The 72,089-nt window shown below is 36.1% G+C and overlaps 1 protein-coding gene across 2 annotated transcripts; it reads left to right on the forward strand.

Moving 5' to 3' along the window:
• Positions 1-861: 861 nt before the first annotated feature.
• Positions 862-39,396, forward strand: Ppp1r3a (protein phosphatase 1 regulatory subunit 3A). Of its 2 annotated transcripts, none has more exons than XM_036180466.1 (4): positions 862-1,649; positions 34,885-34,946; positions 35,042-35,166; positions 37,054-39,396. In XM_036180466.1, the coding sequence occupies exons 1-4, from the start codon at positions 862-864 to the stop codon at positions 39,394-39,396; spliced, it is 3,318 nt and encodes a 1,105-aa protein (XP_036036359.1). The 2 variants fall into 2 exon arrangements, with proteins under 2 accessions (XP_036036359.1, XP_036036360.1); XM_036180467.1 differs by having other exon boundaries at positions 34,888-34,946.
• Positions 39,397-72,089: the final 32,693 nt, after the last annotated feature.

A 72,089-nucleotide genomic window follows, 5' to 3' on the forward strand; every position in this document is an offset into this window, starting at 1 on the left:
CAGTCCTCATGACTGTTACTGAAATAACTACAATTTCTTTTGAAACTTTCCAGGAATTCTCTCTACATACACACACCTCTGCACATTTATTTTTCTTTTTCTAGTTAGCTTTTTAATTTTTGTAAGGACTGCAAGGATTCTATCTTTGTAGCATTATTTATCTCTTTCCTTCATGCAAGCCTTTCAGTAGTATTTAGAGACTTTTAAAAATAAACATTTAGGCATGAGTGCACAGTGACATTAACTTCTGCACATGCTCCCATCATATTATTAGGACAGATATCTCACTGGGGTAAGGCATATGAGTATTTAAATTTTTTCTAGTTTATTTTTTACTCATTTTTAGCCCCTGTATTTGACCCCCTGACAATCAACGTTTGACACTGTAACTCTCAGAAAATGCTAGCTACAATTATTAGCAAATTGTAGATCTCTCCAAGTTACAAACATTCATACATTCCCTTTCTAATCTTGCTTGCTTCATTATTTCTGCTTTTATTTCTATTATATATTTAAACTTTTATAGAAACTAATTAAAGTAGCATTTTTACCCATAATTTTAATATTTTTAATGACAAAAATGATTATTTGATGTCTCTGGAATTAAGTTCATAAACAAATGCAACTTTTTAACATTAAGAGTTAAATCTGGAACATCCTAGCTAGAGCAGCATGGACACTATCATATAAAAGGCCTTTGGAGGTAGGCTAGCATAGTTTACAAGCCATTGGACCTATTTATAGAGCTGACTTCTTTTGCAATGTCAACTGTAACCTTATGCTTATTTTAAGCCTCAGTATCTCAAATATCAGCCTCTACTAGCTGTACAATTTTCTCTTATTTGATACCAGACAGCCCCAATGGAGCCCACTGAAGTACCTGGTCAGCTTAGCAAAGATAATTTTTTAGAAGTTCCTAATCTGTCTGATTCTGTGTATGAAGATGAAGAAGTTAAAGCGACCTTCAAGCCTGGCTTCTCCCCTCAGCCAAGCAGACGAGGATCAGGATCTTCTGAAGACACGTACCTGGACACCCCAACTTCAGCGTCCCGGAGAGTTTCCTTTGCTGACAGCCTTGGATTCAGTCTTGTGTCCATTAAAGAATTTGACTGTTGGGAATTACCAAGTGTTTCAACTGATTTTGACCTAAGTAGGGATGTCTTCCCTGCAGAGGAGTATGTTTTATCGCCACTCTTTGACTTGCCCTCTTCAAAGGAAGAGCTTATGGAACAACTGCAAGTCCAAAAAGCAGTGCTGGAGTCGACTGAACATCTCCCTGGGCCGACAAGTATGAAGGGTGTTATTCGAGTTCTGAACGTTTCTTTTGAGAAGTTAGTGTATGTGCGCATGTCCTTGGATGGCTGGCAGACACATTATGACATTTTAGCAGAATATGTTCCTAATTCATGTGATGGTGAAACAGACCAGTTCTCTTTTAAGATTTCATTGATTCCTCCTTTTCAAAAAGATGGCAGTAAAGTTGAGTTTTGTATACGCTATGAAACTTCTGTTGGTACATTTTGGTCAAATAATAATGGCAACAATTACGTATTGGTTTGTCAAAAGAAAAAGAAAGATCCAGAGCCTATTAAACCAGTGGAAGAAGCTCCTAGCAGACAAATAAAAGGCTGCTTAAAGATAAAATCAAGGTAAGGAGATGTTTTTTACATACTTGAAAATTTCTAAAATGTCATTATTTTGCAGGTTATAAGAAATAACAAACCTAAAAATCTGCTGGTTGCTCATAAAAATAATGGTGTCAGATTTAGCAGGTCAATGGTGTTTAAGTAATTTCACTCTAGTGTTTTAAATTAAGGAAAATGAGTGTGTAATACAGTGTTGGTTGATGAATAAACTATTTGCTTGAATTCAAACCTTGGATTATGAAGGATTAATTTATAAAATTATTTTATTTAGAGCACATTTATTTGCAATGATTCTTAAATCCCATATTTCACTTTGAAATATATTTAACTAACATAAAATTGTATTTCAGTATGTACCTGGTGCTCAGAAAATGTGTAAATTTTTTCCCTCCGAAGCTGCAATGGTGATTTTAATGACTGAGTGGGTTATATAAAGATGTTTAGAGCAATGTATATTAGATTAAATCATAAGAGAAATGAATTTAATAATGAACTAACAAAAAGATAATTGTAGTGATGTATAAATCATACATAACATTTTATAATTATAACAAGTATACATTATGGAACACAAATTAGTGTAATTTAGTAAAAGTAAGTGGAGCAGAATAAAAAAAAAATGACCCAGATAGAAATAAGGATATTCAGCTCTAAAGATTTGAGTTTGGGGATATGACCCTTCATTAGTAACCCTGAGTGTCTGCTAATGTTGAAAAATAGAAGCAGCCTTCAGCATGCTCTGTAGTACAGAGCTGGCTAATTTCCATGCAACTCGGTTAGCAGATAAAACATTCAGGAGCATGTATACCACTGGCTGCTCCTCACTGCATCCCAAAGGAAAAGCCCCCATCGTTTGTCTAGCAACAAGCAAATGTTTGATTATTCTCTGAGTGATTCAGCCTGACTATCCCTAAAGAAATAATTCAGTAACTTCACCAGAAATAATTTCACACGATGAAATGGGAACTGGGTAAAGAATGAGAACATTCAGAATGCAAGTACTAAGTAGAAACTTTTTACAAGTTACTTTGAGAAGATATTAATAATTTTGTGTTTTCATGGAAAAGTATTAAGTAGTAATTACTAAATTTGTGGATCTAGTGGATTAGTGAACTAAGCTAATATAGGGTAATACAATTCAAATATATGAGATAATACTGTTTTGTTTTATGTTCAAGTCACTTGAAAGAAGCTTAATCTACTGTGTGAGCTGTGCTGCCTTTCTCACTCCAAATGAAAGTTTCATAGTTTTATACTTACATTATTAAAAGAGATAACATAATCATAACTTCTATATATGCTAAAATAAAAACTTAAGTGTTTGTAATAATATTCAGTAACATTATCTACACACACACACACACACACACACACACACACACACGCACACAATTCAATGAAATTCAAATGAACCTTTGCACAAAAACATATGCATTTTTAATACTTTATTGAATGCTTTTTAAACGTGTAGCCAGACACTTGCTGTGCCTGTTAGAGCAAACAGGATTTAAGAAAGGTAAAAACATTTGACCAAAGAAGCAGTATTTAACTCAGTAGGTTTTCTGTGAGTTAAAAATGCAGCTTCACAATGTCAAGCAGTACATTCTTATCTGAGTTGAGAAGGTCTTCCTGTGATAGGCCACATTTCACTTTATACCCAGAGTACACAATGGGCAGCCAATAGACCTAGGCCCAATCATATACTCCAGCCACAATGTCATTGGGACCATCTAGCTGGATATGTGTATCAACGTATACCTTTGTCTTAAGAACAGTAATCATCAGTTCATAGCAGACACCATTCAGCTTTTAATGCTGCTTTGGAGAAAAAAAAAGCTGAGAAAACCTAAACCACAAAATGGTCTGAAGGCCTGTAAAGTTTCCTAATGAGTTATGAAAATGGAAAAACCTCTTTCCTTCAAAACCACAAATACATTTTCTGTACTTCTATAACTTAAAAATGACCAACATAATTCAAACCACATTTTGAAGAAAGCGTTTTCCTCTGGAGGAGGCTTTCTGTGCTGTTTCAGTCCAACATGAATTTTTACATCTGATTTATATACCACTCAAGATGGAGTGTATAAAGGAAATCCTGACAGATCCTCAGAACAGCATGTGCCATAATAGAATATTTATACAGCTTTTCCATGATATAATTTATGTGCAATGGGCTTTCAAATATTTCTAGAACTCGTACAAGAGAGCATTATCAAATTTCTAAATGAATAGTGCAGTTGGATTTAATTGGGAAGAATTTGGTTAAGAAAGAAGAGGGCTACCCCATTAGTATTATTTAAAAAAAATGCTCCAATGGTTAAAATAAATTTGTACTCATTTGATAAAAGATTATAGCTCCTAAGTCCCCTTCCTGCACCCAAAAGAGTTCTAAGATCCTAAAGGTTTTTTACAAAAAATTCTGTACTCCCTGTGCTGTTTGATTTGGAGGACAACTCTTTTGTGAGGCAAAAATTGAGTAGAAATACACATGGATTTGTGTTTCTTACATAGATCTTGCATAGATTAAGAAGAGTGTGCAAAATAACTCAGAGTTAAGATGAAAATTAGGCTGTCCTAGTGCACAGAGCAACAACTAACTTCAATTTCTCTTAATACCAAAGTTAATTTGCTACTGGTGTCCCTGAGATTGTATTCTCTGAAAGTGTCAATAATCCCTTCTAATAAGTACAGAACAAACTGCAGACACACATTCAGTGAGGCAGGATTTCTGTTAAGTCAATCATCCACACAGTATTGATGTTTTCTTTGTGGAAAATGGTCTCAAGTTGGAGATTGTAGATGTCTTCTCTGAAGTGGGTTGTCTGCTTTCATTTGAGGTTTATTACTCTATATGATTTGAAATATATATAGAGAAGGAAAATCAGAGTTACCCACAGACATGTACTGCAAGTGACCCAGAGTATCTAATATCAGTGAAAGGTATGCATCATGAGGCATCTCTCAGATGTCACCACACATGCAGCAATGGGGACTGTGCTAGTGAGCAAACTAAGCAGATGATTTAGTGAGAAATGTCATTGATGCAAGTCATATTCAATGTACAGATCCAGATAAGCTAAAAATAGAATGCAGATGCAGTACACTACCTGAAAGCTTAAAAATTAAACATACCTAAGTTTAAATTCCAGCTTTTCCATAGACTAGCCATGTGAACTTGGGCAAGTAGGATTGATTCCTCCTAGGTTTATTGTGAATAGCAATAGTCTATTGGGGCATATTCTTGACACTTCCATTATATATATATGATTTTGGCATAGTTTCTAGTTCATAGGAATTTACTAATAAATTATTAGAAGTTCCAGTTAGCTGCTTTAAATAGGCCAAGACTAACTTCAGCTTTAGGAAACTGTAAAACACATACTAAGGTTCAGGCTGCTCCAATTTGCAGGCTTTCAATTTCACAGCTCCTAGATATTCAGGTGGAGAGCATTCCTTTGTCTCTTGCAAGATTTTATTCAACAAGAAAAAACTTAAAGTGTCAATATTTTTTAAACATATTTGACCTTATATTTTTTAGTATATTAAGGTAGGAAGAAAATTTAGCAACTGCTAAAATTTGTTCATTTAATAGGTGAAAATTGAAGATCTATTTTTTCCAAAACATTTTTGGGGGTGCCATATGTCCCAGCACACATGTGAACGTCAAAGGACAACTTGTACAAGTCAGTTTTCTTCTTCCTCTATGTGAGTTCCAGGCACTGAACTCAGGTCAACAGGTTTGGCCGTTTAGCCATATCTCCAGCCCTGAAAGACCATGCTTGAAGGAGTAAAGAGGCATTCTTTTGGGCATTGAACAAGAACACATTTTAGTCTGAGTAGAAAAAAAAAAAGAAAGAAAGAAAGAAAAAGTATGTGATAGATAGCTGCCTGGCTGTGGATGTCTTTTAAGAAATCAGGTTAGTCTAGTAGAGATATCACAATGGCCAGTAAGAAAACTAAATGATATTGCATCTTTAAGGATTCTAAATGAATGTTGAACACATACAAGGCAAGCATCCAAAGCTCTCAAAATTGTCACCACCCCCATCAAGAAGTCTTCACCTGATTCCTAACTTCTTGACTCTTGACTTGCATTGTTTCTCCTGACATCAAAGATTTCCTTGTTCGGATTCCCAAAGGATTCAGTGATTGTCCATTCAGGGCCATTGTGTAAGGAGCAGCAGTAAGAAAAACAAACAAACAAACAAAAAACAAAAAACAAACAAACAAAAAAAAACCTTGGGCTCTTAAAGATATTGAGAAACTCTGAGAGAAAACAGCACACAGGGCAGAGAGGAGCGTGGGAGAGAAAAAACAGCAACAGCAAAAGCCAATCTCATATGCTGTGGGTATACAGTGGAAGCCACAGACAAACAAATAAATATTTGTGACTTGGGCTTCTTAGACTCTAAGATTAGAGGAATGGTCTTCCTGGTACCTTGTTTTTCTCCTACACACCTGTCTAACATGTATTCTCCACTATATACAAGATGACCTCACCTGGCTTTCTATTTTATTATTCTAACTAAAGAAACAGTATGCATAGGTGTTGAATGGTATTTACAACTTGGCCAGGTGACTACAAATAAAAGCCCCAAGTGGTCTTAATGCCAAGAGGAGAATGATTAGTCTTACTTTCCTTCATGCTTGAGGAATAGAACTAGGCATATGGAGGAAAAGGGAAGAGAGGAATTCTTTCTAAAGTGTAGCTTTAAAAATACAGAGCGTTTGTCTTTCAGAACAATAAAATTGTGAAAATGAGGCCAAGAAAAGCACTAGAAAATGGCTATAAGCTAAAGCCATGGTGTACGTTCCAGTCACAGCCATTGGACTGTGAGACTTCCTTAATTTACACATCCTGAATAGTCTGCGATCCTGGAAATAGTCCAAAGCAGTGTAAATACCTCCATGAGGCCTCTGGGACCTAATGTGTTCCATACCTCACTCATTTTGAATACATACTAATTGTGGAAGCTGGGCCTGTTTAAGGGGAGGGACCTCTGGCAAGTCCACATGGAAACATAAAACACAGCTGCACAGGCCCCTCCAGAGGGTGCAGAGAGCTGCCGGCTGCTTGACAGCGAGAGGCCAACCTGCTGACTGTCCTTGGAGACCCGCCAAGGCTCCAAGGCTTCCTGGTGTTGTGGAAATCTGTACTCTTATAAGCCTAGACCACTAGATGAGTGCGGATTTTTCTTCTACGAGAAGTGAGCAGGAGGTTGTCCTCTTGGACAAGGAATCACTGTGGAAGTCATATCTTAAGTACCTGTTCTGAGTATCTGACTCCATCTTCTTTACTGGAATCCATTTTCCACCTGTAAGGTTATAGAGAACTGCAAAACTATGAACCAGATCCCCTTCTGTCCCCCAACATATGGTGGCATACCGTGAAGTAAAAGAAAGTAATTGTTCACTTTCTTTTCAATCTGTTTCTGTATTTTACCCCAAACACCAATAAGAATAATATAGGCAGAATGACTTTAGCAAACTTCAGGTGGGGTTGACTGTCCAGAATCCTGTTGGACTTAGAAAGGTATGCTGTACTTTGACACCTCACTGTAGTGCTGTTGCCTGAAAGGTGTATGTATACATACACACACACACACACACACACACACACACACACACACACACACAGCCACTGTATCCATCTCTTAAGTACAAACACATTTTATAAGGGCTGTCATATACTCACCAAAAGCAGTTACACAGGAATTTTTTAGTTTGACTAAGATAATGCAAATGGAGAATTTTAAAGACAGATTTGCATGGATAATTTTGGCAAAGGTTGGTTCCAGAGTAGCCCTATGTATTTGGCTTCTAAAAACAGTAAAGTACAGTAGAAATCAATTTTTGGTTTCCTCTCTAATTAGTTACTATTTGAACTTGGAAAAACTGTATCTTGCCTCCATTTTATTAAGATGTAAAATTGAGATTATAATATTGTTTTTCAGAGCTGCAATAAGAAACATATTAACTCACACACAATGCACCAAACCAAGTTGTTGACATTTGGAGATATTCCAAAGTGGAATCTCAGTGGCAGTGGTGATACATTCCACAGTTTACCATCTTGAATATGGCCGAGCTCTGCCCAGTGTTAATGGTGAAATGCTTTCCCCTCATTACCATTCCTTCTGCCACAACCCAAGGTAATATAAATAGTTTCTAAATTAGTCACATTCAATAAACTTGTGACACTAACCAAGAAACCTCAGGATTGTGCTTCTGTGGAAAAAATGATTTCCAAATCTCAGCCACTTGTAGGCTACTATATATAAATATCTACATATAGAGTTACTGTATGTATAATATGTAAATATATATATATGTCACATTACACACACACGTCACATTACACACACATACACACACACACACACACACACACACACACATGTATATATATATATAATATAATCCATAGTGTGTGTGTGTGTGTGTGTGTGTGTGTGTGTGTGTGTGTATGGAATGGGGATATTAATCTTTTTGGAAATTGTAGTTTAGGTGATTTTTAAGATGAGTTATAATAAAAAAAAATGCTCTTTGGATCAAACCACTCTAGCAACACAGACTTCAACTTGCTGTCCATTTATATTTATGACTGAAAGATTAAATTTGAAATTTATATGATTCCTTTATTCAGAGAAAATATATTATGTATCCTTGCATCTATGTCACCTCTGATTTTTTTTTTCAAATTTTATTTTTTTTTAATACGGATATTTGTGTTTCAATTTTACATATCAGCCATGGGTTCCCCGTCCTCCCCCCTCCCACCCCCACTTCCCCCCAAGTCCCTCTCCCCCCCATTCCCATCTCCTCCAGGGTAAAGACTCCCCTGTGAATTCAGCATAACCTGGTAGATTCAATCCAGGCAGGTCCAGAGTCCCCTCCTTCCAGGCTGAGCAAAGTGTCCCCAAATATGCCCCAGGTTCCATACAGCCAGCTCATGCACTAAGGACAGGTCTCAGTTCCACTGCCTGGGTATCTCCCAAACAGTTCAAACTATTCAATTGTCTGGTGATCAGATGGCCAAACACCCTAACTGTTGTGCTAGAACTCTCATCCCATAACTGATGGAAGTGGATGCAGAGACCCTCAGCCAGGCCCCAGGTGGAGCTCCAGGAGTCCAGTTGGTGAGAAAGAGGAGGGATTGTATGAGCGAGAATTGTTGAGACCAAGATTGGAAAAAGCACAGGGACAAATAGCCAAACGAATGGAAACATATGAATTATGAACCAAAGGCTGTGGAGCCTCCAACTGCACCTCTGAGTTTTAAGTAACTAACATTTTCTCAGACACAGAGATCAGATCTCTCCAAGCTCTCTTCTGATGCTTTAACGAACATGTTCCTGTCTGTGATTTGTTTTGAAAGGTTAATCATACATCTTTGTGTTTAAAGACCAACTGGAAAATAAATTAATGATTTGGACTAATATTCTATACTTTTTGTTTACAAAGACCAAATGTGTATTCAACAAGTCTATCTTCAGAATGTTTGATATTCTCTCCCTTCATGTTCTCTGCACATTCAGTGCTTGCCAGGAGTGGTATTCAGATTGCAACTACACACAAAATTTTAATAAGAAAAAAAATTGTCCTGTGTTTGAGTGATGAGCTTGAATTTTACTCTCTTGGAAGTTTATAGAAGTAATTAAGGTCAAAATAGTTCAGCCTCATATCGATAATTGTATGTCTTGTTGAATAGTGAAAGACACAAGAGCCCACTTGCCCTCTGACAGCACCAGAACACCAACACTGCAGTGGAATTGGGACTTATCTCATGTAATTCAGCCACTATGAAACTTACTTATTAACTGTAGTCTAGGGTAGGAACACTGAGCTCCTATTCTTAAAGATTTCAGCAAATGTCTTTGTCTCCTTACAAATTACGTAACATCATTCAGGAAATGAGAGGAAACTGACAAGGCACACTGTTGGCATCTGCTCTTGGAGGTGAAGATTTTTGTTTTATAAAATTCTGATACAACTTAAGTATTTAAAGTAACCAACAGAAAAATCATAACCAGGCACAACAAAAAAAGTGCTACATTCTTTAGCAAGACAAGATAATTACTCGGTTTAGTGTTAATAAAGTTATGGTCATCTTTTATAATACTAATGCAACACTGGACTAAATGTTTTCATTCTTTTTCTCTTTACCCTCTTGTTTTGTCAGTATTGGGTGTTCAAAGCAACAGTCTTGTGCATGGTTGACTCATGCTCTACACTGAACAGAATCTCCTATTCGTAGGATGTGATTTCTGAATGATTTTCATTGGATTAAATTGTAGGCGAATCCATTCAATCTTACTCTTTACTTTCAAGCAGAATACTTATGAAAGTTGTTAAGTCTCCATAGTTTCTTGTTAATTCTTTTTTTGTTGTTTTTTGTTCTTTTTGGTTAATTTTGGTTTTTTAATTAAATTTAATTAATTAATTTATTTATTTTTTGGTTTTCCGAGACGTTTTCTCTGTGTAGCTTTGGAGCCTGTCCTGTAACTCACTCTGTAGCCCAGGCTGGCCTCGAACTCACAGAGATCCACTTGCCTCTGCCTCCTGAGTGCTGGGATTAAAGGCATGCGCCACCACTGCCCGGCTATAGTTTCTTCTTAATTCTTTTCTGGGAATATTGTGTTATTCAGCAATATATTTGATAAGGAAGTTCTGTGATTATAATATGTCTATTCATAACACTTCATTTTTAGTCACTCAGTTATTCTGGATTTCAGTTGAATTAAATACTGGAATTTCTAAGATTACAATTTTAATTTAAGCAAGTATGTTTTTATCACTGATTTCTATGTTCCATATTAAGTGTCCTTGATAATTTTAGATGATTTCCTTGAGATCTGAGCCAATAAACATGTAAACTAGTTTGCAGTGGCTTAATTCTGTGTCAGAGAAGAATGAATCCATTAACCCATCAACTGGATAAGGTGTAAATGACACTTCCATTACAAGGAACTGGTGTTGCCAGATCCAAAGACTGGTGACACTGAGTGGGTCAGTCTCAGCTGGCTAAGGAGGTTTCCCAGTCCTGCAGCCTATCATTGACTTATTAATGACAGAGTACTGTTATGACGGCATGTCCTGTAGTGGGTAGCCATCCCAGCCTTGGCCTGGAAGTTCCAACCCCCATTGAGGCTTCGGTAATTGTCACGCCCACAAGGCAGGGCTGAGGGAGGAAGTTGAAGATGCAGGATCAGTATTGAGAGGAGAGGTTGCTCTTGGTTCTGGGTCTTCAGCTTCCTCTCTCAGCCCCACCTAGTGGGCGTGACCATTACCGAAGCCTCAATGGGGGTTGGAACTTCCAGGCCAAGGCTGGGATGGCTATCCACTACATCTCCCCTGCTTCTCAGAGAAGACTTCATCTTAGGAAATTGAAAGCTAAAAGTACCTCAGAAGATCACTTAGTTTTGTTTTCAATCTACACAAAAACTGCTGTATTACAATAATTTAAAACCTCTTAGAAAAATATGGAATGATTTAGAATAATAATTATGCTAGTTTAGAGATATCCAATTTTAAAATAAAATTTCCTCCAAGAATGCAATTATGCAAGTAAGACATTGAAGACTGTTTTGAATAAATTTGTAAAACTCCAAAGTTTTGTAGAGCAGATGAAATTTAAAATGAGTAAGTACATCCTTCTGTGGGAAGTTAATACTGTATCTCCAAGTAGAGATTATTAGAACATATGTAAAATTTCCTGACTCTCCCAGCCTGTGAGTGTGAGTGCATGCATGAGTGTGTGTGTGTGTGTATGTATGTCACATATACATAACTCCCTCTTCAAATTGCTAATGATTTGGCTAGAGTTTCTACTTTCTGTATTATAACATCTAGGTTTATAAACTAGGTTAAGTAGTAGACAATTATAAAAATATAAGAAGTCAAGATTCTGTTTCCAAGTCTTATAAATATATTTCCACATGAATCTTGGTGCTACTTTTGACTTAGCCTCATTCTAAAGCATATTTTTCCCCTCTAATTATTTTCCATGCTTTCTTTACTCTACCCCATGGAGTTACTATTCATAGGATACAAAATAAAATAGTTTTCCTTAACTAAAAAGTTTTTTATTGGGCCAAATATATTTGATACAACTTTTTTTGGAAATAAATAAGCATTAGCATGAACCTACTTAGTTTATTATTTCTGTATCTGGCTGCAAAAGCCCCTACTGTACAGTCCTCCTTACAAGTTGAGTGAGAATGTTGACTATAGGACATTTCTAGGCAGTCCCCATACAAATGATTTTACTTTTCAAAATTTCTCATGTACTTTATCATTTATAAGTTTTCCAGTCAAAGAGAAGGAAGAAAGATTCTATGAGCAAGGAGCATCAAGATTATGGTGGGAAAACCTACAGAAACAACTGAACCAAGCTAGTGGGAACTCATGAACTTTAAACCAACAGCTGTGGAGCCTCCATGGGACTTTACTAGGCCCTTTGTATAAGTGCTTGGTCTGCTTAAGAGCCCCTCTGGCAGTAGGATCAGGATCCATCCCTGGTGCATGAGCTGTCTTTTTCGAGCCCATTACCTATGGTGGGACACCTTGTACAGCCTTGATGCAGGAGGAAGGGATTGGTCCTGCCTCAACTGAATGTACCAGGCTTTGATGACACCCCATGTGGGGGGGCTTACCTTTTTGGAGGAGGGAATGGGGGGTAGGTTTGGAGGAAAAGGCAGGGGCAGGAAGGAAGAGGGAAGAGAGGGGGATTTGTGGTTGGTATGCAAAATGAATAAAAAATCTTAATTAAGAAAAAAATTAAAAAGTTTTCCACTTTAATATACAATTTATTTTTCTGTATAAATTCTAAATATAAAATACAAAAGGCTTCATTGTCAAGCACTACATTAAATCTATTTTCAAAGATGGTCATTTACTACATCTCTCAGGACTATTGAAAAAAACAGTCACAAGGCTACATCTTAATGGCCATAAATAGGCAAAAGGGTGGCAACAAATCTTTAGGCTAATATAGTTAAATCACAAAAATATATTCCTTTAAACTTGTGAGCAGCTTATTATAGATATAGATGAAGTAACTGCAACTTGGGTTTTTCAATGTAATCCTTCAAAAAGCTGGGTTTGCAGCCGGTTCTAATTACTGAACTACTACGTTCTCCTTTGCAGTGACCACTGCCTTACCTACCTAGCCACACAGGCACTAGGAATATTAAATCTCAGTCATGTAATGGGCCATCAATATTCTGAGATATAAATGTTTAGGAAGGTCTTCAGTGTTTATGAAACAAAGCAGTGAGTCTTTTGTAGTTTTAGGGATGTTAGGAAGCAATGATGCCACATCAATGCATTGTGAGTTCAACAATTCCTGCGAAGACATCCCATTTCCCCTGGAAGCACAAACATCTTCCAGTATGAAGCCTCTAGCTCTTCCATCTTACTTTAACTGTTTCTTTTCCCAGCTTAACTTAAACATTTTCTGTTTAAGTTATCTTTATTATTAAGTTTCTTTATCTCTTCTAAACCACCCTTTAATCAGGGACTTGATCAATTTTTCCTTTTTACTCAAGGACTTTTCTGGAATTAAACATTTTTCAACTTTCCCCCTTCCCTACAATTGGCATTTAATGCCTGCATTATTTATCTGATTCTTATTTTAATATGTGTTTCCTCTTGCACTATTAAAAACCTTGTATCTATGTCCTTCTTCCCAACTCTATTGCACATTCTACAAAATACAGAGTTGTGTGCAAGTCTAAAATACTATTCCCCACAATGCTTTGCACAGGGACTCACATGAAAAATAACCTTTAAAAAGTATCTGTTAAAAGCAACTTGTTTGCTCATTGATAACCTAGATGTTGAGAAAATCCAAAAGCATCTTCTAAATAATTGAACAGAGTTTTAATGTTGAAGACTTTTTGTAATTTCTCCATATTTCAAATGTAGATGACTATTGTATATTTATATTTGGGTATCTAAAGTAGCAAATTAGTGGACTCATACGTCACATCTAAATGATAACCCTCATGAATATTTCTCTTTTCTTTAGTCTTCATTGTATTTAGAATACCATCATCATTTCTTTCATGAAAATAAGAAGCTTCATCAATCAAAACTTACACATCTTTGGAACACTTCTGTTAACTGTATACCTGTACTATAGTCTATAGTTGTGTTGGTAATAATATTTTTAGTATTTGAAATTAAGAAAAATCATATGAATAATATATTTATATAACATAAACAACATAAAATATCAGTTTCATCCTGTAATACTGAATGTTTATTTAAATTGATCAAAAACTAAATATAGATTTAAATATGTTTACTGTTTTACTATTTTATAGACAGTCTACATGTATATAAAGTTATTTTAGGCTATTAAGATATAAATATATTATCAATATGAGGAATACATTACCATAAAAAATAGCCATTTTTTTTCTTTCCATGCCTTTGGAAGCATCATTTCATCGAGTTACCACAATTTTACTTTTCAGTAATATCAATAAGTTTTACTCTCAGACTAGAGACTGATTCATTGGTCAATATTTGGCTTCCCTCTTTTTATGATCTAAAAAAGGGAAGAGAAACAGAACAGCCGAAGACTGAACAAGAAAAGACAAAGGCAGATATTGTGTGCCTGGTGATTGAGATATTCCTTTCTGTTTTCTTCCCTTTGAGACTGGTCCATGTTAGTGCTCTCCAGAAGCCCATGTGGTCTTGAACTTACTAGGAGTCTAGGCTTGTCCTTACATGAAACCAATAAAATAAGATAATCAGAAATGACAAAAAGTAAGATAATGTGTGACAAGTTTTAAATGTTATGTCTTATGAAAAGTAATCTGATATATCTCTTACTTGATATTGACTATTGAAGCATTAATTTTGAAATTTACTGTGGCATCAGACTTACAGATGTATATGAATATAAAGCTTTCAGGCCTTTGAATATCTAAATGTCTTAAAATTATAGCCCAAGGGTCCAGCCAAAGGTTATTTTTAAAATCTTTACACAGGCCCAGCAAGGTGACTCAGCTGATAAAGGACTTGAGCTAAATCTCCTAAACCATTTGAAGATGGAAGGAGAGAACTGACTCCAGACTTTGTCCTCTAATCTCCACATTTGTATATCCCCAAATACATGTCAAATCCACACAGTCACTATCAGCAAAATATAGTTTAAGAAAATGAACTTTACACAATGACAATATTCTAGTGTGCTACCAATTGCTTATTTTGTTGGTATAAGATACATCTAAAATTTAATAGAAAAAATACCAACATGTGATCCCATTTGTATTCTTACCGCTATTTTGCAAGATTAATGTTTTTAAAACTTTATAGATCTGATAAAAATTGTATGCAATAAAAATTGGAAACATACACATATAGTAAAGCTAGCATGAATTCTAAATCATTGTATTTTATGAAAAAATAGAAATCTGACTTATTTATAACAAGACATCAACTCATTCTTATATTAACATATATACAAGTAACCTAAATACCTCTATTATAAAACCTCTGAATTCTTTATACTAAGTTTAAATATACCATTGAGGTAGATAATTATAGCATTTATAAATACATTTTACTTTATTAGAATAAAAGTATCAATGAAATTAGTACATACTGAGGTTCTATGACCTGTGCTTTGTTATTTTCCTATGAACTTTCAACAGACAAATATGAAGACATTCCTACTGAAAATATTGTTAGGTTGGAGTAGGTTTTTCCTGAGGATTAGCTGTTGGCCAACCAATATTGCATAATAAAGTACATTTTTTTGTGATACATTATAGAATCTTAAGAAATCAATATTTTGGAATTATCTTCAAAATTATGTTGATATGATTAGAAGGACTATATTGTACTCTTTAGTATCTACCATCAGTTCTTGTAGAACTCCTTGACTTCTCTTGATCATTTTGAACAAATTTATTTTATTAGTCTATTTTTGTACATGAAGATACATTACATTTATTAGAACTCGCCAGAGACAAAAGCTATTCTCCTGTATAATGAAATCTATTTAATGGACTTCAGCTTTTATTTACTCTTGCTACAATGGCAAATTGGCCTGTTCTTCCTCAGTTTAGAAATTTCTACTTATATAAACTTAGGAACTATGTATTTTATATCCTTTATATCTCATTATACATTGTAGTAAGCAGGTCCCATTCCATTTTGCACTGGAAGAAATTTTACTCAGGGAATACATAAGAAGAGAAACTGAGTTGATATCTAGGTTCTGTGTTTCCTCAGATTGCCATCATAGACTATAAAAAATAATTCATAAAGAGTTTGCAGAGTGTGGTGGCATTGTGTTCCCCAAAATATTGTGCACCCTAATAAACTTATCTGGGGTCAGAGACAGAACAGCCACAATATTAAACATAGAGGATAGGCAGTGGTAGCACACGCTTTTAATCCTAGCATTCCAGAAATGAGCATTAGAGAAATAGTGTGGAGGGACATTTTCATGGAGTAGAAATCACTCATGAATTTAATAGCAAAAAAGGGCAAATTGCAGGTTTTTTAGCCAGTCAGATCACCCAAAAGAGAATAAATAATAGTAGTTAAACTTGAAAAACAAGTTAAACACACACACACACACACACACACACACACACACACACACACACACACAAGTCTGGGCATTTCAGTATAATTTTTTGGTGAATCCATTGAGATTGATAGAATTGCTTCTATACTAACTTGAAAACTAAGAAGTTTGTGATCTTGGTTAACACAAAATAAGGAAAGAAATACCAGTAACAAAGCACCTACTGTGCTCCTCTTGTGCATTGATAGGCAGTTTTAATAAACATCAATTACCAGAAGAAATTGATTGGAGGATCTTCAATCACTTGGGAACTATTTTCTGAATACCTTTTCCAGGTATTGTCTTACACACTGTAGACATATCAGTGAAAAGACACCAACTTTGTTCTCATGTAGCTCACATTTTAATGGACAAGAAAGTGATGTAATAATGAACAAAAGATTAATCACATTATTTCAGAAGATGGACATAGCTAGGAAAGTGAAAAGACAGAGAGCCTCCCTTCCTTGAGGAAACTTTCTACCACTGTGTGTAACTGTCACTGAAGGCAAGAGAAGGGCCTCCCTGAAGAGTTTTAAGGTTAAGAGTGACAGAATAAACTCTTCATTTTTTACAGTCTTCTGTGGATGTTTGTGCTTATTTCCTGCAGTGATGATTCCTACCCAACAGTTTGGAAGCACAAACGGATGTGAGCAGGAAAGACATAGATGAGTACATGAATCGACTCTTTGTCTTTAACACCAAGCTCTCTTTCAATCCTACTGTTTAGGTCTTTGGATTTTAGTTAATGCCCTCCTTACTAATTCTGTTTCCATGAAGATAGAGTTGTTACAGTTAGTGTGGGCAAAGAAGAAATCCCCCATCCAAGTTTATTTTTAAAAATTCCAAATTGCTATATAACATCTTGTTTTCAAAATGCTTTGTCTTGAATACACACTATGCTTTCTGTACACATTAGACAAGTTTGCGTAAATTGGTTTTTGTGAGAAGAAGATATTTTCTAAAAAATCAGTGTAATGTGCATAGAAATCAACCTAACTTTTGAAAATTGAGTCTGAAAGACAGCAAATGTAGTATTGTCAGTGTCTTTACTCATATATTGTATTAGGGAAATAAAGATCAGAATAAATCTAGTTACTTGTATTCTTATGTGAAATACTCTCTTTCACATGATAAAATATCTGCAAATTAAGCTATCGGCATTGTCCGTGAACTTGCATTCAAGCTACTACACCGCATGTTCTGCCTTTTTAAACGACTGTCACCTCATCCTGTTTCTTTCGCCTCCAGACTCTAATTGTTTCTTTTATGGGATCTAGGCTACTCATGTCCTGGGCAATATGCTTTATGGTGCTTGCATTTACAGTAATTGTTTGGCAGTTTGCCACTGAGTACAACTAGAAAACATTTTGCTAGGCCACATTCAAATCTTTACCAACATGGCCAATTTTACAATAAGTAGTAATTGTCAAAAAAAAAGTGACGGCTGTCTTTTACAATACCTACTTAAACAACGAGGAAACGTGTGTATTGTTTCCTTTCTGTACAAAAACACAAAAATGAAATACAAAGTCACCAAGGCACAGGTGTGTAATTCTTTCTCTTCTTTTTTTACATTTTTGTTTTTTTACATTTACTGATTTATTTTACATCCCAACTACAGTTTCCCTACCTCTCCTTCTAGTCTCTCCTGGCAACTTCCACTCTGCCCCTACCCCTCCTGTGTACTCCTCCTCCTTTTCTTTTGTTTCTTTTCAGAAAAGGACAGGCCTCCCATGAATATCAACAAAATATGGCATATCAAGTTACAGTAAGACTAAGCACCTCCCATGTATTAAGGCTGGACAAGGCAGCCCAGTATGAGAAACAGAGTCCCAAAAGCCAACAAAAGAGTCAGAGACAGCCCCTGCTCCCACTGTTAGGAGTTCCATGAGAAGACCAAGCTATAGAATGGTCATATATATCAGAGGGCCTAGGTCAGTCCCTTGCAGGCTCCCTGGTTGTCACTTCAGTCTCTATGAGGTCCTATGAGCCCAGGTTACTTGATTTTGTGGGTTTTCTTGTGATATCCTTGACCTCCCTGGCTCCGAAAATCCTTCCTCCCTCTGTTCAGCAGGATTCCTGAGCTCTGCCATGTTTGGCTATGGGTCTGTATCTGTTTCCATCAATTGCTGAATGAAGCCTCTTGGATGACTACTGGTCTAGGCAACAATCTATGAGTACAGCAGAATAGTGTTAGGCATCATTACATTGACATGTTACCCCCAGTCATGTTTGGTTCTATCCTAGGTCTCTGGGCCTTCCAGCCTCTGGATTCTGGCACTCCAGGCAGTGTCAAGGGCTGGGGGCCCACTCTCACAGCATGGGTCTCAGGTTGAAGCAGTCATTGGTTGACAACACTCACAATCTCTGTGTGGCTGGGTTGGTGTCCCAGTCCCTTCACTGGAAGTCTTGCCTGGTCATGGGAAATGGACAGTTCAGGCTATGTATTCCCTCTTGCTAGGAGTCTTAGCTAGGTCATCCTTTTAGGTTAAAGTTTCTCTTGTACCAGGTTTCTACCTGACCCTGAATTGCCTCCCCTACTTTCCAATAGTCTCTTTCAGTACCTTCCCCCATCCCCCTACCTGATCCTTCACATTCCCATCCACACCTACCCACAGGCAATGTACAAAATCTCTTCTACTTTCCCTTCCCTGAGAGATCTGAGTGCCCCCCCCATTGAGCCCACCTTGTTGCCTAGCCTCTCTGGATCTGTGATTCTTACAATAAATTAAAATTAATGTTTTATAGATTTACTTGTAGCAGAAATAGAATATATCAAAATTTGAATCAATAATAGTACATTTGGTTATGTCTAACCCTCTCCTCCATGAAATCCTCTACAAGATATCTACAGTAGTAAGAAATTTTGACCATAGTACTTAATTTTCATCCCAGTCATACTTTCATGTCATAAAAAGTAGTACATAGTAGTGATAACCAATGCTTCTCAAACCTGGCTACATTAAAGAAAGAGAACACTAAGACATCCATAGTCAGGTTCTGCTATGGAGACTCCAATTTAATTGGTACAAGGAAAATTTTAAAGCTTTCCACATGATTCTGTTATGTACAAGGCTGAACAGAATGTGAACAAAAGGTAGAAATGCTATGGAGTTCTAATATTAAAAAAATCCTAAATATGTTATTAGTTGTAGTGTCTGAAAATTAATAAGTCTGTTTAACTTATGGCAAATTAGGAATCTGAATGAAATAGAACTTTGGAAAAATGTCACATGAGCAATTTGTATGCATGAGTAGTAGCAGCATTAAGGTTCGTGGGACATAGAAATGCAGATGATAAGCCTTGAATTCATCAACGATATTTGGATGTTTGTCTGTGAAGCAGATTGGAAAAAAGAAAGTAGCTTCTTTTAGGAAAAAAAGGAGCATTGTCTAGCATGATAAAGTGAATTTCTGTTGAAAAATAAAAGGAACTTCTAGGAAATGTTGCTGCTGTTTAGACCCTGAAGTGTTAAAGACAGATTTTAATCATTAAGAAACCCTGACAACATTAACTACACTTGATTTGGAGAAAGGAATATTAGTTAGATGCCAAAAGCATCCGAGTAGTCAGAAAAGTGCAAAGTCAACAAGTAAGTATCAATTATGCAAGGTCCAATCAGGTGATTTCTTCAATTGACAATAAGAGATCTGGAATTCTGCCTTTTTGTAGGTTTAGATAACCTTCACTCCTTTGTGAGATCCACGAGAGTAGGGCTTTCAGAGTAAGTAGGATTACACTGGGCTATGCCCTTGAGCTGTTATACACTATACTAGCATTGTCTTCACCTAGGTAGTTTCCCACCATCTTGTTCCTGGGTTTCCACTGCATAGACTATTGCCAGGCTGGCTCGTCTGCACAATCACAGTGACTTTCAGATCTCCAATGAAATGTTTCCTGTAGGAATCCCTTGCCCTGCCACCCTACTTTCCCATGTGTGATGTGGTTCCTTTATTATTATTGCTGCTTGAGCTGTAGGAATCCTTGCCATGAAATATATACACATGGTTTAAAATTGTGTGTGTGTGTGTGTGTGTGTGTGTGTGTGTGTGTGTGTGTGTGTGTGTGTTTGCCTGTTCAGGTGTGTACTCATACACATTAATTTCTGCACATGGGAGGTCTGTGTGTTGTGTAGGCATAAGTGTGGAGTTCCTAGGAAGGCCTCAGATGTCCAAACCTGTCCCTCTCAGCCTTGGTCTCTTGACACAGCCTCTTTCACTGAACCTAGGTCTAGTGAGGCAGCTAGCAAGCTCCGGAGTTCTGCTGTTCTCTTCACATTGCTGGAGCAGGCAGATAAAAACAGAATCTTTTGTTGGTCCTAAAGACTGGAACCTAGGTCATCACACTTGCACAGCAAGTACTATTGTCTGCTGCACTATCTCAACCAGCTCTGAGGGGATTTTAAAGCACTAGTTTGTGTTCATGTTTCATTAGATTGTAACCTTCATGAAGACATAGTAACTTCAATATCTGCCTGGGCTTGTGGCTCAATTTTAAGCCTAATGTCTAGCACATGCTAAATTTTCTTGTAACGGATGCATATTAAATTTTATCCAGCATTATTGTAAGTGTACAGCAATATTAAGTGCTTTCAAAACCACTTGCAGAATTAGTTACGTGGATGACTGCAAATTCTGTACTGCACTACTCAACTGAGATCTTTGCCAACATACTCCATCTCAGTAGAATTAGGCTCTGTTACCATCATCAACAATCTCAGTGTGTGGCTCAAGTTTCCTTAGCATTTCGGACTGATTTCCTAAACACCATATTGTTACTGTGCACAGTCCAACCCTGTTCTGTTTTTTAGGATTTTCTTAGGATTTCTTGGTAATGAAAATCACTTTGTTCAAAGTGGGACCTAAAACATTTACCCTGGTGACCCATCTTCACACTATGAGCTCCTTCTGATCTTCCCTAAAGCTACCTATTGTAAGTGATAAGGATAATGTACCATGTTTGATTTGTGAATTCCTCAAATCAGAATTCTTCCCTTGAATCTACTTGTTCAGATACATAAACCCTAAACCTGCACTTCTATACTCAAGTCTGGAACCCTAGCAGGACAAACAATAGTTAGGTGTTTTCTGGCATTTAACAATGCAGTGAATGCCTGCCAGAATATAAACTATACTTTGCTGCTGGTGATAATTGTTCTAATAAATATTACTTATGTTAAAATAATATTACTTTCTTTTTTTTTAAAGAGAGACATCTACATAAAACACATAATTTATTTTAATGAGTCTGAAGTACTTTCCTCTATGTTTTCTTAAGATTATTTATTTATTTATTTATTTATTATTATTATGTGTTTTAATTTTATACATCAGCCATGGGTTTCCCTGTCCTCCCCCTCCCGCCCCCACCCCACCTTCCCCCAGCCCCTCCCCTCCATTCCCATCTCCTCCAGGACCAAGACACCCCTGGGGACCCATTTAAACCTGGTGGATTCAGTACAGGCAGGTCCAGTCCCCTCCTTCCAGGCTGAGCAAAGTGTCCCTGTGTAAGCCCAAGGTTCCAAACAGCCACCTCATGCACTAAGGACAGGTCCCAGTCCCACAGCCTGGGTGCCTCCCAAACAGATCAAGCTATTCAATTGTCTCACTTATCCAGAGGGCCTGATCCAGCTGGGGGCTCCACAGCTGTTGGTTCATACTTCATGTGCTTCCATTTGATTGGCTATTTGTCCCTGTGCTTTTTGCAATCTTGGATTCAACAATTCACGCTCTTGCAGTCCCTCCTCCTTCTCGACAGTTGGACACCTGGAGCTCCACCTGGGGTCTGGCCAAGGATCTCTGCATCCACTTCCATCAGTTATTGGATGAGAGTTCCAAGATGACTGTTAGAGTGTTTAGTCATCTGATCACCAGACTAGGTCAGATCAGGCCCTCCCTTGACCACTGCCGCAGTCTATAGAGGCTATATCATTGTGGATTTCTGGGGACCTCTCGAGCACTCTGCCTATTCCTGTTCTCATGTGGTCTTCAATTATCATGGTCTGTTATTCCTCGTTCTCCCTTTCTGTTCTTGATCCAGCTGGGATCTCCTGCTCCCCTAAGCTTTCTTTCCCTCAAATCTTGCCCTTCATTACTCCCACTGTCGTCTAGGTTGATCATGTAGATCTCATCCATTTCTCTGTCATTGGGTGATCCCTGTGTCTTTCCTAGGGTCCCCTTTTCTAGGTAGCCTCCCTGGAGTTGTGTAGCAGTCTAGTCATCTTTGTTTTACATCTAGTATCCTCCTATGAGTGAGTACCTACCATGTTTGTCCTTCTGAGTCTGGGTTACCTTATTCAGGATGATTTTTTTTCTAGATCCATCGATTTTCCTGCAAACCACATGTTGTCATTGTTTTTCTCTGCTGAGTAGTACTCCATTGTGTATATATACCATATTTTCTAATATTACTTTCTACTTAAACAGCTCTATTAAAAATAAAACTGATGTAAAATCTATTCAAGGTAGTGAGAACCTATAAGTTAAAATTTGTATGACTTATTTTGTGTTTCGTGTTATGTTTTATGATAAATTAATATAGATTTCTGTGGACACAGCATAAAAGGTTAAGGCATATGGAATTTATAAGTTAAAAACTAAGCGTCTGCCTGCTTTTCTGGAAATTTAACAAAATAGCAACAAAGCATACTGCTTCCCTTACACACATTAATAAACCCACATTCTTTTCTATTTTAAAAGACTGTACACTAATTTAAAGTAGACTAATATTGTAAAGTTGCAAGACAATGAATACAGGCAGCACATAAGATCTCAGATGCAAGGTATGAAAGCCTAAGAAGGGCAGCTCAGACCTCTTGAGGGTTCCACACACAGTGTTATCACAGCACTGTCCTTGGTGCCCATTGCAGAAATATATTAGTTCAAAGACTGAACAAGTTTCCTTCTCTGACATTTTCCATACTGTTTGAATATCGGTAGTAACTTTACTATTTACATATATACAAAATGCCAAAGCAATAATACTGTTTAGGGCTTGTTTCCTGTATGATGGACACTGTGTGCTTTATATTCATGTCTTTGTTCAGTGCTGTACATTAGTGTGGATACTTACTTTTCTTGAGTTCTTTATATCTTCTTTCTTACATACTTCCTTGAGCTGTTGTCTGCTCTGTTCTCTTGCTCTTAACCTACTCCATTCTGTTTCCCCCACCCACTCCCACTACAAATTATCGAATGGCTGGTTACACTAGTCGTTTCTGAAGCCTATGGCTTTTTAAAAATGCTTTCTTCAGTTTGCTCTGTTGTGAGCAAAAAATCAGTTAGACATTGGAGAAAAATATGAAATCATATTTTATACTAAATTTTGACTGATTTAGTCAAAATGCTTCAAGTGGTTTGTACATTTTAAAACCTGGCTCAAATCAAAGAAGCAGGAGTGAAGGGGAGGAGACATTTGAATTTGAACTGGTGGTGCCACTAGAGCACTGAATCTTTTGTGAAGAAATCTGTCATAGAAGATTGAAGGGGGAAGTAGTTCACAGAAGGTGTGGGTGAGGGGATGGCAAAGAAAATGTGTAACACAAAATATGGACATTTGAGAGGTATGCCTCATTGCTTTGCATCGATGATTTGCATATTAAGAAGTCAGGAGCCTTCACATTAATGAATCCCTAACTAGTTTCTGACACAATAGACTGATATGTCCCTGGAGGAGTCATTATGGTCTATCATGTCAATGATCCGCATATTAATGACTCTCTAACAGGCTCATCAACAGGTAGCCTAAATAGGCTCCCATTGAGTTCTTTTTCATTTGCTTTTTAAATGTATCTTCTCATCCTTTCCCTTTGAAATACTATTGTGAAGAATTGACAAAAAGGCCCATTAAGATAATTTTAATATGTGACTTAAGTTCACAAAAGCATTAAATTTAGAAATAGTGCCTTAAGACCTACCAAGGCTGCCTAAAAAAGTTTCCAAATGCAGAAAAATACAATTCAAGTTTGGGAAGAGAACCTTTCTTTGGATTTTAATATGAACTGTCTACTCTAATTTACTTGGTTCCTGACTTTGCTGATATATTAATTTCTGATATTTAGTACAAGTAGAAGAGCTAGTTTTAAAGTATGATTATGAAATGGAATTATTTGAATACAGAATGGAATTCCAATAGACCATAACATACATTCTACTAAACATTTATTTAAGCTAAAACATTGATTAATAGCAGAAACAATTTTAAAATATACAGGAAATGCAAGGCATAGTTGATTTAAAAAGAGGCTGGACATCTCGTGATCTGAAAGAATGACTTCATAATATTTAAACTCAACATTTAATTAAAAGCTAAACAGCAAAATTCCTAGTATTTTCACACTTATAAATTGGTCGGGACACTTTATCTTCTGTTAATTCTAATGATTATATTAAGGGTATTAATTGATTCTTTAAAACAAACAGTGAGTCTATGATGTACCATAAAACTACTGAAGAATTGGGGCTGGAGAGATGGCTCAGAGATTAAGAGTACCAGCTCTTCTTCCAGAAAATTCTGGTTCAACTGCCAACATCATCATGACAAGCTAATGATAGTCTGTAAACCCAGGATCTGAAATCACCCTCTAGATTCTAATGGCACCAGGAAAATGAGTAGTCTGAGGGGGGTGGGGTGGGAGAACACAAGCCAACATCAGGTATCTTTCCTAAAGCCTCTGCATCTTACTTGTTGAGACAAGGTCTATTATATATGCAAGTCATACATGCAGGTAAACATACCTACAGACAAAACATCCATACACATAATAAATAAATAAGAAATAAAAACACTGAGTATTTGCTCTTCCCATACTTTTGTTGAATAACAAACTATTTCATTTGACTTACTCTAGATAAGGGAGGCCTATCGATTCTCAAGTGGCCTCATACTTGTAACCTCAGAATGATAGCTATTCTTGGTTGTTAACTTGACCACATATGAGATTAAATAAAATCCAAGTGATTGGGTACACCTTTGGGAGATCTTTTACATATATTATTTGAATTTTAAAAGACCCAGTTTTAATCCAGATCTTCGAAGGTGGGGAAATACACCTTTAATGAAGAACTTTTGTGGTGGACAGGTCTACCTTTAATCTCAGCCACACCTTCTGGTAGCAGCCTATAGAAAGGACATGGAAGGAAAAAGCTCTATTTATACCTGCTTGCCCTCACCTTCACTGGTAAATTCATTCCTTCACTGGTATTAGCGCCTACATCTTCAGGATTCCAGCAAGCCAGCTGAAACGTCCACCCTAGTGGACTGAACAACAATTGGATTCTTAGACTTTTCTTTGGTAGACAACCATTGAATTAACTGGACCACAGCCTGTAAGCCACCCAAATAAATCTCTCACACACACACACACACACACACACACACACACACACACACACACACGGATAGAGTGAGCATGTATGTAGGAGTGGAGGACACATCAACATCAGGTATCTTTCTTAAGTGTCTATCCACCTTACTTTTTGAGACAGGGTCTCTCATTTGGCCTGAATCTCACTAATTGGTTAAATTAGCTATCTATCAAGTCCTAGGATCCTCATGTTTCTGCTTCCTCAGAACTGAGATGTCAGGTACCATTGAACTGGATTGTGAATCTGAGTGTTAGAGATCTGAACTCACATGCCATGTGAGTACTTTGCCCACGGAGCCATTTCTCAGTCTCCAAACCACTGTATTTAAGAAACTAAATAACTTACATGATAAATGTGAACACTACAGATTTCCCTGGGAAAACAGAATATTTATAGAAGTTTTGAAAATTGTGTACCAACATGGCACACTTGGTACATTCAACTCTGCTAAAATTAGTTTTTATGCAACACAATTTGATATAATTTTTAAGAAAGTAAAAGTTTAATTCAGAGATTAATACACAGTAACATTCTGAATATTTGAAGGTAGGAAGCTCTTAGCAATCAGTTTGTATAGATTTTGAAGAATGGACAGTCTGGCTTTGGAGACAGCAGGGATTTCAGCTGGACAGTCGAGAGTTTCTTGACATCTTACTGCTGCATGGGGGTAATTATGTCTTTTAAGAATTTAGATAAAGTAAGGACCTTAGGGCAGTAAGTTTGAGACACCCTTTTTCCCAGATAACTTGCTGATATACATTCTTCAGTTGTTCTAGTATCCATCACCTAAAGACATTTACATTTCTCTCCATAAAATATAATTGGCAGGTGGTAGCAGAGAAGTCCCTTAAGCCAGGTTTATCTATAGTCTTCTTCTACTTAAAATTCATGAATTCTGCTTGTAATTACATCACATTCCCAAGCAACCTACAATGTTTTTTTAGTCCATATCTCAACTTCCAAGATTCTACTTAATGATGCGCTAGACCCTCATCAGTCAGTGCCTTGAAAAGTGCACATCACTTCCGTCAGTGTGTGATGCTCGATTCAATGACAGAATAACAAAATGTGACATGTCTTTTCTGCTGTGGGGTGGAGCTAGGAAAAAATAGCAACCACCACACTGACATGGCCAAACACATTCAGCCTTATAATTTTTCTTGGTAGAAAATAATGAAGAAACTCTGAATAAAATAAAGTAAAATCTACCAAGGATTTGCCCAAGGAAGGGTGACATTCAGTTGCTTCTTTGTCTGCTGTTGAAACCATTCTCCATCAAAAAGACAAAGCATCATTGTTTTTAAGTTGAAACATAATGTCATGATGAAACATAATGTTCTAATATATAAAATATATTGATATAAGATATATTTTAGAATACAGGAATTCAATTCTCTAAATAAGAAAATAACTCATTGGGATCATGAAGCAGGATGATCTTAGTTTCATTTAAGGGTCTTGAGGGGTTGCAAAGCAGGAGTGATGGCTCATCAGGTAAGGTGTCTGCCACCAAGCCTGGTAACCGGAGTTCAATGCTTGAGAGCCACAACTAACTCATGCAGGTTGCCTCCGATCTCTCTGCAGGCGCAATGTACACACACACACATAATTAATTAATTAAAATGATTTAAAGGATGAAAAATAAGAAAATTCAGCCTATTGAAAGTAATTCAATGGCATTTAGGATGGCTAGGAATGGTTAGGACAGTAATTCAACCTTCTCTAAACCAGGAAAATGACTCACTTAAGAATTTCGATTGTCTAACAGGTTGTTCTTAGATCCTTCAGTGCCTGAGCAGTTCATATAATTCTTTCAACCAGCTAGTGGTTCACTATCCACAACTTTTGATTGTATTTTAAATTAAGAATTTAGTTCCTGTGATAGGTGTTATCTAAAACGCTTGCTTTTCTTGATTGAAGGTAGATATTAGCAAAGTTCTAATATTTGGAAAGTTTTACTTGATCATGTATAAAATAATCTGGTGTTAATTATTTCACTATACACAGTGAATAAAACTATGTAGCTCATAATACTGTGATCTGTAGTTTTGCTTGAACTGGCTATATTACAATTTTAAATTAATAGTTGCTTCTATTGTTTTATTTAAATTTTTTTACATATACTATATTTTTATCATACTATTTTCCCCAAACTTCTCCCAGAACCTGCTTACTTCCCTAACTAACCAGCTTCATGTATTTTCTCTCTCTCTCCATCTCTTTCTCTCTCTGTGTCTGTCTTAAAAGCAACAAAAATGAAAAAAATCAAAACAGGCAAACAAAAAACAATAAGGCAAAAAAAAAAAAATAAAACGCACATCATGTTGGGTGTTAGTCTGAAGACTTAGCAGATAGAGAAGAAAAAATAGCCAATTTTAACATTATAATGTTTTCCTCTAGACTAGAGACTATGTGTTACTTTTTTGAGGGACTGTCAGTAGTGGAGAAGTGTAATTTATGCATTGCTCTCTGGTGTTATCATCAGAAAACTGGCCTTAATATATCATTCCATCTTAAACGCCCTCTGAAAAAATGCCTTGTTTCTTTCCTCTTTAGACATGTCTGTTCACTATTAGATATTTATCACAGTTATCTCTTTGAACTAATATGTACTCCATTTTAAGTTTTTTTTTTGTTGTTGTTGTTGTTTTGTTTTTTTGTTTTGTTTTGTTTTGTTTTCCAGACAGGGTTTATCTGTGTAGCTTTGCACCTTTTCTGGAACTCACTTGGTAGCCCAGGCTGGACTTGAACTCACAGAGATCCACCTGGCTCTGCCTCCCGAGTGCTGGGATTAAAGGTGTGCGCCACCACCACCCGGCCATTTTCAGTTTTATTCCTGGTCCAGAAAATAATGATAGTATTATGATACCACAGGAAAGCACAGTAAGGGGTCTAGTGCATTGTGAATGTTGCATTTCTTCAAGCACAGGCTTTTTTCTTTCTCTCCTTTTCCAATAACAAGTGGACATTAACTATCTAAATTCTCTAAGCCAACTACTGGCAAAACAACATAATGGAAAATAATTTTACCTAATTTTTATTTAATCCATGAATTTTTTTTTACCGTATTTGTCTTTATATACGTAATACTAATATTGGTGTATGCCATTTTAAAATGGACTTAAAGATATTCCTAATAACGTTCATAATATTTATTATTTAAAAGATCACTTATAAACTGTTTGTAGTGGTGCCTATACTAGCAATCCAACTATTTTGGAGGCTGAGGGAAGAGGATCAAGACTATGTTCCTTGGCTACATAGGGACGGTCTGTATTAAAGAAACAACAACAACAAGAACAACAACAAAAATATCGGGGAAGATTTTCATAAAGGAAGTAAATGAGACTGCAAGTTTTAAACACAGATAACAATCAAGGGTATCATAGTAATTGCTTTTTAGCATAAAATGAGAGGTTATAAAGAAGGATTTGAAGACTGGTCCTTTTAGACAGTTTTGTGCACTTTAAGGCAGTGTTAAGGAGTGGTCAATTCAACACTCACAACTCCTCCAATGGGATGTCACTCCCTTCTTTCTATTCCTGTACACCTCTTCTCTATCCTGACTTCCTCTCAGTGTTTATAGCTTTTCCTATCAACTGGTTACTTGCTCTGCCTCTATACCAATGGCTGATTTTATTTAATCCTGTTTACAATATTCAAGCAGAAAGCTTTTGGGTTAAAGATGTGTGTTCGGGCTGAGCCACAGTACAGCTAGAAACAGGTTCCAGTAAACAATACAAGGTTCTCAGTGTGACCAAATACCCTGCAACACAGTAACATACAGTAAACCTTTTCACAATCCAGCTTAAGCTAATTCCAGTTTCATCCTTGATGTTCTGCCTTTAAACATAATTCAAACTCTCTGACAGTCTTATTACTCTTGGATGCATACATTTTGTGCTGTGTATCTTTTACCACTTGTTATTTTTTTAAATTATTCTTCTGAATTCAGAAGAACAGCTTTAAACAAAATTTAAAATTTAAAAACCTAACTTAAAGCTTTTGTATTTAATCATTTGACCCTGAATTTCTAAACTTTGGGAGCGGTAATAATTTAATCTGTAGAAGGTATACAGAAGAACATATGTTGTTTTTCTCTGAGTAAATTTTGTGTAAAGAAGAAATAGTGTTATTAAAGTGCTGGCAAGAGATTTAAGGGGAAAGGAAAGGTAGAAGGAAGGCTAGGCATTTATTCAACAACACTTCTTTGCCATTAGATTGCACCAAGCAGCATGTCAGTACCAGGAATACCAAAAAAAAAAAAAAAAGGAAAAGAAAGAAAATCTTCCGATCAAAGAGTTCTCAGGAACACAAAAGGGATCTGAGAGCTAGTAAAGATGTCTTTACTTACATCATAGTCAGATGATGTACTGTTGTAGGTGGGACCTGCTGTAAACAACCCACAGAGCTTTCAAATTGTAAACCTGTTTAATTAAACTCTTTATATGTAATTGGTCATAAAAGTGTTACTACTTACTTTAAGAGTGGTGTTCTGTCTACACACATCCTATCATATATGGCAAAGAGCAAGTCACTTGATTTCATGATTATCTGAAATGAGGATTGAACTGTTTAGACATTTTTAATAATGTATTAACTCTACACAAAACAATGACAGACTTTTGGTCATCACATGTACTGATTCCTTCCTCATAAACTCCTTTACCTGAAGTCATTATAATCCTGAAAATCTTGATTTCCATTGGGTGCAACTATTTTATATCCTTGTCTTCTTTGGTAATCATATAGAATCATGTTAGTTGGATCAATGCTACCACCATGTTTGATCTTCAGTTCTGCTCCCTAATAATGCTAGTTGTCCCTTTATATAGATATGTGTGCTCTGTTTTCTGCATCCTTCCCCTTTGCTACGAAGATAAGTTGTAATTTTATTCATTTGAAGTTGTGTTTTTCTCTTTATACAGATATAGATTATTGGTTCTTGATTGTGCTGATTTTATGTAATGCAAGCATCTTCTCCCCAAGATTAATCTTTGTTTTAAACTTTACAAGACTTTTAAAAATTTATTCTGTTTTATTCTATATGCATGAGTACTTTGCATGCATGTGTATCTGTACAGCACATGCATGCCTGGTGCCCTTAAAGATCAGAAGATGGTGTTGGATTCCTGAAACCAGAGTTCTTGGTTGTTGTGAGCAACAATGTGGGTGTTGGGAATTAAACCTGGGTCCTCTACAAGAATGACAAGTGCTCTTAACTACTAAACCACCTCTTAGGTCTCCTTTTATAATGATTTTCAATAAACAAAGGGTTAAAATTTAATAGTGGGGCTGAGCAGATAGCCTAATAATTATAATTAGGAGCACTTGCTGCACTTGCAGAGAACTTGGATATGGTGCCCTGAAACCACATGGTGGCTCATCATCACCTGTAACTCCAGTTCCAGGGGACCACAGCTTCTTTGCTGGTTCCAGTTGGCATTGTGGAAATGCAGTTCACAGACATACATGTAGCAAAACATACACATAGAATTAAAAGAATCAAAATAAAAAAAAATAAGTCCTTAAAATGTTTAAATGTTAATAGAGCCAAGCTAAGGTTTTTTTTTGTTTGTTTGTTTTTTAATGTCTGTTGTCTTTTTTCATCATTTAAAAGATACTTCGTGGTGTCTATATTCATATATATTTTCTCCTAGGAATTTTCAAGGTTTTGACATGTTAAGAATTCAGTCCACCTGGATTTTGCACATGTTCTAGTGTCATTATTTTCTTTATGTGTAGCTGTTTCCATGTATTCATTTCTGAAGATCCCATGTCTCCCTATTTTCTGACATATCAGTTCTTTCTTCTCACTAAACTTCAAATCCTATTTCTCAAGTGAGTTGCAGCTTTAGCCACACTTTGTCTTCGAAGTTCATACTGAGTAAGAACTCTTAAAATTAGCTAAAGCAGGTTGGCCCTATATTTCCCACAGCTGTAGAGTTAGCCATCCCTCTTCTCCTCTCTGTAGACCCACATGTTCAAACTCTATGAAAAATGGTTGTATAATTTTGACTACAATTTGCTGAATCTATGCATCAATTTTGGAGAGAATTTATACCTTCACAATATTTCATTACTATCTATGAACATGGTATATGTCACCTCTCTAATATTTATTTATATAAGTTTATCATTTTTTACTTTTAGGAATTTTTTCATTTCTATGAGTTTTTTCTATATTTGTTCTATATAATATTTATGTTCCATGGGTATATAGTTTTCTACCTTGCATGTATCCTTGACTATAAAGGTTTCCCTTATATTCCTGAATTTCATGTTTTGATGAGACTCAGTCATGCTAAGGTGGTTTCATCCCTAATCACGTGTCTCTGGAATGAGTTTTTAAAAACAAAGTTGCAGTCCTTTTCAAACAACCATTTTTTTTTAATGAAGCAATTAAAATTTATTAGAAAATTCAGGGATGGTATTTTGGCAAATAAAATAAAACATTGTTTAGTGGCAAATATTTTCTCTCTACAAATAAAATTCTAGTAGTTCCTAATTCTAATTAAGAACAAATAAAATTAAGAACAAATAAGAAACAAGAATAGTTAAATGTTATTTTAATAATTTACACAGTCTTTAAAAATATTTATTAGTTCTTTGAGAATATCATATATTGTGCTTTGATCCTATCCAACCTCCTCCCCATTTACTCCCAGATCTATTCTCATTTCTCTATCCACACAACTTCATACTTACTTTCTCTCTTCATCTCTCTCTCTCTCTCTCTCTCTCTCTCTCTCTCTCTCTCTCTCTATATATATATATATATATATATATATATATATATATATATAAATCATGTGTCCAGTGTTTTATATTGATTGACTACTCTTAGCTTTAGGGCCTTCCCTGGAATGTGGTTGACTTACCAGAACGTGTACCATTAAAGAAAGATGACTCTTCTTTTCTCAGAAGCTATCAAATGCCAATAACTCCTCTGCTTGAGGTGGGACTTCATGTCCATCTCCTACGTTATGCTGGGATTTTATCTGGCTTGGGTTTACACAGATATTGTTCATGTTATCATGAACAGCTTCTCACTATGCCCATAAAACAGTTCTTTTGGAGTTGCTCACCACTGTTAACTTATTGCTGTTCCCATAGATCAGTGTCTGTCAACTCTCCTCAGAGAAGCTTCTTTGGGAATTAGATGACCATTAACACAGAGACCCACGACTGATCAAAGTGCAAAGAACAAGAGATTGCATGGTTTTCAGTCCTATTAGGATATCTATATTATATCACTTTCCCCATGGCTCAGAGAACTTTACTCAAGAGGGAAGTAGATAGCTCAGAAGAGCCAGAGGTGGTGGCTGTTTCAGGTTTACATGTTCTTAAAATAGATAGATAGTATATAGTCAGAGAAGTAAAACGTATTGGTTTGTAGGTGGATTTCACAAAATAAAATCATTGCATAGTTACAGATCTTGTTAAACACTACAACTTTTAGATTAATGTGATATCAGTACTTCAAGCTCCATAGTCTAAAAATTTTTATGTACATAGAACACTTTTTTTTTGCCAAGCTCACTACTATTGTTTTCAGTAAAGCTAAAATTAAATAATAAAAATATATGCAAAACTAAGTCACCTTCTTACATTATCAGGATGAAAAAATGTACAAATTTCACATGACTTGTAGAAGTAAAATTAGCCATGCTGAATTTGTATCAAAAGTTTCAACACAAACAGACTAGACTCTAGTATAGAAGTTTATCAACAACTGATGCTTTCATGTTTGTTGTTTTGCTGTTATTATTATTGCTTGTTTTTTGGTTAGTTGGTTGGATGTTGTTGTTGCAGAAACCTCACTGACAAATGTGAGTAAGAGAAAAACAGATTGGGTGTGGCAAACATGGTGGTAGAAACCTTTAATCCCAGCACTTGGGAGGCAGGGTCAGCTCTCAGACACAAGCTCTCTGTGAGTTCATAGTCAGCCTGGTCTACACAGAGCATTCTAGAACAGTCAGGGCTACATAGAGATATCCAGTCTCAAAAGAAAGAAAGAAGGGAAGAAAGGAATGAAGGAAGGAAAGGAAAGGAAAGGAAGGAAGGAAGGAAGGAAGGAAATAATAAAGAAAGAAAGAAAGAGAGAGAGAGAGAGAGGGGGGAGGGAGGGAGAGATAGATGAAGGGAGGGAGGGAGCGAGGAAGGAAGGAAGGAAGGAAGGAAGGAAGGAAGGAAAGAAGGAAGGAAGGAAGGAAGACAGAAAGAAAGACAGAAAGACAGACAGACACAGGAAGAAGAAATATGGGCTAGAAGGCTGAGAAGACTCAGTGGGTAAAGTGCTTGGTATGCAAGACTGATGATCTGAGGTCAATCCCCAGCACTCATAGAAAGATAAGAATCAACTCCAAAATGTTGATCTCTGTTATCCACATTTGTGCCATTGCACACATGAACCTACCCATATATATCAGATGCACCCAATAATAATAGCAATAAATAAAATATTTTAAAATGAAAATGATTTAAAGTTACACAAATTAACATTTGAGTAGCTACACATAAATTGCAATTTTCATTAATTATATTTTTCATATTGAGTATCACAGACAAATATAATTATACAGACATAACTGCCTACTGACATTTGGAGGGAAAAGTACTTACCATTTCTAGTCAGAACACAGAATACACTAGAAAAAGCAATGTAATCTGAATAATTTGAAAGTAAAGTTATGTGTTTTCCTGTGAGCACTCTGAAGTCTCCATTGTAAATCTGGCCAGTGGCAATTCATGCTTGAAAGTTTGAGCATAAATTTATCTGTCTTTCAGGTTTTAGTGAGCTTGTTTCATTTTATTTTTAATAAAATTGAAAGATAAAGAATGAAAAACATAATTATTGAAAAGCTTGAAAACAATTTCATTACAACAATGGAAGATCAGTTCATAAACTGCTGTCATTTAAACCAAAAGGGAAATGCTCTCATTTTGAAAGGTTAAAAAAATAATGAATGGTACACATTTGCTTATAGTCTCACTCTGGATATGTTTTAATAAGCATAACAAAATCTCATTTAGAAATATGTCATTGCATAGATTATTTAAATTTTTCTAGAATCAGTATTGATTACTGTGCCATCCTAAAAAAATTCATTAAAAACTTAGATTTTTAAGTTTTATTCAAAATTATAGACAGGAAGGAATACAGAATTACAAAAGGTTATATAAACATTGATTTGTCTTACTCTTCAATTTTCCATTATGTAAAGATACTTTAAAAGATGTCATTTCAGAACAAATGTCTGTTTTTCTGACTTTTAGCAGTAAAGAAGAATCATTGCTAACCTCTGAAGAAAACAAATTTGAGAATTTGAAGTTCACAGGTAATATTTATTTAAAATTAAACAAAATCCATTTTTGTTAAAGTCTGCAATGAAAACAATCTTCGACTTAAAAACCAATCATATTAACTTTTCAGATGCTTACATCCCAACAATCATTTGTTCTCATGAAGACAAGGATGACTTGGGAGCCAGTCATCAGAATGTAGAGGATACCAACAGGGAGCATGACGAACATAATGAAAAAGAATTAGACTTGATGGTAAGTGTTCTGGTTGCCACGGTATTAGAGAAGATGAATCTATTTATGCTTCAAAGATGCTGCAATTCCTGCCTTCCAATGGCCTCAGTTAATATAATTTGCAAATGTGAAAGCATCTCCACTGAGCTAGAGCAACAAGGCACTTTGATTTCAGTGTGTTGCTTCTGCGCTTTGCAGTGGTGAATTAATGACATTCATTTCCTATCTCTTTGCCACTGGCTCTGAGTAACAGTTTGGGGGAATTAGAAACAAGGGGCACTATCCTGATGTGTACTTCTAATCTTTGTAACAAGTGCACACTTAGTGTAAACTTGTCTGTAAAATAAGAGGACTGGAATAGAAAATGGCTAAGGCCCTATCCAGCTGACAAGCCTTTATAATTACAATTATAATTCTTATGTTTAGCAGTCTTTTGATTTACTATTTCTGTCAGAGCAAGAATCCCAAAGTTCCTTATCACAGTAGAATAGTAAATTACTGAGTGCTACACAATTTTAAAACAAGAATCAAATTTGGTAATGTACAATCTAGTATAATATTTGTTAGCACGAATTTCACAATTGGTGAAATATCCAATCTGTTTTGAAATTTGGAGGAGATGGTTTAGTTCATACTTTTAACACAAAATGAGAGAAGTAAATGAGTCACATAATGCAATTTATCCGTTACTGTATTCGGTTGGAGCTCATAGCATGGGGATACATGGATTCATAATCACACTTGATTAAATTGACATTTGCCTCTTCAAGTGTCAGTGCTGAAGCCAAAAGGAACTAGAAGTCTTCTCTTTGCCCACATATTACACCACTGAGACCGCGATATGGCAACGGCACCACTAAAGTATGCAATTTACTGGGCTCCCACTTTAAGGCAGTACGAAGTTGTCACCCATTGTGAGAGTTCTTACCCGCTGAAAGTTAACATCTCCTTTTTTTCAAACCACAGAATATAATGAAAGGCCCCTGAAAAATCACATACTTCACCAATACACCTCATTACCATGAGCGGCCTCAAATATAAAAGTTTGTTTAGAAGTTACTGAAAGTATACGCCCAGTAAATGAACAGGGAGCTGTAATTTAGATGCTAATTTGCTCCATGCTGACGTGACTGCATAAAACAATGAAGCTCCATAATGGATGGAAATACAACCAAATCTGTGGAACCCACAGGCATTGGCTTATAAGACAGCTGTGCAGTTGACAAGTAACATGAGCCTTATGTGAGAAGAAGGGGAAAACGTAAGATTTGCATATAATTATTGAGATCATGCAAATGTCAGTTATGAGGAGGAAAAAAAAAAAAACACAGGCATCTCACTGTTAAATCCTGACAGTTGGCATCACTGAAGAGCTCAAATACATTTGAGTACCAGTTGGCAGAGGGTCATTAAAACAGAATTTGCAGAAACATTAACTCCCTCACTTTTCTTTGAGTGACGTTTTGCTATTAATAGTTTGCAGAGGCTTTGCAGAAAACATATTAATAAGAGAAACTGTAATGGGGGCACCTACAGCACATATAAATGTGGCAAGGGGCATCCAGGAAGCTGCTCTCTAATTGATTAGCATGGAGCTATCAATGTGTATATCCTAAGTGAGGAAAAAGTGCACTGACAAGCAGAATGGGTGAATAATACAATGTGATATTTGGAAGCTGAGAAGGGGAGTGATTAATTTGGGCCTTTTCCCACTGATCTCATTCCCAAATCATACCTTACAAAGATTTTGCCCCAAACATCCAACTTTCAGAGTTTGTGTTAAATCCACAAATGAACTGAGCCAAGGAAATCTACCAGATAATTACTTGAGCTAATAAAATCTAATTCACTTTTCATATATTTTAAAAGATCATATTGTCCTTAATTTTGTTGTTTTTATTCCATAAGATAAACCAACGGCTAATAACTTCCCAGCATGAAAAGAATACATTTTCAGCAGATGGAGTCAATTTCACAAATACAGCTGAGGGGTCAGAGAAGAAGCAAGATTATCATGAAATTCATACTGACTTGTTCAGAAGGCCTTTGTCTCCAAGTTTACCAGCAGAAATCTCTTTAAAAAAAGATTTCTACCATAGCAGAAACTATTCCCCAGGAAATGAATGTGGTCACCAAACTTCAGAGGAGATTCCTTCATATGTGGGAGAAATGGGGCCATCACTGGGAGATGCTCGCTCTGATGAATTAATGCAATTGAACCTCTGCAGCAAAGAAGTCCTGGATGATAATGCCAACCCAGCCCATGAGAGTGGCAAATTGCAAATAGTATGTTCATCATCTGACCTACTAATAGCAGATGGTCTTAATAAGAATAATGAAGCAGGAATCAAGAAAACTGGAATAAAAGATTACAGACATTCAAGAAGTGATTTCTATTTAGAGGCATCCACAAACCTGGAAGAATCAAATGCATCTTCCAAAGACAATTATAACAAGAGCAATGGTGGAAAGGAGCAGAACACATGCTTAGGCATTAGTGAAAACCAAAGCAAGAATTTTCAATCAATGTTCCAGAATCAAGAGAGGCAAATGGGACACCCCAAAGTAAGCATTGAGGGGACTAAAGCTAAGAACGAGGACTTAACCACAACCACCCTACTAAGCAAAGACACTACACCTATCACCTGGACAGTAACAGTAGATCCTTCTCCTTCAACAAAGACAAAAGTGAACTGGGGAGAAGCTGGAGAAGGTTCCAATTTAGAACCAGGAACTACTCATCTTGGATCGCCAAGAAATGGCAGTGTTCTGATGGATGATTATCTTTTTCAAGCTGAAAGGGGAAAATCAGATTCTAGTAATCCTGAAGATCAGAATATGAATGCACAGCATAAAAAAAATTGGAATGTCCTGGAAAGTGAGCCAGAAACAAGAGGAATTGAAACAAATATAACTAAGCAGATCAAAGAACAAGCAGAGTGTAAAGATGTGTGGGAAGAAAGAGATAACATGAGAGGTCTGAAAGCTACTCCTACAGAACAATTGTTTACCTGCCAGGAGACAGAGAGCTATGAACTGTCTTCTCTAGCCGATCATGGTATCACTGAAAAAGCACAAGCAGTTACAGCTTATATAATTAAGACAACATTAGAAAGTACTCCAGAAAGCATGTCTGCTAGAGGAAAAGCAATAATTGCTAAGCTACCTCAAGAGACAGCACGAAGTGACAGGCCCATCGAGGTAAAAGAAACAGCGTTTGATCCACATGAAGGGAGGAAGGATGATTCACATTATACCCTTTGTCATGGAGATACAGCAGGTGTAATCCATGACAATGATTTTAAAAGGGAGTCACATTCAGCTATTTGTAATGTACATGTAGATGAAATGGAGAAGGAGGCAACCACATCTACATACAATCGTAGGAAGACATATGACAAGGAGAAATGTGGAACTGGAATTGTAACATCTATAGACGAACCTTCACAGGTCGTTACAGGCAATCAAAAAGCTACGTCAAAACTGGATTTACATTTGGGAGTGTTACCAACAGACACAAAAATATTCCCGGAAAATAAAGATCCTGAGCTGTTTCAAGAATTACCACGGAGAACAGACTTGGATGCTGTTCATTCTGCATTTAATTCGGATACTTCCAGCACTTCTCAGGGCAGCCCTCCAGTCTACAGATGCCACTCTAAAAATTCAGTAACCTCTTCTGGAAGGCGAGTTGCTGAAGGGAAAGCAGTTACTAACTCAACACTCCAGTCTGTTCTGACCAAATCAGAACATACTTGCCACCCAGAAAGTGAGATCCTGGGCCATGCCATGGCTAAACCTGATGATGTTTCCAAAAGTTCGGAATTAATGGAATCAGGTAGTGGAAGAGAACTATATGGGGGACCGATTCTCCCACACAAAGAAGGTAGCTTGGAAAAATCCCAAGGCCCAACGATTTTAATCAGTGAACCTCTTGAGAATCTGGAGGAGGCAAGGTCTGACATTGAAGAATTGATGCGTTTTGGACACTCACGATGCTATTCGGATGATAAAGGATCAAAGAGCCCTGCTTCTGCTACCTTCCCTACCCAGGAAGTCGAAGCTCAGGGCAGGGACTCTCTGCTTTCAAGATACATCGACTCTAAAATACCTTATCTCCTTTTGTTTCTGATCTTTCTTGCGACTATCTACTACTATGACTTAATGATTGGCTTGGCCTTCTACCTTTTTTCCTTGTACTGGTTATACTGGGAAGGAGGGAAGCAGAGAGAGTCTGTCAGAAAGAAGTGAGCATGGCCCAAGGACTCTTCTCTCCTGAAAGATAAGCCATTTAGTCCCAAACATTTGGATTGGTGAGGGAGACTATTCATTGTTCAGAGTCAGAGCAGTTTTTCTCTTGAAGGAACATTTAAAAAGGAATGCGTATGAAGTTTGCTCCTTCATATAAGTAATTATTCTATATAGGACCATTATGCTTGGATCATTAAATACCTATATGAATATGAGATCTGAAGCACGTCAAGTTGAAATTAGGTACAGCTGTTGCTCCTTAGCAGGCTGTGAAGTTGCAACGCTTCACATCTCACTATTAAAGCGCTATTTCTGGCATTCATTTCTTTCACAGTAAAGCTTTGGATATTTTTCCCTCAAAGTACATCCCCCTATGGTTTTTAAAAATAGATAAAATATGAACAATAGCAGAGAATTTTTTCTTTTAGCCCTTAGAACTAATCATGATATTTTCATTTAGTATTGTGTCATTTATCAGCACATATTTATAGATTAAATACTGAAATTTCTATTTTACACCTTCAAGAAAATGTCCATGTATGTTACAATATCAAAACTTAAGGTGGAGACATATATTACTCATACCACATTATACTTCATATGTACACCCTTGTATTTCTTTACCCATACAACATCAGAATGTTGATAAACCAAATTTGACCAATATTTCTGTAACAAACTGGAAATTTCCATGCAATTCTACAAAACTTGTGGGTAGCCCATTTCAAGTAGTGTTTTTCAATGGAAAGAGTAGATAGTAAAACAGCTGAACTACTTCAAAGTTATGTGGTGTCCAGACATGAAAATTAAAACCTTCTGCAAGTATTGTTTTAGGATGACGTTGTACCTACAGAGCAGCAGCTCTCAACCTGTTGGCCATGACTCCTTTGAGGTCACATATCAGATATCTGACATCCTCCATGTCAGATATTCACATTATGATTCATAACAGTAGCAAAGTTACAGTTATGAGGTAGCAACGAAATAATTTTATGGTTGGTGGTTACCACAACATGAGGAATTGTAATAAAGGTTGCAGCATTAGGAAGATTGAGAACCACTGCTATGAAGCATAAGGCCTTATATGCTAGTAATAAACAGATAATGAAATGATTTGCTCTTTAGGATAGTTCTTTTGCTGTGAACTTAGTTGTTAATATTTTCTCTTAGTGAGGAGATGAATTATTCCCCAATGTACACTTACAGGACAAACACCTTTTCTGGGTGATGCTCACTATATTATCTTTAGGTTGTGAGCTGATGACTCAAAATTGAAAGCAGGAAAATTAGGTAGAGTTGGAGGCTAACTAGAAGATAACTGGACATCAAATATGGCAGTGATTTTGAGTACTGTAATTATGGTAAAAGTGTGAAACAATATAATTATTTTGGGGTTAGGTGGCAATATTGCCAATATTCATATACAATTTATTTCAGCAATTTTTTGTATGACTGTAATATACAAGGCACTGTGTGCTCTATTCTATGGCAGCCCTTTCATACACTGAATATATGGATCCCTTTACATAGCAAAATAATATATTTTTAATTTGCTTGGAGCACAAAAACTGTCACATAGAGGAAGCCTATTGGCATGGTCATCTTTCATGGGAATTTACTTCAGGGAATCTGTAATTGAAAACGGTATATTTTTACTTATAATGATAAACATACATGTCATCTCATAAATCTTAGAAATATACATTGATAAAAAATAATAAAAATGTTTAAAATGATTTTCATCTGATACTTAGTGATTTGCTTAAATTTCTTTATGTACACAACTATTTCTCAATCTTGTAATTGCATGCTGTTCTTAAATCCCCTTGAAAATGAATGACTGGCTTCAGCTCTTTAGTTGGCCAAATACAAACATCCTGAAGTAGAATGCAGGTCAAATATTTGAGCTTTTTAGAAGCATATTTTCATTAAATACAAGTGGAATTTCTTTAAGCCGTCCTTAGAAATTATCTCCAATATTGTTGCCATCATATTTTGTTGTCAGGACTAAGTTAAGTTAGAATTAAAGTTAGCAAGCATTCCTTCAGTGTTTTATGGCTTAGAGTTTCTTTAACTCTATGTTTTAAGAGTTTTAGTAAATATGCCATTTTCTCTTTAATGCAAAGAACACTATTATTTTATGAGCACAGGTGCCCAAACTGAAATTCTTCTCTGAAATGATCAATGCAACTTCTTTTATCTCTTTTATTTGATTTCTGGTAACATTAACTTACAAAAGGTTCTCGTGCATTTGTAATAAAACAGGAACAAGATTCAAAAGATTTTAAAATCTGGATTGAACTGACTCTTCAAACACTATGTATGAGGACCTTGAAATAAATTCACAAGAACATGTAAAATGATAGCTATATGAGGAGACTGAGTTCAATAGACTCTTTTGCTCACATCTCTATGCTGAATAAGAAGAGTGGGTGGTAGAAAGAACTTGTGGCCTCTGCTAGGAAGAATTTCGCTATGGACCATGTTGGTAAAGGCCATTTTTTTAATGCATAGCTGCATGTTCCATGTCTCACCAATATTGACTTTGGGCATAATGAGGACATGGCAGGGTGATTAGTGATGAGGAGCTTTGACTATCCCATTCTCATTTGAATGAGAAATTTGATATAACCATTATCATCTTTTATCTTGCTGGGTTTCTCACTCTTCAATATAATTAGTAAAGGCAACCCTTTTTTAAGAAATCTTAAGCTAGCAATGTCACAACAGAATTCTCAACCAGGATGAAATGAATCAATGGGTGACATCCACTCTCCAACATTAAGGAACATTAGGTTAACAGAACAATATTTTCCTGAGTAGCTCTTACATGTCAATAGTAAAGTTATTCATACTATCTGTATTCAAATGTTTTTCAATATGTTGTCAAAACAGGACATTCTTACACCTCATCTTACACTGGTACTCTGCTTAAGTGGAAAAAATTTAAGTGACAAGACAAAATATGGGGGAAAAAGTAAGATATTTTATCTCTTTCCAGTGGTATTCATGGAGGGTTGAAAATGATTTCTTTTACAGCAATGGATGTTATTTCATGTTAAAGCCCTTATCTTCTTTATCAAGATCCCTTTTGTATCTGAATAAAATAAAAAGTAAACAAATCAAATAGGCCTAGTATACTCATATGTGGTCTGTTTACTGATCTCCTTTATGATATAGGCTTTTCTTTTGCAAGTCCATTCAGTGCTTCTGGAAGTGGAACTTTACTATAAGGACCTCCTTTTGGTGTTATCTTGTCTTAAGCAGTTCCTGTGGAACTGAACAAGATCCAGTTTAACTCTACAAGATGTGAAATGACAGGCCTTGCTTGCCAGGTGCCTTCTCAGCTGTGTGTCTCTGAAGAGAGCAGCTAAAACAGGCTACTGTTATCTATCTGCTTAACCATGGTTGCTTTTGTATATTTTTGAAAATTTTATAATAAAAATCTTGTCAATACAACTTAATTTTCATCATTTAAAACACATTTAGTCAAGAATCTAATGTTTCTATCACATAACCCAAACTTTCAAAATTATAAATAAAAATTTTATGAGGCTTCCAGCCTTGCTTTGACTGTGCATGTATTTACAATAAATTGTTCTGTTGTGGTTTGCTGAAACCTTATTAAACAAACAACTATTTAAAAAGTACAAGATTTTCATTTTATATCATTTTAATGGTTTCTTTTCTTTTCTTTCTTTCTTTTTCTTTTTTCTTTTCTTTTTTTTTTTTTTTTTTGGTTGGTTTTTTGAGACAGGGTTTCTCTGTGTAGTTTTGGTGCCTGTTCTGGGTCTCATGCTGTAGACCAGGCTGGCCTTGAACTTACAGAGATCTGCCTGGCTCTGCCCCCTGAGTCTTGGGATTAATTATGTGCACCGCAACCTCCTGGCATCAAATATTTTCAAATGCATACACAAGACATTGTTTTTTTTAAAAAAGAAATGAGACAATACATTGTGCAAAAAAACATCCCCAAGTCTTTTTCTATGACATTCATTTCCTGTAAATTGCTAGAAAATAAAGTAAAAGGTCAATAAGGGTAAAGGATTATGGAGTCATTTTAAATTGCCTCCAAGATCTGATTTTACAATAGCCTGTGATATCTAATTAAATTACTTCTCTTGGTTGAAATTGGTGCAGATTTCTTATCTCACTTCTCCAGTAATTCAACTTCTCCATTGTCCCCTCCCTGAAGTCCCCTTGCAAACTCAACAAATCAGACTAGTTCTCTTTGCACTACTTATGTGTACCCCTCTGCCTAGACTGCATGGCTAGACTACTCCTCTCTTCCTATTTAGTGCTGCACAATTTCCCTGCATAATTCAAGTCCCATCCTTTCTGTCATATCTCCTTTCTTAGTTTGTAAGATATTTCATTTTTTTATTTCTTTCTATGTTATCCTTCTCATTGTTTGCATTTGTCATTTGGCTATCCCAAGTGAACTGACCATAGCTTGGGAAATAAACAAAGATTTTGTCTTTTTCTAGTCACCCTACATGGTCTGCTTTGCAGGGATAATGAGCCAGTTCTTGTTACAATGTCTCTTCTGACATACAATTAAAACTTCCTAAACTTCCTTAAGATGTAGCTGGGATGATTGCTAAATTCCTGAAGATAACGTCAGAAAGGCAAAGAGAATGTGGAGAAACAATATAGAATGACGTGTTGGATTTAGTATGTGGAAGGAGAAAAATGGCCTTTTCTTCACATTTCTCTTAAAAATTACATTTATTTTCCATGTTAAAAATTTGTTTCTCATACATAAAACATTCCTATCATTTTATCTCAAGGAAAATAAACAAAGTATTCTGAGTTTAGCGGAAAATAACGCATCCCTTAATTAACTGGCTAAGGTGGAAATTAATGGAACACAGCACGTTGTCAGAGAAAATGGCTCAGTGGTTTAAATCAACAAACATCACAAGGTATAAAGTGCAAGAAATCCAATCTGCCCAGCTGCTGCCATGCCCTTTGAAAATGGCTGATCTCTCCACTCCACACCTGTTCTGCATGTCAACCTTCAGGGTAAGTAAACAGAACTTGGGATAGAAAACAGTCCATGTACTTTTTTAAAGAGGAAAGCATTTGCCCAACTAACATAAGAGAGACTTTGAAAGCACACACAGATATAGCATACACCAATACATCAATCTACAAATAGTTCACATAGTGTTGTATGTAATATTTGAAAGTTTATTTTTTCATCAATTAGATAAAATAGTATTGTAGAGATATACTCATTTTAGAGGTTTCGGCCAAAGAAAAGCAGTATGCAGGCAGGGAATGTAATAGCTTGTTATGTAACATTTCAAGTTAACTGGATTTGGTCACTTAAAATTGAAGAAAAAAACAGATACACTCCCACTCCATTTTAGAATTCATTAATGTCTTATATTGTTTGACTTGGTTCTGGATGGAAACATTTAAAATACAAAAGACACACTCTATAAAATACAATATCAAACAGCAAAGACATGGCAATTAAGACTCATAAGAAGGTTGGGGATTTAGCTCAGTGGTAGAGTGCTTGCCTAGCAAGCGCAAGGCCCTGGGTTCGATACTCAGCTCAAAAAAAAAAATCATAAGAAGCTGGAAGCTCTCTCTAAAAATACTTAAATATACCATAATGTACTTTTAGCAATTGTATGTGGAAGGTATGAACAATAGAGTTTATGTTTAGCAAGGAAAATATGAGAAAACATTACACATTTGAATCACTTTTATACACTCTAATGTTGTATTGCCTTTCTACACAGTAGACAAATTCACAATTAGTATATCATTTGTATTCTTTTATGGTAAATATAAATTTTCACCGTTTCGTGAGTGAAATGATTCTGAGTTCCACCTAATAGACCCAAGCTTAAGGTTCTGTATTCCCTCCTCTCACAGACATTAGTGGAAATATTTTAAAAACATTCACAGTCTTTGGAAGTTGTGAAGGGAAATCAGAAGTAAAGGTAAAATTCAGGGTTAGAAGTAACACCAAAAAAAAAAAAAAAAAAAAAAAGACTGCCCAGTCTCATATATATATATTTCCTTTTCATGGATTGGCCATCTTTTTGACACCATAAGAAATCAAAGAAATCACAAGACCCACTCAATTCCTACTTGCAATGAACTTTTGCATATATATTAACCAGAATGAGGACACAAACACTAGTATCCCTTTAAACTTTAAAAATCAGCATGGTTTGAATAACAAATTATAAAATGAACTTAAAATAAAACAAATAAAAAAGAACTTCAAGTAAAAAAAATCAAGTAAATGAACTTGAAGAGTGGATGTGAATAATGAGGTGTCAAATGAACATGAGGAGCAGTTTCCAACATGAATATCATTTGTAACTTGACAGCTCCTGTCTTTAGTGCCACAGCCCTTGATTAAGATGTATCAGCCCCTGGTCAGCCAGGAAAATCCAGCAACGTTTTTGTAGATTCAGTAATATACAGGGCAATTGACCAGGGAAGGGAGGCACATTTTTAAAATACATTGCTGGTCAAAGTATGTCAAGCATTATTTACAAACTGATATCAGACAATGACTGTTGCATCATAGAGCTACTCTAGCCTATTTAGAGGGCTCAAGCCATCATCTTTCTATGATCCAAGACACCCAAAGTGGAATAAAGTGGAAGAAACTTTTGAGAACATTGTGTAGGCCACTGTGCTTACAACACAAACCAAAAACTTATAGTAGTATATGTTGCTGGAAGTTATATTATGCATATGATTCTGCCCATCATCATAAATAGGAACAAAAATTGAGGCACTGTAACTAGATCATATTACTAAAATATAACATTGAAATTAAAAGATGCTGCTTCATCTACTGGCTTCTCAGCAGGTATTCTGTGTTATCCCATGGATGAACTTGTAACGTTTTCCTCCTTAATGGGAACCATATGGTAGAGTCAAGATGATTATTAATTTTTCTCCTTAACATTCCATAAAAAATGAGATGAAAGGACAAAATAATATAAAGACCTCCAGCGCTAAAAATACTTGGGAAGACATTTCAGCAAACTTCTCTGAGTTCTAGCACATGCTAAGTCATAATTGACTTCAAAGCCCCAACAGGGGCATTGTAGCAGAAGGAGCATAGAGGCAATGCATTGGCACCACATTCCACTAGGAACACGGCTTTAGGGCACCAACTGTTTCTGAAAGGTCTAAGATATTTACAGCTGGAGAAATATGAAACGCGTACAAGATGCATAGGATGCATAGATTCTCAGTTGAGACTGCTTCTACACAGCTGCTCAATTCTGTTCCTCACTCCTGGAAGGACTACAGTTTTATTTTCTGTGTAAACTGATAAACTTATCCATAGAGAGAGAAAGTAAAAAAGCCTTTAGGGAAGATAATATTTGAAGGGTCATTGGAAACTCATCATTGCAACAGTTCTGTGAGAACACCCTACTGTGAGAAATAACAACCAACACATTCCCCCTACCCCTCTCAGTGCGCACAGCCTCCTCCATTTTGCTCTCTGGCACCTTACACCCTTAAATGTTAGTAGGAAGCCAATGTCCACTGTTATTTGAAGAAATTCTTTGAAATAAAGGCAGAAACATAAAGATACATCTAAACCAAGTGGGCCAATCAAAGAGACCCAGTCAGGAACAGAAAATAAATCCAAAACAGTTGTTACTGGTACCTTCAAATAGCGAACCATGGACACTAAAAACAGGAGATGTTCTGTGAAGGATGAGACGGTATAGAAAACAAATAATGATGAACCTTTTAAAAATGTAAAGGTTGATTTTAAAAAGAGGAAATGTCACAGTGCATAGAATGAAGTGACAAGAAACCAAATGTAAAAGAATAAAAACAAAATCAGAGAATCAGCATCAATCCAGAGACCCAATACTCAGTGAAGACACAGTAAGTGAAACTGGTGATCAGAGGCCCGCTAATCAGGAGAGGCGCTCTAGCATTGAAGAACATGGATGGGTGTATAGCAAAACCTCACTGACAATCCTAGCAAAGGCTTGAGCATTTATACAGATGAATGCTTAGCATCATAAAATTTCAGAACTCTGGAAATGATAAAGCCATCCACAGAAGCTTCCAGAGAAAACATTATGCCTACAAGCATCTCTTTTTGGCAGCCTGAGCATGTGTTTCACTTAAGAATGTGTGTTTTTCTCCAAATCATCAGTAATTCTTATCTATAGCTCTAAGATAATAATTATCTGTCATTTTTTCCTGTCTAGAATTCCTATCAAATTTTCTTTGAAGTATTTCATTGCTTCAATACTTCTATGCTCATATTTTATGTTTTCTTATTTTCTGTTGTATTTTTAGTAATTTCATTAACTACCTTTCCAATTTACTGTTTTTCTGTTTTTTATACCTACTACTGATAGTTCTTTCAAAATCTCATGATTACAAATTATATTTAAACATATTGAATTGAATTTTTCATGTCTTGCTAGACTTTTTTTTTTAAACAAGTTTTTTGTTGTTGTTGTTGTTGGTTTATGTCTTCAACACAATATACACAGAATACAGGAGGGTTATGACTTTAAGGTCAGCAGGCTAGATAGATAACAAAGACAAGCCTAGGATACACAGTAAAACAAACAAACAATACATTAATAGTAACACAATAAATGCCTCATTACTGCTTCAAAAATGAAAAGTTTCTCTTCACTTTATCCAGTCAGACATGTAAAGTCTTCATCAGAATGCTTCATGGAAAGCATCTAACTTAGACTAGCTTTTTGTCCTGGTTCTGGACTTAGTTGCTTACACTTGTTTGATGTTTGGCTTCATCAACTCTTTTACATCTAAACTTTCTCCAAAGTCATTTGATTTTGTTTTGTTGTTTGGTTTGGTTTGTTTGTTGTGTTTTGTGGGTTGCCTCTTCCCAGCTTTTTGGTATTCTGATGTAGAATCAGACAAATTTATTGGGTCTGGGCCATGTAAGTTACCTGGGTAATAAAAATTCCATAGAGTCTCAAAAGCAAGTTTGCTGTTTTCAGTGAATATGCACTGGCTGACACCTCCAGGAGGATCATTTTTTATTCCAAGTTTAGCTGTAGCTTCTCACCATGTTCTCAGGTTGTATACACTTATGCTTTGAATCACATTAGCATATATTCCTTCCAGTTGTTCCCTTGTCTATGTCATTTCTAGGATATGGCAGAGTGGAGGCTGATGGGGGAATAAGAAGTAAGCCACACCACTCTAGCTGAAGTGGATGCAAGAGGGAAACAGGAGACAAGAGGTGTACCAGCTGCTTCAGTTTTAACATACATATCTGAGATCATCCCAGGCCAGTGCACTCCAAGGAAAGGCCTTATTTAGAAGATCTAATTAATCAATGCCATTTTTAACAAAAGCAAGTGATATTTGGTTATGTTGCTTTTTGTTCTTTTTGATGAACACTGCATGTCTTAAAACTAATTAGAATTTGCAGTGTAGAGAAGAAATTTCTCAAATGTATCTGATATACTAATAAGTCATACTATAATATCTCTTTCTGTGAGATTTTTAAAATACATAAAATTCTATTGTTTCTGAAATATATACTATTCATGTGAGAAGGAAATGGCTTATTAAGAATGGTTCTGAAACATTCTATAAAACAGCTTGTTTTTTAAACACAAAGAATTCCCAGAGTTTTGTCATCTATGTTCGTAAGACTGGTCGAGCCAGACCAACTTTGCTATATGATCGATCTATATATGTGTGTTTATTTTTTTCACATGCCTCCCACAGTAGCAAGGATAAAGCCTGCATGGAAACATGGAATCCCATGGAGAAGCCTTGAGAGGGAACTCAAGTTTGGACACTTTGCCATTCCTTCTGCCTTTGACTTACCCATTTTATATCCCACTCTCTCTTTTCCTCCTAATTGTTGTCACAAAGAATATTTTACTGTTGCCTTGAGATGGTTTTAGGCACTAAAAAAGAAAGTGTCTCACAAAATTTTAGGGTAAGGCTAAAACCCATTAGTGCTTGCTATTACCCCACTAAATTATGAAATCACTAATGAATGAAATGATACCTAATATTATATAGATTATTTCCACCAAAGAAAAGGGTTGAGAATTATCTTCCCCTTAAAAATCATGTAGCTAACAACTGGTTTAAATTAATGTTGTGTTTTGGTTTCAAAAGACCAAGCTAACATACAGTGGTGCCAATATAGCCCATTGCTGCCTCTCCTCTCATTTATGTTTCCATCCCAAACCATATTGTGTAATACAGTTGAGCTAATAAGCTACCAGATCCAGACAATTGTTATAAAATCCTTTTGATCTTGTTTAGGGAAAATCCCTGGCACATGTTTAGTTTTCATTATAGGAAAATAAATCATTAAAAAGTCCCTCTTTAGCATACTTTAATACAACCTGGAAAACTGAGTGTGGATCCTCAAACTAAAACAATTCCTGTATGGGAAATATTCAATTAAATTGGGATTTTTTACTAGCATGTTGAGTAAACACTTTACCTTTGAAATGCTAACATAGCCTGGGGATCTTGAGAGATCATCTTGCCTAAATTTATAATATAGAATACTGCTGTACATATGATGAGGTAAAAAGTATTGTATTGCATATTCCTATTTGAGTCTTTCACAGTATCTAGCTTACTACCAGATTATTTCTTGCATGTTTAAGTCAACTTTTGGAAAGATGAATCCCAAACACAAAATGTTAGAATGTTAGAATAATTGCAAGAATAATTATAATTATTTCTCATGTCAACAAACTATAGTTGATTATAAAGATTTCCTTCAACTACCACATAACACTGGGAATAAATAGTCTTGAAATAATTTCACAAATGAATTGGAATATAAGCCATTTTGTAAAGCAGTAATTCTCAACCTTCCTAATGCCGTGGCCCTTTAATAAAATTCCTTGTGTTGTGATGACCCCCAATCATACAAATATTTTCATGGCTACTTCATCTCTATGCTTGCTACTGTTGTGAATCATAATGTAAATATTTCTCACAGATAGAGACTTGCAAAGGGGTTGTGACCCAAGGTGGAGAACCACCGCAGTGATGCTAGAGTTGTACTATCATAAGAAGTAGGAAAGCAAGCAATGCTTTGCTCAAGAGGGTTGAACTAATTAATTCAATTAATGCATAGGACAAACTAATAGATAGGCACTGGTCAAAGCTTTTCACATAAATCATTGAAGGAATCTATTTTTAAAAAGATTTATAAGCTAAATACGACCAATATTTTTTATTCTAAACATGAATCTCCAAAACACTGAGGTCACTCAGTCATTAAGAGATAGAACCAGAATCCAGTCTGAGGTAGCAGGCTACAGAGCCTATATCATTAAAACAAATCCCTTGTAGCTGACTGCCTAGTTCTAAATTCTGATTCCATAATGGGTTCTCAGATTAGTGTCTGATGCTGAGAAACTGTATGATGCATGTCAATGATTTTTAACTGTATTGTAATTGACAATAATAGACTACTGTATTAGAGCTACTCCTCTGTAGCTATGCATAAAGTCTCCAATGTACTACAAATAGTGAAAATACAATAATTAGATCTTTGTCTTCATTGACCATTTAGCATCCTAAGTAAGTAGGTACATAAACCAGACCAGAAACATAATAGGCCAAGTGTAGAGACTTCAGACTTTATTCTAGATGGAGAGGTCAAGGAGCCTTGAGAGTGTACTATGGGATTGAGTTTGCAGTTCATGGAGTAAGGAGCTTCTGAAGCAAGAGATAGCACACATTAAGGCAAGTGGTCCTCAAAGTGTTCAGCTTATCTTTGGAGAGCAGCTTGGCTCATTTACACAAGGGGTATGGAAGATAATGAGAGGCAGGGAAGCAATCCTCAGTTTAGTTCTTAGGTAGCTTTAAGAAACGTTCAAGTAAATCAGTCACAGATCAAAAGCACGCTTGGAAACACCTTTTGTGTAACAGGGCTGGGAATAGAAGCAGGGAGGGTAGGTGAATTCCTCTGGGTATGAAAGTCCACAAGGTCTGATGCCACTTTACTTCCCCCTTTTTGTTCTGGCATCATGCTGGATGACTGATCTAACTTCCATTGTCTCTGTATTTCTCTTACTGCTTTAATCCTCTGTTTCTTCATCTCAAAACAAGGTCAACAAACTGATAAATACATGGGCATTGGTTGATGGAAGTCACAAATCATCCATGAATTACTTTGTACTTAACACTTTTGTAAGTGATTTTTGTTTATCATGGTGGCTTATGGAAAAGAGCGTCTTTCATCTTGTCATAAATTCTTACTTATATTTATTCCCTAATCAATCTATTCAAGTGGCACGGGTTACTATATTAAGGACCATTCCTTTGTTCTTATTTGTATTTTTTTAATATAAACTATAATTTAATTAAAAGAAAGATCATATTTTATGCCTTTATCTCTAAGCAGAATTAGAAGATATATAGGTTTTGATAATATTTGGCTACTTAATTCATTAAGAATAATTTAATTTGAGGTTCTGTACAGTGATAATAGTCCTTTCCCAGAAAATTACAATTTATCCCAACCTGGATTTTGGAACAAATATGACATGGAAAACTAAAATTCTGACTTCTTTTACTGCCACAGCTTCAGAAAATTAAAACCCTAATTAATTTGTGTGTGTGTGTGTGTGTGTGTGTGTGTGTGTGTGTGTGTGTGTAAGTTTTTCCATGTCTTCAAACCTAGAACATACAGTTGTGCTGGAGTAAAATGTATTTTTTTCTCAAATGAAATGAAATGTTCTAATCTTTAATGGAGAAGACAACTGCACACATAATTTTTTTTCATACTACTAAAAGACTCAATATATTTTTCACATAAAGAAATTTGATTTTCAGTGAAATGGACTGTATTATGAGAACTTTGGTAGTGACGGCTGTGTCATATTTCAGGATGCTCTTTGGACATGGTAAATATACCCCTTGACCTTTGGAGTCTGAATGTATTGTAGAAACTTTAAGATATCATAGCAAATAAGGTCCTGTTGAACTGAGAGGTAACTAGATATGAGTCTTAGAAATAATTGTGGTTCTCTTTCTGAGTATTTTGTTAAGAGCCACTTTCCAATGTTGGTCAAACATTTGTAGTTCTAGTTCAAATATATATATACTTTTCAGAATTAATTCACTTGCATTTAAATTTCAAGACAGTCTTTGCCTTTCATAGGGAAATACAAAAGGTAATTAAAAAAAAAACTTCAAAGGAATTAAAAATTAACTCAGAAAATTCTCTTTAATTTTTCAAAAAACGAATTAAAACATCATAATGTGACTGCATTTTCTTGTAGATGTGGGATTGACAATTCAGCCTATTATGATAAAAAGAAGATAATTCTAACAAATAAACTCTGTGAGCTGGTTGTATTGCCAATTTTTGTAAAATTATCAAATGCTATTTCTTTTTTGGGTCACTTTTGATTCCTTTTCCATGAACAACAAATACAGCAATAATGAATTTCCTCTTCTATTGTCTGGACAAAACAGATGATATACAACTGCCTATGAAGGGCATATTCTCCTGAGCCAGTAGTTGCATAGATGCTTTTAATGAGTAAAGTGTCTTCTTCCCCAATACATGTGTGTGTGTGTGTGTGTGTGTGTGGGTGTGTGTGTGTGTGTGTGTGTTAGAAAAAGTATTGGGTTGGATTCAGTTCAATTTACTTCTCATTAGTGTATTTTAGCAATTAATTGTTCAAAGAGAAGAACCAAAGCCAACTGCATCATTTACATAAATTAAAAACCAATGTTTGATTCTTGGTCAAATTATATATATATATCTGTTATAGAACATAAAAATTGAACTAAATATAGTGAAAAATATCAAGTTTAATTGTCACATTTTTGAGTATCTCACAGAAACAGTCCTTTTACTCCTGTAATATAAAACCAATTAGAATAGAATGAAGGCTACTACTTAAAATTTATTTGAAACATAAAATATGTAGTTTTTTTAATCAAGTTTATATAATGCATTTTTCTTATGACAACCATAGCTCTTATGGCATTCAAGAATATGTGCTGTAATTTTTTAAACTTACTTTCCCTTTGTTTCAGTATCATTTGATGCAACCCCATAGTTACCTCCAATAAAAAGTTTAAAATGAAATCACTGTCAACTATTTTCCTGTAGCAAACACAGTGACTCACCTCCCAAATAAAAGCATATCAACATGAAAGTTTCCCAAGGGTATATTCTAGGTCATAATCTTTATGTTAATGAATTCTTACTGAATAGTAAATTGTACGAATATATTACCTCATTTCTTATAATACATTACCTGTCAGCACGTAATTGCCCATCAAAACAGATAGAGATCACCCTGTGACACCAGTGACCCCTGCAGGTAAACTTAAGGAAAGTAATACAATGTAATGGGACAAAAGGTCCTATTGTGTGTTACAGTATAGATAGATCACATAAAAGCTTTTAGCATTTGTCAAGAGCTCCTTTTGCAATTTGCTGTAATTATTTTTTAATTGCCAGTGGAGATTTTGTACTCTGCAGAATAAGGAAGCAAATTCTTTGGCATATTATCTAATACTGAACACGTTTACAATCTGCATATGTGCCATAACTCCTTGAGAAACTGTCCAGGTAAGGCCTTTCAAAAGGTGTTGGGAATTGGTTGATAAAGAAGGCAGAAGGGATAGCCAATTACCATATTGTCTTCTGGCCTCTCTGACAATTAGGTGCAGGAATGGCTGGCTGGATAGTTACCAGATGCAAAGCATTCCACAGGCAACCAGTCTCAGGAATTCCCAAAAAGATTATTTTCTACATAACAGAAGTATTATTTTCTACATAACAGAAAAAGATGTCTAAGTGTCTCTGTAAGAGTCAAAGCTGGGAGGCATGTCCCAAAGTCCCTGTTGCTAAGCATTGTCCTACTGGGTGAAGATCATTTTTAGAAAGATCACAAATAAATGCATATACTTCAATTATCAATTCATTTATTTGGCATATATTGAAATAATAAAAAACTAACATTGGAATAAATTTTATAAAGATATCAAATTAATAATTATAATAAACAGTTTCAATTCTCTAACTAATGGTAATAACGTAGCCACCATTTCAGCCAGTCTAGATATATGTAATTGAGTCACTGCTTCCAATACTTATGTCAACATTCAAATTTTCTAATAACTTATGAGAAGTATAAATAACTTTATACCTATCCATTTCTTTTCAAATTTGGTTCTTCAGAAGTGGAAAAGAGTGATCATTTTAAGATTTATTATTTTAAGCAGGGAGTGGTAGTTTTCTTTAATCCTAGCACTCTGGAAGGGAAAGGCAGATAGGTCTCTGTGAATTCTAGGGCTATACAGTGAGACCTTGTCACAAATAAGTAAATTTAAATTTTTATTTAACAAAATTAATACTATCATTTTGAGGTCACTCCTAAGTTTACCATTGTCATTTGTGTTTCCAAGTATTTCGTAGAAAATTGGTGACCTGAACATAATTACTCTTATAATTTTTATAATATAGTGATCAACAAATGAGATGGTCAAATATGGTCTTTGAAATATCTGTGAATTAAGTATGAGTCTTAAATCTTAATATGGTTATGAAAATAATAATATAATAAAAATTTTAAAATGTAGCATAGTCAGTATCTTGGTATTTCTTTGATTTTGTTATTTAGCAATAAAAAGATTATTTTAAACTAAAACAATATGAACAAAATTTCACAGAGAAGTTTTAAATACCCATTCCATTCTTTCCCACAAATATTTGATGGATATCTAATATGAGCTGGTAAATAAGATAAATGCTTGGTGTATTCTTGTCTGTGAAACCAATAGTATGCATTCATGGAGCTGATAGAGAGAAAACTAATAACTACTATGCCAATAAGTAAGCAATTAACTAAGTGTGTTCAATACTCTTAAGAAAATAAACAAAGCAGGAAGGTGGTAAATAATGGGGCGTGGGAAGTTGTTGTAGGATAATCTTTTTGTATACTATGAAGATGTGTCTCTGCCAAGACATCTTCTGACTGGTTTAATAAAGAGTTGAATGGTCAATAGCTAGGCAGGAAATGATAGGTGGGACTTCTGGGATGAGATAGAAACTCTGGGAAGAAGAGAGCCAAGATTCGCCACCCAGACTGAGGAAGTGGAATGTATGGTACTGAGAAGAGGTAACAAGTCGTATGGCAGAACATAGATTAATATAACAGGGTTAATTTAAGTTATAAGAGTTAGATGGGAACAAGCCTAAGTTAAGCCAAAATTTTATAAATAATCATGTCTTCATGTCATTATTTGGGAGCTAGCAATCCAAAGAAAGACCCAACTTCAGGAAGTGTCTGTTTTGCTTAGCTTGGGCTGCTGTACATGAGTTTCTCAGACTGTCTAAACAGTAATCATTTATGCTCACTGTTTTAGATACTGAAATCCTAGGATCAAGGCACTTGTAATTTCATATTACTCACTCTCTTTTATTTCTCCTTTCTTTCTCTCTGCCTTATGAGGATAAAGGAAAATAGTCTTCTGAGAACCAGAATTGTTCTAATCATGAGTGGAGGCTTGGATAATTAGGAAGGAACCCTGAAAGAGCCTAGGAGATGGATGAGGAAAAGGCTGTATCTGCTGCTTAATCCTAGGGAAGAGAATCCCATCATGGTGCTATATAGGATGGATGGGGCTCCAACAAGAAACATGTTGGGGATCTGAGCCAGTATTAGAATCTCATTTTTCACATAATGGATTTCAGGTCAGAAGAAGCAGGGACTTATGCTGCTGGGGAGGATTAGATCATAGTGGGAGAGCATGAGAATAAGAAGGAGGAAGGATATTAAAATGCTAACTCTTGCTTTTAGAACAAAGCCAATTGTTCCTCAAGGCTCCTGTAATTAAAGCGAACCTGAGGATGCTACTTTAAAAATATCACTTCCTATTTTCATCTCCAGGAGGCAGGGATTACATGTGTGCACTACTACACTTGGAAAGATTGTATCTTTTTAACTGAAATGACAGATAATAAAAAGATTATTGGAGAAATAAACTGTCTTAGAGACAGAATGGCTTTTCTTTCCCTTTTCCAAGGGAACTACAACTCAAGTACAAAACAATAAAAAGTCAAGCTGCCCATCACGCTAAAAGAACTAGTTAAGTTCTCTTGAGAAAGACAGTCAGGCCATGGATTTGATTTAAAGAAACATTCAAAGAGGTGAGTTTTCTTTATCAAATGTTTTAGAAGAAGTTGCTGGCCTCACAGGACTCTAATTACCTTGTTGACTTATATTTATAATGGATAGGATAATGACTAATGGGAGGTTTTACATTAGGAAATATTTTCAAGGCTTCAACATAGTAAGCATTTGCTTTAGAGTCTGAATTATAACTTTACACAAAGATAACTTGAATCATAAAGTTACTCATTTGAGATAACTATGCTGACACATTAATACTTAATTAGTAGACAAGAATAAATAAATTCTGGTAATTATAGAAATTCATTGAGGAATTTTTTTTCAAACATTCCAAAAATTATGAAATATCATAGAGGAAAATTGTAAATTAGCTCCAAAAAGTAAGAGTGGTTGAAATCTGAGCCTCATCTTAAGCAATTTGATTTATAGGTATGTACTTCTCAACCAGTAGCATGAAAATAACATATCAAAGTTGGGAGATACAATTGATAAGGGCTGTAAGTTAGATTGTATCCTCCACAATTATAGGCTAAGTATTAATAACTGTGCCTCTAATTATGTGTGCATTTGAAACAGGATGCTTGTGGATGTAATGTATCCAGATGAAGGTATATTGGACTAGAATGGACCCTGAATACACTTTATTACAGAGAAAGAGGCATTCATAGATATGACATGGATGGGACAATGTAGACCAGGACTGGAGTGTCTATAAACATGGAATGTCACAGATTGCTCGCAAACACCAGCATTTACAATAGGACAGAATGAGGACCACACCTGATTCCAGATGGGGGACTGTCCCTGTTGTACCTCAATCCGAGACTTCTAGACTACAAGATGAAGACAACAAATTTGTTCTATTTTCAACTATCCAGTTTGTGATTATCTTTTTCAGCAGCTCCAAGAAATGAATACGAGAGAATAAGGCACACAGTGACCCGATTTACTGTACAGCCTTCAGTCTGCTGTATTTTATTTCTTCAAAACAAGAGAAGATGAAAATCACATGAAATGAGATGACACTAATAGCATTTTACTCTCAACTTTAAATTTGGTTTGGGTTACAGGATGCTTTGGGAAAACAAAAACAAAATGCAACAAAACAGGAAACTAACAACCCTGCCCTGTTGTTTCTTCTTTTCTGGGTCATTTCAGAATTACTTAAGTGGTAGATAGATGCTTATTATTATTACATCTCCAGAGACTACATAACTGTAAAAAGACTCAGGCTTATTTCATTGACTTCATACATGTTTAACAAAGGTGACATCTATGGTCCAATACCAGAAAACCTCTTTCTCAGCGACTGTACAAGATTATAATCTGTATTTTGACATTATTTTCTGACCTCACACATGAAATCAAGCACACAGTGCTGTAAGTTAGGCAAATCTTGTTTTCAAACTGTAAACTGCATATGACTTTTTGAATACATTCATATGCATGCTATTAAAATAGCTTATGTGTGCTTAAATCCCTAGATTATAAAAATAGCACCCAACTGAAAACCGGATTCTTCGTTGATGCTCTCTCCTGTGACTGTTATAGTCCTCCATCATATCATTCCTGAACAGTGCTACTCTCCATCAGCCTTAATCCATCTCCACAAACAAATTAAGGCAGAGTGCCAGTTGAAGTATGTGCCTTTACTCTCTAACCCTGCCTCTGTCAGAATCAATAAGTATTCACCCCAAAGGGGGGCAGGGGCAAGCAAATCATTAGTCCTGATGCTCACTGTTTCCAAAATATGGTTGGTGCATAAGGGGTCCTGTAAAATCCATGTTGTGAAGTCTAGCTCTCAGGCACACTAAAGACAGAGCACTAATGCCACAGGACATAGAGAACAAGGTAGAATTGCAATAATCTCATTCACTCACTCAAAGCAAATAATATCTTCCCTGTACACAAGTCTTAGGTTGTCTTTGTTTTCAGAGACCTACCCAAGCCCAGCATCTTCTCATTGTTTAAATCTGTCCTTGAGCACAAACAACACTGGAAATGTCCAATTTTACGTGACTATTTAAAATATTTTTCTTAAAAGCACATAAACTCAAGAAAGTGACTTGTGATAATTGCTGATTTGTTTAGACTGAATGTGATGCCAGGCAAACTCTCCTTCAGTAATTCATGTGAAGAATGTAGATATCAACACCATAGAAATTCACATATAATACTGGAGCTTCAAAGAAGCACCAGACAAATAGGAATGTTGAATGGATCTATATGCTTTACTTTTTCAATCTCATTGGCTGTAAACTCAGAAACGTGGTATTTTAGGCTTATTCTTGTTTTGTTGATTAAAGTTTGGAGGATTTTATTGTTATTCCTCATAGATTTACTAACTCTAAAAGAAATCAGAAAATCAGCATTAGTCTGAACCTGGTACCCTATACTTTATTTTTGTGTAACTTGGCTAAAAGCCATGATAGCTCCTATTCATTATTTCAAAACACCACTAAAACCTACTATGTCACTCATTGCCATGCAAATTTTTCTTCTAGAGAGCTTTGATTTAAGCAATGTATGCATCAGGAAGAAAACATCATATAATTATTTACTCAAAAAACAAGAGAGAGGAGGGTGAAAAGAGCATATCCCGTGAGATTTAAGACTGACAGATTAGCAGCAGAAAACCTTTTGTCTGGAATGTAAGAAAATGATTCCACGAACTGAGCACAATATACCTCTCAACTTGTCAAAACCAAAGAAGCTTTATATGTGCAAATGTCCAATTCTCTTTTCTGAAACACAACTAACTTGAAATTTCTTCCTACTTGGAAAGTAACCAAATTGAAAATAAAACCTGTAATCATGAACACAACATTTTTTAGATTAAAGATTTCAATGCCATTGGATTATTCAAAAGGAAGATGGGATTGCTTCATAATTTCAAACCCATATGTTAGTGTATCAACTCATTGATCAAAGAAAACACAATAGCCTAGCATTTTCAGTTACTGAATATCAACATATTGAGGAAAAGGAAATAATAGCTCCCAAGCATAAAGATACACTCCTTGCTTTAAACTTTTTCTCTATTAGTCACAATAAAACTCCAGATTTAATAGTGCTATTTTGTAGTTAGAGTTTTCCTGCCTGGCCCACAGTCAGGACAAATCTCTCTCACCCACCAGGCCCATAGACGCTCAGAACCAACCAAGTAAACACACAGAAACTTACATTGTTTACAAACTGTATGGCGGTGGCAGGCTTCTTGTTATCTACTTCTTCTATCTTAAATTAACCCATTTCTGTTAGTCTATACTTTGCTACATGGCTTGTGGCTTACCGGTGTCTTTACATGTTGCTTCTCATGGCAGCCTCTGGCAGTGTCTCCCTTCTGCCTTCCACTTCCCAGAATTCTCTTCTCTGCTTGTCCCGCCTATACTTCCTGCCTGGCTACTGGCCAATCAGCATTTTATTTATACAGAGTGATATCCACAGCACTACTTACATAAAAGTAACGAGAATCATAGAGATTAACTCATTTGTACAAGATGACATATCGGGGGAAAAAAATGGCATCACTATGAGTCACATCCTCAGAGTAGATATTTTGTCTACTGTGCCCAGGCATTCTTGATCACCTCAAATCAAATCTAATAAAATCATTTCCTCTTATAAAGAAATGGACACAATTCACTTAACTTGGGATTTAACACAATAAATTTAGCAATGTTTGCCTTTTTGTTTTCTTTCTCTTCCTTCTCTCCTTACCTTTCTCCATTTTTTCTTCCTCTTCCCTTTTTCCTGTCTTTTTTTCCCTGTACTTCCCATTCCATACTTTTTGATAAGAAATGATTTGAATAGTCTAGGCATAGTTACAAAACCTGGCAAAGAAGCATTGCCGGTTTGAAACTTTAGTTATTAATCTCTGTATTAATTTCCATATACTGTAAAAAAGAATCTTCTTTGACGAGGGTTGAGATATGCAGTAAACTATGGGTATAATCTGATAAGTCATTGAAAAGACTCACAGCAGTAGGTTCTGCTCTAGGTTTATGACCTTTCTAGCCACAGATTTTGGGGCTCCAATGCTGGTGTCAGATATGTATTCCAATATTTAGAATAGACCTTAAATGCAACCTGCAGGTGCTTGAGTATTCCCATACATTGTAGAAGAGGGGGCAGAAAGATGGCAAGAACCAGAGATAGGATATGACCACAGCAGGGTAGTTGAGTTTATAGCAGTTGAGGTAGCATATACAAGACATGTGCAATCTCAAGCCAGGCAATCTCCCAGCCTGAAGAGGGAGAGTGGTATGAGGCCCCACCACTAGCTAAGGAGCTATTGGCAGTTTATACCTGCTGGGAGAGAGAGACAGTCTTGGTTTGTTTGTTTGTTTATTTGTTTATTGTTAAACATGTAGTCCCTGGTTGGTTAGCCACAATCCAATGGAAGACTACACATACCAGAGTATATGAACAGCTGCACCTATACTTCATCTTTTGTTATTTTTAAGAGGAGGGCATGAAGTTAGGTGGTAGGAAAATAAAGGATGGGTCTGGAGTAGTGGGGAGAGGGGAAATATTATCAAAATGTGAAGTTCTCAAAAAATTAATAAAAATGAGGAAGAATACAAGTTAACCTCTCCCTAAAAACAAAAACAAATCCCACAGACATCCTGATTTTGAGCCAGATGGTATATCTAAGCAGGTGTTCTCTAAAACAGACATACACAGGGCCAAGAGTTACATGAAAACCTGCTCAGTATTACTTACTAATCACTGAAGACATGCAAATCAAAACATCAATCAGATAGTGTTTCAGCCCACTAAGAAAGCTACTACCTAAAAGACCAAGTATAATGAGTACTGGTGAGGACACAGGGAGCAGGAAGGGCTTACATTCTATTAGTATCATCATTATGAAAAACAGCAGGGAGTGTTCCCCCAAATTCAAAGTATCACTGTTATGTGATCCAGCAGCTGTACTACTGGGTGTATATCCAAGGGAAATAGAAACTATATGTTAAATCATCTGCAAACCCAAGTTTGTTGTAACACTGCTCAACATAGCCAAGATAAGGAAGAACCTATTGGTCAACTGATGGATGAAGAAAATGTGAATGTGTGTGAACATCATCTAGGCATGAAATGACATATATGCAATCCTATCATTTGCAACAAGGATGGAACTGGAAATCACTGTCGTCAGCCAAGTAACCCAGGCTCAAAAAAGCAAATACTGTGTGGACTGGAATAATTAGAATCTAAAAATGGTGATCTCATGGCCATTGAGAGAATAATGTTGGCTACCAGACCTGGGAAAGTAGTTGGAGGAAGAGACTGGGAGGCTTATCAATGATACTAAGTTGCAGTTAACTAGGAATAAAACTTTCTCATATACTCTTACATAATAGCATGACTACACTTTGATATTATACTACCTTATCTCAGAACACTATAAGAAAGGATTTTTGAATATTTTCACAGTTGAACTTTGGTTAGGTAGATGTATTTAACCTGTTTTCATAATTTAATTATGTGCCAAAGCGACACATGGTAATTACCTCATCAGAATTGTGTGTTTGTGTGTGTCTAGTTACACTAGGCTGGCCTTGTTCCTGCCTTAGGCTTTTGCACTTTCTGTTCTCTCTGTCAGCAACACCCAGGCCTGGACTGCCTGATGTCTTCCTCATATACTTCACAGTCCAGCTCAGATGTCATCCTCAGAAAGGTCTTCAGTTTAAAATAGGCACTCCTCTTTCCACCAGCCCCTCCCTTCCATATTTTAGCATTCCACTCCTTAATCTTCCCAGCATTATCCCTTTCTGAAAATGTCTTCTTTGTTTATATCTTGTTGCCTGACTTTGCTCTGAAACTATAAACACTTCCAAGCAAAGGCTTTCTTGCATTTGCTTTCATTCCTCAATTTCTAAACCAGGCAAAGCCTGCTGTGGGAATCCAAGAATGCATTTTGCATAAAGTAATGAAGAAATTAATTGGAGAGAGGATGGAGCAGGAAGTAAGAAGAACTCTTTGTCACCAGGTCAGGTCTCACCCAGTGGAAGGAGTAAGAGCAGGATTGTCTGTGATGTATGCAAAGTAAGCTGAATCAACATTCAAAGCTGTTGCTCTGTCACATGGAAAAGGGATTTGCTCTTTCTACACCTGTTTACTCAGCTGTGAATAGAGTTAACTATTGTAGCTTGCCAGTGCAAAGACTCTCAGCTGAACGTGTGTGTGTGTGTGTGTGTGTGTGTGTGTGTGTGTGCGCGTGTGTGTAGAGTAAAGCACACATGTGTTCTAGTAATGGATGGTATTTGTATTCCACGTTGGGAAAAGTGAATGTTTGCACACTTACAGTGTTAACATTATGCATGGGAAAGCTTAAGAACTCTGTAACTCTTAGTTTTCTTCTTTTCCTTAAGTATACATTTGTAAGTACCATTTTATAAAGGTAACAGACTTAAATGCATTTTGCATATCAAACAAGATATTCATATAGGCTAGATTTTCAAATGCAGCCAAATAATAAACTGGACCATAAAGTATGGATTCTTTACCTGGCGATGAAGTACACATGAATAGAAGAGACATAATGGTTGGTCATAAAATATGATTAACCTAGCTGAAACAAAAGGCCTTACCACCTCACAAGTGGTGAACTCATTAGTAGATTATAGGGGTTCCACATGAGTGAAGAAATCATGTATAATGGCTGCTCATTACATACCCTATTTATTACTAGGGTACCTCTCATAAAGCTTGTTTTTTCAATTAAATTTCAGCAAGCAGAGGGAAAAGCATGATATAAGAATATACCAACCATTTTTTAAAACACTATTATTGTAGAAAGTTGGTCTGTATTAATCAAAAGAAACTTAAATCTTAATGATAGAGCCAGTTTGGTGTGACTTCCATGTATGAACAAGCCATTTAACGTTGCTTTAAAATGAAGACTTTTATGAAGCAGAACCTTTTGATGGGCTATTTCTATGAGCATCATGCTGGCCTGTTACATCTCCGCTTTTTATTATTGCTATTACTGCTTGGTAGCTCTGGTTTGGCAATTACTCCTGTGACTTTAGGGAGTATAATTAACCATGCTGGTGGTCAGTTTCATACCATTGTTGCCTATCTCATAACTCAAAGCAGGACAATGCTTGCAGATGTTGGAGGTCCTTTGAACCATCATGCCCAAGCCCTGAACTAATATAGAGTACTTAGTATTGTGCCCTTGTACTGTGAGTATTAAATAAACATTAAGTGAAAGAACAGAACTTCAGTTACAATGGGCCCAGCCTTTTACACAAGGAAAGAAGTGTAGGAGTCAATTTCTCCTCTTACATTTATAATATCTATTTAAGTGTAATGTGATCAAGACCAAAACTCCAAAAATACTTGTTTCAATAAAAATAGTTTAAGGATTAAAATTATATTGATGAAAGAAAACAAATGATTAGTATATTTCTTCACTTGAAAATCTTGTATAATTTATACTTTTTTTCAATGGAAATTATGTAGCCAACTTCAAAATTTATTGTAGTATTTCATGATGCTATAACATCTGTTGAAAGTATTATAACCTGAATATAATCTAGAGCATATGCTCCTAGACACATTATATTGTTATCAGAGTGCTCTATATTGAAGTTTCTAATGTCAATTTTTGGTCCTTATTAAAATAACCACATGAATCAATTGCAAATTCAAGACTGAAAGTCAAGCAAGAGACTAAGGCAATTAAATATATTATTTATATATTCAGCATAAATTATGGATAACTAAGAAAAATATTTTTATTTTTTATCCAGAATGAAATTTCATTCTAAAGAAGCTGTTCATGTCAACATTGGTTTTAATTTACCGAGTTTTTTTTAATATCAGTCAATTGTTCATGATTTTTTTCATGAGTTTTTGAATAAGTGAAAAGGAGGGAATAACTCAGGTTCAGACAACAGAAATAATTAAAAATGTTCTTGTTGTTACAAGGTCCCAACCCATAGATAGTGCTGTTTGGGACAGGGGTGGGGTAGAGGAGGAGATCCTTCTTTTAATAAAGGCAAACATGTTTGAAGATTAATTTATAAAAGTATAAACAGAAAATAATTTCTTTGGTTTGGGGTAATGGCTTAACTACCTACTGATGTTATGAGTGGGTTTCTTTTATAAGCAACTTAGTAGATGCTATACGATTCAAATAGTGGACCCAGGCTGATTGTTTGGACTCAGGTCTATTGTGAATGTCGTGAGCTGTATTGCAGCATTTAAACTCCCTGGGTCTCAGTTTCATTATTTGAAAACATGGTCAAGTGAGAGTAATGACTTCATAGACTGCTAGGTTTAAATATAAACTGCTAGGTACAGAATAGAAATTATTGAAGTAGTCAGCATTATAAGCAGAAATAACTTATTCATCAAAATGAACAATGAAAACTCCAATTACACGGTGAAATGATGAATGTGCATTTTGTGTATTCTGTAGATGCATAAAGAGTAGACAAATGTAGCAACATTCAAGATAGTGGAAACTGAAAGCTGTCTTAGAAAAGAAACATACTTGTTATGTTGCAATGCAACCATTGACCAATTAACCCTTTATCTTTCAGAAAAAGCTGAATTTTAGCTTTTTGAAAGGGATCTGAGTAAGGCCAAATTAAATATTTCTTGAGATGACAGGTCTTATTACTAATATTAAGTACTTTAAACACTGAAGATACAGGAAGGGAAAGATTTCAACTAAATAGATGAATTCCTAGCTATAGACATGTAAATTTAAAAATCTTAACTCCAAAGGATAAATAACCTACAAAATCCTATTATAAAAGTCAGATAAGGTCATGGGTCTTTAAGTGTATTTCAGACTTAATTAACAGAATGTGAAAAATGAATTGTTTGAAACAAGATCTCACTTTACACTGACCCAGTTTAACCTCAAGGGAATTATGTAGATCAGACTAGCCTTGAACTCTCAGAAATTCTCGTGCTTCAGACTTTCAGAGCTCTGAGATTACAGACACAAGATACTTTATCCTACATTATAAATTATCATTTTAAAATGTTGAATAATAAAAAGAATCGCTGAAGGTATTATTACCCCTGACTTTAAGTTGATTTCAGCATAGTATTGGGAAAAAAAAAAAAAAAAAAAAGAATGGACACGTTGATCATGGAAACCAAAATGAAGACTGAATCATAAATCCACACACCTAGGGAAAACAGAATTTTGATAGAAAAACCAGAAATACACACTGGAGAAAAGAGCATCTTCAGCAAATGGTGCTGGTCAAATTGAATGTAGGCATGTAGGAGAATCCATGTAGATCTCTTATCATCCTGCACAAATTCAATTCCAAATGGATCATAAATTCAGCATTAAACTGGATAGACTGAACCTGACAGAAGAGAAAGCAAGGAACAGCCTTGAACTCATTGGCACAGGAGAAGATTTTCTGAGAACACCAATAGCACAGGCATTAAATCAAGAAGTAATAAATGGCTCCTCATGAAACTGAAAAACTTCGGTAAGGCAAAGGACACTGTCATTTATACAAAATGACATCCTACAGAATAGGAAATGATTTTTACCTACTATACATCCAGTATAGAGTTAATATCAAAAATATATAAAGAACTCAAAAAAAACTAGATATCAAGAAAACAAGTAACCCAATTTAAAAATGGGGTACAGATCTAAACAGAATTCTCAGTAGAGGAAACTCAAATGACTGAGAAACAGAGAAGTGTTCAACATTCTTAGCATTCAAGGAAATGCAAATCACAGCTACTTTGAAGCTTCGTCTCACACCTGTCAGAATGGTCAAGATCAATAAAACAAATGACAGTTCATGCTGACGAGGATGTGGAATAAGAGGAATCCTTATGCATTGCTGGTAGATATGAAAACTAAGACAGTCATCAGGGGGAACAGTGTGGCAGTTCCAGGGGAAGATGGGAATCGATTTACCTCAAGATGCAGCTATACCACTTTTGAGTATATGTCTAAAGGATACTTCATCATACCACAGAGACACTTGTCACCACATTGATTCATAACAGTCCAAAATTGGAAACAGCCTAGGTGTCCCTAAAAAAGAATGGATGCAGGAATATGGTGGAGTATATTAATTCAGCCATTAAAAAAATGAAATCATAAAATGTGGCTGGCTGCTGTCTCCTGACTCTGCCCTTCCTCTTCCAGCATTGTTAGTTTGGTCACCACACCTGTACTTCCTGTCTGGCTGCTGGCCAATCAGCATTTTATTAAACCAATTCAAGTGACAAATCCTTATAGTATGCGAGAGGATTGTTACACAGCCGCAGGAAAATAAGGCCTACAGGGCCAACAGATGAGTCAACTTGGAGGGCCTAGCAACAGGCACTGTCAGAGGCTCTGATTGTGCCTAACCAATGAGGGGTGACCACATAACTTCACCAGATAGGGACACACACAGCCTTGGTGCTTGCAGGAGGGTATATAAGTCTCTCCCCATTACTGAATAAAGGAGTCTGCTATTTGACTTTTACCTGACTCCTGGTGTCTGTGCTGTTGATGTCAGGTTTTCTCCCTCCCTCCCCCAGGGGACCCATTAGGACCCAGCAACACACAGCATTTCCCCCTTTTTGTTTGATTAAAAAGGAAGGTTTTAAATTTAACAGTAAGATTAAATACAATAAAAACAGTTAGTAAGTAAAAATTATGGTTACAATATCCAGTCTATTTGTATTTGGCAAAATTAGAGAAAATACTTTATTATCTATCCTATCTTTTTGAGTCTAAAGTTTTATATTTAATTTATCTTTCATAATAACTAAAGAACTATAACTATCTAGTCTTCCACTCTATCAAAGATCCAAGAAGGATGAAATGTTACCTAATGACAGGGACATTAGGCTGCCTGGACATTACCAGTTCCTCTGTAACACTGGGGCTTCCATCTTCAGCATACAAGCATAGAATATCTGACAGACTTTTCTGTAAAGGAGGATTTTTGAAGGACTGTCCCATCTTGTCTTGGCAAAGTTCTGCAATCACTTTCGTATCAGCCCTGTTTATTTAATTTGGACAGCATACTGTCAGCAGTCTAGGCAAGGGCAGTTTCTTGCCCAGTGACTAATTTTTTGCCACACAAAAAAAGGGAACTCCATATGGAGTTTCTTCAATGCTCATCATTTTGTCTGAAGTAGATTTGTGCTGCCAGGAACAGACATGTCTCATTGTCATAAAAAGCCTTAGGTTATTAAATGTATTGAATGACATATTCTGTAGGTCTTTGAAGTGTTTGAAGATCATCTGTCTATCTAAATATATCTGTTTATGACCTTGAAAACATATCTAACATGACTATAAGTTTGACTGTTGTGGACAACTATCAATCTGTTTCTTAATTATATATTATATTTTTTTCAATGAGCTGCATAGACATAATACCCTAAAAAGAGTAGAAATATGCATATATTATCACAAAATTAACTTTTAATTAGTATCAATAAACCGGAACCCATACCAATGTAAAATATGTAAGATTAATAGTTTTTTGTGTTACAGTAGAGTCACTAATCTACCTTTTTATCCTATCATTTCTATGTCCCCCATCTTTCTTATTAGAACAAGATCCCTGAACCTAATCTCTTTTGTTTCGCTTTTTTCCTGACCATTATCCATAACAACTTGTAACAAAGCCCCCTAAAATGATAATAATATCTATAACCCTCCCTTCCTAGTGAAACTTTCTGTCTTTACCTGCTTTTATCTGGAGAATGTCCATGAGCCCGGAGAACTGATTTTATCTGAAAGCTCTCTGAGCCAGATGCCTGATTTATCTTCAGTTTGAACCTTGGCACAGATTCCTGCTAGAAGACTTGTGTTGTGTTAGGAGCTCTGCTATAGGAACCTGCTGCCACATACTAATAAGTCTTGTGATAGGAGAATGTCATGTAATATGCATTAGGGTTTGTCCCCAGGCTCCCAAACCCTAAATATTCCTTATACTCTGGAATAAAGTTGACCTGGTTCACTGGAGTCTGTATTGCAAAGGGCTGTCTCCATTGTACCCACAGTTGTCTATTGGAAGATTTATTAAGGCAGCTCCACATAGTTAAAAGGGAGATTTATTTTGGAGCAACTTACAAAAAGTAAAGGAATAGGCTATAGGATCCAGGAAAGGTGATTCTCTGGAGAATCAGGCAGTGTTCTCTGGAGAACTCTGCTTGGTCTTCCTCTAGCATCCAGGATCACCAGAAATCAAGAGAGTTGGCACATGCTGATCTTGGGTCTTAAGGGCACCCATCATGTCTCTACCTCAGGGGCAGGCCATAGATAGGTGTGACAGTTATCAGAGGCCTCAGTGGGGGTAGTACTTCCAGGTCAAAGCTGGAACAGCTACCCACTACACCTATCCTAATCCTGTTCCCTGCTTCTGCTCCCTCCACCCTCATAGACCAATGCAGCCAATGAAACAGAGCCACTATGGTATGTATTTGATTATATGTGGCTATTAGCTACTAAGTCACTGATAACCAATCTATAATCCATAGAACCACAGAAAGTAGGTATGGAATAAAGGATTAGTGGTGGACAGGTCTCATTAGGAAATGGAAATAGTATAGTTATTGACTGACTGAGGACCCTAGATTGTGAAGATCAAGTGGGGGAGGGAAAGGGAGAGAATATGAGGAAGGACAGCTAAAAGTAAGAGCCACATGAGGAATATGGAAATGTAATACAGCAGAAGCTTCCTAAAATATATACATATATGAATGTGATCTAAATGAAACCTCCAAAAATATGGAGAAAACAGAGTCCCAACTGAACATCTCTTGTCACCAAATGAAGTTTCTATTGTTGGAATTGGGTTACATATACTTGAATTGTTGACCAAAGGGATTCTGTAGAAATACTCAAACAATGCATGCTATTGCCGGGGTTTCTCTTCAAACCCTGATGGCAAGGCCCCATTGCTGAAGACAACACCTTCACAATTCATTGAACACGGAGAATTCAAGCTGTACATATAGCCTTCAGCCCAACTTTCTAGAGTCTTTGATACAGGAAGGTACTCAGTAGAAAGTAAGAAAGGAGAATGTAAACACTAAGCCAGACAAAACCCCTTTCATTATACAATGCTGTTCTGCCTTCAAGATATTCTGGGGCAATGGTGGCACAAAGCTTGTGTAAATCCCAACCAATATCTCATTTGATTTAAGGCCCTGTGGCAATTTGGAAAAAAAAAAAAAGGTCCCCAAAGGTAGTGGCACTATTAGGAGGTACGGTCCTATTGGAGACAGTTTGTCACTGTGGGGGCAGGCTTTGAGGTCTCTTTTTCTTAAGCTTCCTTCAGTGTGACAGTCAGTTGACTTCCTGTTACTTCTGAGTCAAGATGTGGGACTCTCAGCTCCAGAACCACATCTGTCTGCATGCCACCATGCTCCCCATTTGATGATAATGAACTGAACCTCTGAAACTCTAAGGGAGCCACCTCAATTAAATATTTTTATTTATGAGTTGTGGTCATGGTGTCTCTTCACAACAATAAAAACCCTAAGACAGGCCCATTCCACAAGATGGACCCCATACTTGACACTGTTTGGGTGACCGAGAAACTGAGGTAAAAATGAGGAGGAACCTGAAGATGTCTAGTCAGGGAAGTAAATGCTGTAGAGATGAGAGTGAAAACTCAGTTTAGATTGACTTCATCAACCTGGATCATACTTTGGGAGTCTGATGCCAGGCAGTTCATTATCAGTACATTTGAAACACAGTACAATTTTTGGAAGTTTCCAGGTAACAATCATTCCCATTCCATGTTTCCAGAAAATAGTCTTTCTAATTCCAGGTGAATACTAAAGCTTATGAAACTCCTTTACAAGGTATGTGTGAACTTGAGGGTGGGTTCTGAAGCTAAAAGTCTGAGAATCGAGTGTGATCTCTGACCAAGATAGCATAGAGGTCAGCAGACCATCAAGTATATATGACAACTCCCATAAAGATGTGTTCTATTAAGTGGAAGGTAAAGATAAAGGTCTAGGGAGGGAAAGTCTGTGATAAACATTCTGGGGAGTGGTGTAAGGTGAGGTCTACCTACATGGAAGAAAGTGGGTGAGGTCTGCCTCTCTAGCAGAAAGTGGGTAAGGTGTGCATCTCTAGCAGAAAGTGGGTGAGGTCTGCCTCTCTAGCAGAAAGTGGGTGAGGTCTGCCTCCATAGATAGTAAAAGGTCATCAGGTCCTTCACAATATCCACTCCCAGTCTTCTGGGCTAGAAACAGGTAATTCCTTCTTTGAGGAGAAGCTCCTGATTGTTTAACATTCCTGGTTCTCTTAGAGCTCTGTCAATGCAAGGACCTTTGTGGCTCTGACAACTAGATAGCCTGGAGACTTAGGAGAAAACCAAGTACTATTGGTCTAAAATATAAAAGAATGGCTGCCAATGGTAGCCCAGGCCTTTAATCCCAGCACTAGGAGACAGAGGCAGGCACATCTCTGAGTTTCAGGCTAGCCTATTCAACAGAGTGAGTTCCAGGATAGGAAGGGCTACATACAGAAACCCTGTCTTGAAAACAAACAAAGTAGCAATACAGTGACTCCTAATGGCATTCTGTTGTATTCAAGTGCCTTCCTCAACTATCATCATCAAAGCTTCTTCCTGCAGACATTATGCAGAGAATGTGAGATCTTGGAACACTCAGTGCTAAATGGGAGGTCTCTATCAAATCTCTCCCCTTGAGGCTCAGAGAACCCTGCAGAAGATAAAAAGGGAAAAACACAAGTTTACAGAAAATCAGCTCCAATGAATGCCCCTTTTTTGCAGTTAAAAAATCTCATTTATCAAACATTTTTATATTATCTATTTTAGTATGAAAGGCATTCCTATCTAAACATTTGCCCCTTAGATTGTCAGAATTGCCAAGAAGTATCTTTACTGCCTGAACTTTACTGCCTTTATCACAATGGACTTCTAGTTTTATTTTTATGTTTTTACTTTTACAAATGGATTTTCTATGACCATAATAAAAACATGATATTGAATGATTTTTTTAAATAAATAAAGTACATTAAACTAGTTGGTATCAATTTAATAAAGCTTAAAACAAAGCAAAAACTTTGTCTTATCTGCCTTGTGGATATATGCATATTTACACCAAACATTTTAAGGTAAGAAACTGTGGAGCATAACATTTATGACAGTCAGTTATGAGAGAAACACAGTGACTGGTCAATATTATCCATGTCGGGGCTGGAGAGATGGCTCTGAGGTTAAAAGCACTGACTGCTCCTCCGGAGGTCCTGAGTTCAATTCCCAGCAACCACATGGTGGCTCACAACCATCTGTAATGAGATCTGGCACCCTCTTCTGTATACATAATAAATAAATAAAATCTTAAAAAAATATTATCAATGTCTTTTGCTTGTTTATGGCCAGTTAAAGGTGTTTTACTTTTAAAATTAAGCTTCATGATTTATTCTACATACATGAATGTGAAATACTGTTAAAATTAGGAAGCACAACCTAGATGTCCCTTAACTGAAGAATGGATAAAGAAAATACGGCACAGATACACAATGGACTACTACTCGGCAGTAAAAAACAATGATATCATGAAATT

The sequence above is a fragment of the Onychomys torridus genome, chromosome 3, assembly GCF_903995425.1.
Source record: "Onychomys torridus chromosome 3, mOncTor1.1, whole genome shotgun sequence".
Classification (NCBI taxonomy): domain Eukaryota; kingdom Metazoa; phylum Chordata; class Mammalia; order Rodentia; family Cricetidae; genus Onychomys; species Onychomys torridus.

Bases quoted from the DNA above. Each gene is read 5' to 3' on its own strand.
- Ppp1r3a (XM_036180466.1), top strand. From the start codon at position 862: ATGGAGCCCACTGAAGTACCTGGTCAGCTTAGCAAAGATAATTTTTTA. The intron at 1,650-34,884 runs GTAAGGAGATGT...TCTGACTTTTAG, and splicing joins TGCTTAAAGATAAAATCAAG to CAGTAAAGAAGAATCATTGC. The intron at 34,947-35,041 runs GTAATATTTATT...TTAACTTTTCAG, and splicing joins TGAGAATTTGAAGTTCACAG to ATGCTTACATCCCAACAATC.